Source organism: Chiroxiphia lanceolata, chromosome 12 (assembly GCF_009829145.1).
Source record: "Chiroxiphia lanceolata isolate bChiLan1 chromosome 12, bChiLan1.pri, whole genome shotgun sequence".
NCBI lineage: Eukaryota > Metazoa > Chordata > Aves > Passeriformes > Pipridae > Chiroxiphia > Chiroxiphia lanceolata.
Window position 1 is genome coordinate 8,480,114 of NC_045648.1, and position 60,948 is coordinate 8,541,061.

At 42.8% G+C, this 60,948-nt stretch overlaps 2 protein-coding genes across 4 annotated transcripts; both read right to left on the reverse strand.

Annotated features, from left to right (window-relative positions):
• Positions 1-25,478: 25,478 nt before the first annotated feature.
• MTHFS (methenyltetrahydrofolate synthetase) lies at positions 25,479-49,289 on the reverse strand. Of its 2 annotated transcripts, none has more exons than XM_032700560.1 (3): positions 49,172-49,289; positions 45,366-45,630; positions 25,479-26,794 (listed from the first exon to the last, which is right to left on the reverse strand). In XM_032700560.1, the coding sequence occupies exons 1-3, from the start codon at positions 49,283-49,285 to the stop codon at positions 26,571-26,573; spliced, it is 603 nt and encodes a 200-aa protein (XP_032556451.1). In that variant the 5' UTR covers positions 49,286-49,289; the 3' UTR covers positions 25,479-26,570. The 2 variants fall into 2 exon arrangements, with proteins under 2 accessions (XP_032556451.1, XP_032556453.1); XM_032700562.1 differs by lacking the exon at positions 49,172-49,289 and adding an exon at positions 48,477-48,505.
• A 2,480-nt stretch (positions 49,290-51,769) lies between these two features.
• On the reverse strand, positions 51,770-59,307 carry BCL2A1 (BCL2 related protein A1). Of its 2 annotated transcripts, XM_032700239.1 has the most exons (4): positions 59,147-59,307; positions 56,769-56,859; positions 54,057-54,439; positions 51,770-52,601 (listed from the first exon to the last, which is right to left on the reverse strand). In XM_032700239.1, the coding sequence occupies exons 1-4, from the start codon at positions 59,234-59,236 to the stop codon at positions 52,497-52,499; spliced, it is 669 nt and encodes a 222-aa protein (XP_032556130.1). In that variant the 5' UTR covers positions 59,237-59,307; the 3' UTR covers positions 51,770-52,496. The 2 variants fall into 2 exon arrangements, with proteins under 2 accessions (XP_032556130.1, XP_032556132.1); XM_032700241.1 differs by lacking the exon at positions 56,769-56,859 and having other exon boundaries at positions 54,057-54,410.
• Between the last annotated feature and the right edge of the window lie 1,641 nt (positions 59,308-60,948).

The window sequence follows — 60,948 nt, forward strand, 5'->3', positions numbered from 1 at the left end:
CTCTTTGAATTGTGTGCAATTTGGTTTCTTCCTGGTAATGAGGTGGCCCAGAACTGAATGCTGTATTCAAGGCAGGCTGCCACCAAAGTAATGGGAACCGGGATGATTTTCATTATCTGCTGTTTGACACAAACCTTCATGTGAATACGTTGCAAGAAAAGGTCTGTTCTTGCAAATGTAATAGTGCTGAAAACATATATAATCTTTATTCTCTGCATTTACTGTTGGGGCTTCCAGCAATGTGCATTTCCCGGATTGTCTTATTTTCCAGTCCTGAAGCTTTGCTCATTAACAACAACAAAAAAAGGGTGTGTGTGTGTGGGGGGGGGAATTTGGCCTTTAGATCCTATTTCCAGATGTCAGTGTCCAGGTTGCTGAAGACTGAGATATGGGAGCTCTTCTCAAAACTGTGTACTTCTGGTGCAGGTACAGCTGTAATTATTTTAGCAGCTTGATCCACTGTCCCCTCATTTTGAAGTATCAGCTCTGCACTCTAGATAAGCTGAGATGTTTTATTACTCATTTGAAGGAATGAGTAGAGAAAGTAAGAATAAAATCAGAGGCTGGTTTCCTTTATGTTTCCTTTGTGTTACCTCCAGCTCTCCTGAGCTGATCACACCAGGCAGACAAGACATGGATCTCATTCTGTCCGTGCATGACTTTTGCTACAGGGACTCGAGTAGCCAGGAGGGCTCCAGTGTCCCACCTTTGTTGTATCACATTCTCTAGGTCTTCCTCAAGGAAGGTCCTGTTTGCAGCAGAACAACTGATGGAGAGAAACACCCACCTACATTCAAACTGTTTCCACTGTGGGGGTTCCACCCCACTCCTTAGCCAAGCAGTACACAATTACCAACTAATTAGTGAGAAATGAGTGATAAACTGCATCCCCCAGAAATGCATCAGGCCCTTCTTTCGGCAGTGCTTGGCCAGCAGAGAATGCACTGGCTGAAAATTACTCTTCTTAGTACAAAAGGCAGCACAGATTTTTCTGTAATTCAAGTTTACATAAAAGACAAAGGCCAAAATCAGGCAGGTAGCAGGGGTGAACCTATCCCATATTCTTCCCTCTCTCTAACATGGTGTTGTCACTGCCTGCCAGGCAGGGAAATGCCGTTGGATTGCAGGGATGGCATTCACGGCTGCAACACTTGCCCAGAAAGCTCAAAGTCTGGCTTTTCATTTCTGGCCTGGCTTCTTTCTGGCCACACAGGGAAAAACGCCACAGGGCTGGATCCTTCTCCAGGTACTACCCGAAGTTACAGCCTCACATTAGCACTTCTGTAACTGTGGTCCTGGTTAGGAGTGCCAAGGTCCTTACTCCTTAAATCCTGCCCTGTGCAGATCACAGCCTCCTTGGCTGCATTGGGACATCCACACAAGGCAGTGAGCTGGTCCAGAGGAGAAGATGGCCTCTGACTAGCTCTGCTGCTGTGGGACTCTGGGTGCAGATCTGTACCTTAGGGATAACCTCCCAGGGCTAATTCCCTTCCTGAAAACTGTTACACGTCCTGAAAAGACGTCCTGTTTTCTGTGATGTGTTCTCAGTAAGACTGAGATCAGCAGAGGACTGAAGTTGCAACATGCAAATAAAAAGTGAGCTCAACACCGCTGCCACATTCTGGACTTACCTTAGGCCCCTTCATAGAGGGAAGGTCGAACTCAGCCTTGCTCCTGACATCTTACAGGTCTCAGGCTTCCTTCTGCATTATCCAGAATTCCTGTTCCTCCTTGTTCTCCTGGAAATGCAACATTCAGCTTCCTCAGCTCCAGCTCATGTCAGGTCACTCGGCTCAAGCCAAGCTCTCGGCTTGAAGCATTTATGGATCCATTTTTATGGTAGAGCCATCACATAAATACAGCACCAAGTTCTCCTTATGGCCATCTGGGGACTTGGTAGCCAGTCTAACAGCCCTGTTATTTTGATGTTAAATAGAGCAGTAAGAGTAGAGCAAAAACAAAAATCAAAACCCAAACAAAACAAGGAACCCCCACTGTACACAGGGTTTCTGAAACATTATTTCCTTCATTCACGTGCTGGCGAGACAATTGTCACTCCCCATCCATCCCCGTTCCTCACATCAGTGACGGAAAAGAGCAAAAATCAGTAGCAGGAAAGGAGGATCAATGCAAACAGAAATGGCAAGTTTTGTTTTAAAAGATTTTGGCAGAGGGGTTTTAAAAAATGATGCCATCTGTGGTATTTCTCTACATCGACAGCATGTGCTGTGGATAATGCCAGTCCCACATCAATAACATCTGCTAATGCCGCTCTCCGAGCGCTGTAATCAATCCTGCCCAGCAGGCCCCGGGGTAGAAAAGTAAGCTCACAAACTGCGCCTGCCATCTGCACCCCACCCGCCCTCACCCGAACCTGGCAGCCCTCACCCAGAGCGCCCAGTGAGGCCATTGCTCAAGGCATGGGGCTCTGGGCAGGGCAAGTCAGAGGGGTGTTACCCTACAATGATGCCAAACCCCACCATTTAGTTTATTTTGAGCTTTCCAATCTTGAAGAGAAGCAGCAATTTCCCACAACCATCTCTGCACATCTGTCCCCAGCTGGGACAATGTGACTCCTGTGCCATAGCAAATCCCACATGCCACCATCAGGGTGGTCACCCAGGAACCCTGGCATGTCACAGGGCAGAGCTGGGCTGTCCAGCTGTCAGTCTCACCCATCATAAAATACCCATTTTCCTGCTAGAATATTTTGTTTGCTTTACCTGGGTCTGCACCAGGAGTGCTGGGAGCACGGTACCTGTCACACTGTGCAGCAATCCCCACATTCCCAAAACCAGGCTCTCCAAATACATTTATATAATGTTGCCATTACGGGTGATTCCTTTGAATTTGATAGCAGAAGTCCTTGGACAGTAGCAGAAAAGAGGTGGGACAGGAGCAGATGCGTTTTCTTCTGGGACTGGCTGAGCTTGTAGCCTTCAGCATACAGCCCTTAAAGCATCCATAAAGGCTTGTGAAAGTAATGGAGATTAGATTAAATTAAAGAAAAAGTGAGAAAAGCATGCATATTTGATAAAAAATCCTGATATATGGAAGAACTGGCTTCCTTCTAGTCTCATTTAATATTGCTTTCTACAGAAACACTGGGCTGAGGTGCTGGGGGAGGGTGAAAACATAAAGTCCTTGATTTGAATGGAACATTTCACCCAAATTAAAAGGAACAGCTTTTCCCTGGAGCCTGAATGTGTTTGACAAATAGCATAATTTTATAAAAAAGGTTTTAGATTCTTTAGACCTGAAAATAGGGAGTTCACTTTGACATCTATTTTTAGCCAGATTGTGAGCATTTATTGCCTTTTCTCCACGTACAGATAAAGCAAATGCTCCCCTCAGAGTTGTTTGCTTTCAATAGCGCAGAGCCAAGCAGTTGTTTTAATTAGAAGGTTTTCTATAGACAAGGACATTTCCCTAATACTTTTCCTGCATCAAGACTGAACAGAACAGGAAACTTGGTGCAAAATAAAGGGAAACATGGCTGGTACCCGATCCAGAGCCCAAGCATCCCTACTGTTCATCGGCACTATCATAAATGGAAATCTCTGTCCATCCAGCAAGAAATTCAGTGTTCACAATGCCACTGAGTCCCTCTGCCTATCTCTGGTAGCAGCATCACAGTAGTATTGGTAAGGCACAACCTTAACAGTCGTGCCACTGCACAAGCACCATTTTGGCACTTTCAGGAGTCTAGTTGGAAAAAATGAAGCAAAAAGAAGGAGAATGGCATGGTGAATGTGGTTAGATAAAGTTTCATTTGTCAAGGAACAGTTGAGGAAAAAGGCTGATGTATTCCAGGCTGTTGTATAGTGTATTACAGAAGCAATCTATTTTTGTTCTGCTATTATGCCATGGAGAATTCATCTCTCTGCAACAGTAGAAACGATAAAGGAAAAAATTGGCCCTTTTCCTGTAAATCGACTCCAGTACTTTGGGGTGGGTTGTACTTGCTCTCCCTGCAGCTGAATGCAAGCCTGTGTATTTCCAAGGGAATAGTGGAAGCCAAGGTGCTCTTGAAGATGAAGTGCAAAACTCAATGACCTGGGACGAGAGAAAAAGTCTTGAAAATTATCAGCCCGAGCTGACATCTGAACCACAAAGTAAATCAAACACTCGGAGGTTTGAAAAGGTCAAAAGGCTTTAGGAAAGATAAAATCACTTGCCAACAAGCTTCTTATTTAGAGTCTTGATTTTCTTTTTTTTTTTTTTTTCAAATATGAAGAAATATTTCCAGGAAGATGATACAAATTCAATGTCAATGTTTGGAAGAAGAGAAGGCCAAAATTCTCCATCTGAGATGACTGAATCTTTAGGTGCTGGAGGACACAACGCCTTTGATAACAGCCAAGAGAAGAGCATCTGATGCATTCCCTATCAGAGACGCTGCCTCGTGCATTGAGGGGCAGCTCTTTTGCATTGTGCCTTATAAGAAAGGTCTTGAAATTATACAAAGCAAAAGCAAGTATTCTGCCTTCAACCCATTTGTGCAGTCGTATCAGAATCTAGCCTAGACACACAAATAAAAAAAAGAGGTTTGGAAAATGTAGGCTTTTCCCCCCATTTTCTATCCCTGGCATGGTCCTCAGCCATAGGCATGGATCCCACTGTACCATGCAGTGACTCAGGGTAGCCAAGAGGCTTTATCCTGAAAAATATGTACAGATGCACTTGCTGCTGCCCATCAGCTGCAAGATGCACACCCTGGACATAAAGAACAGCTCTTTATCAATGCAAGGACAGGTTAGCTTGTCTATTCCTGGGGCAGAGATGATGTTTTTTTGTTTTCTATCAGTAAGCAGGAGAGGAAGCCATCCTGGAGGTCTGAGCCTCTTATGTCCACTGGGAGAGTCACTCCCAGCAGTGAGGGTCAGCAGCATCTGTGAACCTGATGCTCTGGGGCTGCAGAGGATGAGGTGAACCCTAGAAGGCTTTGGGAAACTTCAACAGCAAAAACCCCAAAATCATGGGGAGGAAAAAAGGGAGCAAGAAATCTGAAGAAAGAAGACAGAAAACAGAGAGGGCAAATAGTATTAAAATAGAGCACCGGCTGCATCTGTCCCTGCTCTCTGTGGTTGGGCAACAAGAGAGGGGATGAGCATTTGGGGGGTGAGTGTGGTAGGGAGGGAGCTGTGGTTGCTCTTCTGGCTGTGAGAACCTGCCACACATGTCCCCTGGGAGCTGCTGAGCGAGCAGTGCAGCCTCGCTTCACTGAACAAAGGGGGAAAAGCAGGGAAAGCTGCCAAGGAGGGAGAAGCATGGAGGGAACAAGGCTCTGAAGCAATGGGCAAGGAGAAGACCCACCAGTCCCTGCCTGACCTCTGCTCTTCCCTGAGGCACTCAGAAAAGCCACCAGTCACACAAGGGTTGCAGTGATGTATCGTGTGGGGGACATCCTCTGTGGAAAAGGATGGTGCTGTTTACATGATTTACAGTGAGATAGGGTGATTTATAATAATGAGTAATGAATTCCTACACATGGTAACTGGTGTACAAACCTGACACCCCTAACAGCAGAGTGCTTGCTTCAGGCCTGTCTCCCCACACATCCCTTTCCCAGCACTGCCCTGTTAGTGCCTTTGGTAACGTTTAATATTTATGCAGCACAGGGTGCCAGGAGAGGGTCACACCAGGGCTGTGCCCACTGGGTTGCCACAGCCCATGAGACACTGTGAGCCCTCCCTCCCACCTCATGCACCTCCATCATCTTCTGCATTTGTTCCACAGGGCATGCAAGCACCCCAGCAGCCTCCTTTCTATCATTTTAATGATGTTTTTTATTTACTGGATGTTGGCAACATGCTCAGTGCTGCAGAGGGGTCAAAATGAGTTTGATGCTGCTCCCATGACACTCAGCTGGATGGTCCAAGGCAAGTGGAAGGTACTTGAAAACACCAAGGAAACAAATGGCCCTTTGATTCTTCCCATGGGGTATGAGGGCCCCAGGGATGGCACAGCCTTGAGTTCTGACTAGCTGTCTTGGAGCCCCATGATGATGGTGATGATGGTGATGGGCACAGTTCAGATGCAAGTCCCACATCCTGAGTCTGAAGAACAGGGAGAAACCTCCCCAAAGAGCTGCAGCCTGTGGTCCCACATGGACTGATTATTTATTGAGTGTTGATAATTCAATTCTTGTGTGAATGAAAGGGAAAAGCAACCAAAAAAATGAGAGGTTTTGGAAGAGAGAGAGTTTCCCACATTCTGGCTGTCCTGCTAACAGCCTGGGAGACGGTTTAAGTGAGTGCTGCTGCAGCCTGAGGCTGTTTCTTAAATCTCAGAAGATATTTTCAAATATTTTCCCAAGTTGACTGGGTTGTTGCATCCCGATTTGCATTGCAGACATTTATACTTCTGCTCCATGTTTTCCAGTTTTTGCTTATGAACACTGTGTGGAATGAAACAGGTGTTTTCAGCTGCACTAATTGTAATCTAATTTCAGACAGGTTGGTAAGGTAAGGTCAGCATTCTGTCAATGACAAATTTAATGAAAATAAAGGTCCAGACACCGAAATGTTATGGAACTGGATAAGGCTTTTTGATTGCTGTCATTACAATTGATAGTTCTATTCAGTCACTTGAAATTTTATTGATCTTTTTTTTCCCAAGCACTCTACCTTAAACTTATTTTTCATTTCAAGAAATCAATACTATGGATCCTTTGACACAAGGCATGCAACATTCTGCCACAATATGTATTTCATGATGGAAGGAGCTGGGATTATTTTTCTCTGCTCACTTCTTTCATCATGAAAACAAACTGAAAATCTCAGTTACTTAAAAAAATACAAATCTGGAGAAAACTTCCTGCCCCTGATTCTCTGCACTAGATCACCTGTGCTAATGCCTGCATGGAGATGTTTTTCCTGAAGCCCTGCTGCTGGTGGAAGGCAGGGCTATGAGTGTGTGATGAGGTTTGCCTAACAGCTTTGGTAAGTGGAAATTTTTTCTTCTTCTGTCTGCTTTTTTGTCTTTTTTTTTTTTCCTTCTCAGTTCTGCTTTCCTAGGCACAGGTGGAAAATCTTGCTTTGAAATTTCATCAATAGAATGGAAAAAATGGGTTCTCCATGGGCAAAGGCTCTGGGCTGGAGCTCCAGGTAATATCCCTGCTGTGAGGGCAGATGGACTCTGGGTCAGGGCACACGACAGGTAAAAAATGTGGGGTGGTGAAGTGTTAGCAGGGATTAGTCTCTGTGGAGCTGCCTGGTGAGACAGATGGGATGGGGGTGAGTGAGGAGACTGGCCCACTGGAGATAGTTTGTTGACTGTAGGGATCAATCTGCACCCCCTCCCTCTCCAAAAGGACACATCCAGCAGCCCTGGGCTGGCCTTTCAACACCCACCCAGCCACACCGCACCGAGAGCACGGCCAGGCTGCATCACCTGAGCTCAGGTGGCTCAGAGCCAGGAAAATCTGGGGTTTTGGGCAAAATGCGAGCAGCAGCAGAAGGTGCTTACCTTCATTACCAGCCCTGAGTGGCTCTTTGCATTTGGTGGATGAGGGACATCCAGTTCCCAACTTTCCCATCATGTCTACACACTGTATTTTTCCTGGTAAATGTATCATTTTCAAAGTTTTATCCAGGCTTGAATAACTCCCACCACTTTCCTCTGTTAGGAAGCTCTAGGGAACAGAAAGAAGCAGATGACTCCTCTGGTCAGCTGAGGTCCTTTGAAACACCCTGTACTGTGGATCCAGCCACCCTTCTGACTGATAAATAATTTAGTTCTGGGTGTTATGAATCCCTGGCTTTTTATGAGTATAGAAATTTATTACAAGTACAGAAAGTCTCACCTTTATCAATAATTAAAGTTGGTTACACACGACGACTTTGGTGAATGATCTGAAATTTAAGTGAAAAAATGGAGTATTTGTCCCTTTTTTTCAGAAAAAAAAAAAAAAAGAGAAAAGAGCATTGACAGAGTGATAACAATGTAAGAGCACATAGGAGGGGTGAGCGGACTACATCTTTCTTCTAAGTATCTCTCTGACCTGATGGATTTGTGACTACAGCTCTGTAATTTTGTGGTAAATGAATTCAATTCAGAGAGAAGCAAGAGAGGAGGAGGGAAGCCTGCTGTCAGCATTTGTATAGGTGCAACAGGTATAAAAAAACAATATCCAGCATCTATATCTTATTACATCCACCACTAAACCAGAATGCTATTAGCAGTCATGGCACAACAGAGAACAGGAGGGGAGATAAAGAAAGAAAAGAAATCAGGATTGATGTTCTCTTCCTGTATTTGTTATCTTACAGAAACCACCAGCAGAATACAAATCAACCCACCCCATGCACAGGAAGGTGGGATCCTTCAAGACTCTTGTTTTATGGATGAAATAAATTCAGTCATTGGGGGATGAAAGGCTCTAAAAAAGAGTAAAGAAAACTTCACCTTTTGCATATCTTTTTCCTCTGGTCAAGAGCTTCCAGAGATTGGTGTGAAGGGAAATGCCAACAGTGGCCCAGCTAAGGATGGTCACAATTTTCCCCTTATGAGAAGAAATGCTCCCATAGATTTCTTCTACTCCTTTCATGGTAATTCCTTTCTGGACATGAAAGTGAAATGGCACTCAAGGAATTGTTACTCATTTAAAAGAAAAAAGAAAAAAAAAAAAAAGGTGGGAAAAAGATTCAAAAAAGGTAATGAGCTGGGTAGGGAAAAGTATGTGAGCAAAAGTGGAAAAAAATATGTTCTTCAAGTTTCAGGAGAGACTGACAGTCTACTTCTTTCCAGTTTGCAGTTTTATACCTGAAAACACAAGTTTATGTATTTTACAGATCAAATCAGCTATTGTTACGCTCTGAAGGAGTCTGTATTTTCCTGAGAATGTAAAAACACAGCAAGCACCAGGCTGGTGAAGTGATCCCACCTCATCACCATCTCCTGTTCTGCACTGGCAGCATTGCAGAGTTATTTCCCACATTATACCTCACCTTGGAAAGCAAGAGAGATTTCACAGTTATCTATAGACTGGGCACAGTAGCAGGAGCTGAAGTTGAACTGAAAAGCTACCTAATATATTCCTTTATTCATATCTCCAGTAGATTAACATAGACATCTCAACCTACAGCTTTTCAGGCTTATGCCATTTGCTGGAATATACTGATTTACAAGGTGGAGTCAAGAAATTGGTTGTTACAATAATATTCCTCATAAGCCCACAGCTCTTAAATTTCCATCATAGCAATTATCCCAGAGGTAGTGGGATTCTTGGGGTTCCAAATACATCGTGCCCAGAAGGCGATTTCTCTGTGAAATCAAACCACATTCAAAACCAAAGGGCACTTCTCAGATTGGTGATGAAATTCTTAATTATGCTGCACCAACCACAGCACTGCTAGGGAGAAGCAAATTCTCTTACAAATTATGCACATACATCAAAACCACCCTCTGTTTCAGAGACAAATGCCCAATCAATCCGATCTATTTTGCCATCTACAGCAGACGCTGCATCAGGCTATTTTACAACTATAAATTTTAATATGTCTTTCCTCACTGTAGTCAGTCAACTTGTGATTATCCAGACTCAGGGAGGGAGCTGAACTAACCCAAATAAAGTGAAGCACAGTTGAACAAAATTGATGTAAATCAGACTGTGGAAATAAATGTTTTATTTTCTATATTAATCTCAGCAAAAACTGGAGTGACGATGTAGAAAAAGGTCAATGACAGGAATAAAATTGTTTTATTTTTGGTGTAAAAGAGTTCATTTGCAACTGGATAACTTGCCCATGCATAATTAAAAGTTGACAGTGGCTATATTGCAAGCTAGGAGAGAGATTCAAGGAAAAAGCAAAGTTGATTTTGTTTCAGTCTTTGCTAGGACTTCACTCCTTGGCCCAAGTGATAAATTAAGACAGAGCTGGGATACAATTTACAGCTCTGTCCCCTGGGCAGACTTTTCAGAGAAAGGACAGCAGCGATGGAACAGGCGTAATCCTGATCGCTTGGCAAAATGTAACCTGCTTCCAAAACAGAGGGGGCAAGGCCACAGACGGGGGTTTAAATAAAACCAGCTTGTGAGAGAAAGATCTACAGCTAAGTTGAAGCTGCAGCCAGTGCTCAGCCGGGTGGGTAGGACGGACCAAAGGCAACGGATTCATCAGGAGAAATGGATCGAAGTGACCATCACACAGTTCTTCTGGTGCTACAGCGTGCACATACAGGAGATGCAGATAATGGTTATAAGAAATTCTGTACCTTCAATAATCATCCTTTTCTGTACATTCAGTAATCTCCCTTACAGGGATTTGATTTCCTATTGCATCGTCCTGAATGGTATTAAAGATAGCACATAGAATAAAGATTGGGGTCCCTCATTCTTTTATGCCTCTGGATGCAGATGGAATGCTAGAAAACAATAAAGCTCCTTTCCCTTTTTTTTTTTTTCCCTTCCCTCTTTACTTAAAGGAAAAGGTACTTCACAGTAGTTTTCAGATTAAGAAAGAAAACAGGTATTTAAAAAAGAAACATATTCCTCTTGGGTCACTCTGCAAAGCTGCCTTATTATTGCCTAGAACCAATGGAAATAGAGCCAGCATGTCATCAAATCCTTAATACAGCATTAGATCTAATTGAATCTTTTGCATCTATTTTTAATGAGCAGCTTGTTTGTTTAATGTGACGGCTACATAATTATGAGTATGAGTTTGTTCTCTACTTGGGACATATTGGTTCTAATGCAATGATATTTAATTACTACCTCTCAAGGAATTATAAGAAACAAGCTGCCAAGCTTGAAAATGCAGTGAAATATTCCTTGTTCATTGGACTGAAGAGCCTGTACCCCAATATCTATGAGGTGTCCCTGAGGGGACTGAGCCTTTCATCTCGGGTTTCTCCATCAGCATTTAGCACTGGAGCTTTGTACGGAAACCAGCCCGATACCAACATATGCAGATATATTAATGGGTGAGTCTCGCCATAAAATGAATTAAAATCCTCATACTGAATGTGCAATAGCTCAGGGCAGCAATAGTGAGCGATAGCAATGAGGATGCAATCCAGCTGCTGAGACAGAAACAAGAGCACACATCAGGAATGCACATCTGTTTTCAAAGAAACAGCATCATCTGTTTTCCTTGCAGCCATGTGACACTATTTCTGTCTACTCCAGAGCCCAGAAATGGCTTTAAAAAGCCACCAAGACTCCTGCTGGGAGCTGTCTGTCCCAATTTCCATACCCCAGGCCCAGGACTCGACATGCTATCCCTGCCACATGTCACTGCTCAGCATCTCCTCCGCTCCGCTCCAGCAGTTGGTTGTTACTGAGGGAGGTGACAGGAGTGGAGGTGAGGGAATTATTGCTGGTAATAACATCCACAGCAAATCTAGCCTTCTTGCCACACTTTGTTTTAACCAAACCTGTGCCGTATGAAGGGATCAATCACTTGTAAATTCCCCTAGTGCTCAAGCTGAAGAGTGGCTCCCAAAACCCCTGTGCCTGGCTTACAGTGGTGGGTTTCACCTCTTACTGCTTCAATCACAGTTGCCTGTTCCCCAATAAAATTAATAAAACTCCTCAAAGATGCAAGTAATTAATCTTTACCCTCCTTTCAACCCCACCTCAGAAGGAACAGCCTATGCACCTTGACTTGTTCTTTTTAACTGCTATCAGTATTTGCATTTTCACTAAAAATGGCTTTTCCCATATTTTTGCCGAAGGGCTGCGTGCTGTGCCTTTACCCTTCCACCCAGCCCTTAGCCAGCAGCACTCCATGCAGCAGGGCTGAACACAGGTCATTTCTCAGCCAGCCAATTTGCCATTCTCTCTCTTTATCCCATTACTCTTCCCTTTAGTGTAAGCCTCCCTCACACGTGACCCCATCAATAATGTGAGCTGAGCGCAGAGCTTCCTTCCAAAAAAATAGCTGTGGATCCTCACTGCTAATGCTTAGCCAGCCTTGCCTAAACAGAATGACTATTTGGGGGCTGGTTGCAAAAATGCCTAGTTTTCCATAACAATGTGTCCTGCCTACTCCATTCCTGGGATGCAGCAGTGGCAGAAGTTAATTGGAGAGCGGTTGGGGAATATCATTGCTCTGCTGACATGAATAACTGCAGATTGCCATTATTTCCAGCAGTTACAGCACAGTCCCCACAAATAACTGCACAATTGACTTAGATAAACCCTGTTATTGTTCTTCAAATATTTTCTAGATAACAGGAGCCATCGTTGCAAGGGATTTCAGAGGCATGCATTAACAAAATTAAAGATTTAGGGCTGAGCCAAGGTCAGAAATCTCATTGACATTAACAAATCAGACCTTGCTACTTTATTCATGCAAGATAAACTCCAGGTAACCCCTGAAACTTTTTTGCCCACAGGAGGTAAGAAGGATTTAGCCAGCGAGACACCACTGGACATACACAGCTTCAGCTTTCTTACAGACTGGGCACAAATGGTAACCCAAGGGACATCTGGAGCAGCGGAGCTACATCTTCAGATAGGAGAACGAGTAGATCATTCCAAGATAGGAAAAATCCATATGGGTTAGGGATGCAAGTGTTTGGAGGAAAACAGGGCTGACAAAATCCACTTTTGTAATTTCCATTACTTGTTCCAGCTTAGAACACCACTGCAAGGGATTTTTTAATTTTTTTTTTCTTTTTTTGAAGTTGCACATTTTGTCCTTCCAACTGGAAGAAAGGCAGAGAACAGGAGGAGGAGGAGAAGGGACAACATGGACTAAAACACCAGCTTGGGTTGGCAGTGAAATATCACACTCAAATGCCTGAATAACCCACAGTGAAGAGAAGATTAGACAAATGAACAATAAAACTGACTGTTCTATCTTGTCATCAATGGATAGGAAAGTAATGAAAATCTCATGAAAGATAAATGGTAAAGTTAGTTTAAAAAGGATTTAATGAAAATAAAAGAGGATAAGTGCTCATTCCAGGCTGCTGATTTATATTTTTTGTATTTTAGTCTTCATAACCAAGTTCTGTCTCGTTAGTCATTAGAAGTTTAACACAGGGTTACACGTTCAGTCAAAATCCAAGTAGCTTTTAACACTTTGAAGGAGCACAGTGCTGCATTTTGAAAGATTAGCAAGGATGTCCTTGGCTGGGTCCTTGCATACTAAAAAGTGAAGTTCAAACATGGGTTTTTCTTGCAGGATGGGGGATGGGGAATAATTCAAACCATCACTCCTTTTCTTTTTTCCCATTGAACTTGGTATAATGTAAAATTATACCAAACTTGCAACAAAATGAGTAAAGGTTTACAAAGAATTAGCTAGAAAATGAGTGGCTCTTGTGAAGATGAAACATGCTCCAAAATTAGCTGAGGGAGGTTTTTTTAATTCTATATTCTTTGTCTTTCAGCTGCTTGCAGATTTAGAAAGAATGAGCTAATTTTTCCCACTTCTTCTCCTCAATATTTTTCCACAGTATAAATAATACATAACAATAACAATATTGGTTTTATTTGGAAAAAGTGGAATCTATCTTGCTGTCAGAGCTGGGTTGGAGGCAGCCACAATGTGGATGAGGGTTATGCACCATGATGAAACCCTCATGTTAAACAGTGAGGACCACAAACAAGCAAACTCACCCTTGGCTACATATGCTGGAGGAACATCCATAAGGTGATGCACAGGGATGTGTGACCTTTTAGATGGGTAAAAATACGCAAAAGTCCTTTACAAAGCAGGAGGCACAATACAAAACACAGCCCCAGGCTGCCCATAGTCACTTTGCCAGTGACTCAGCACCGAAACTCAGCCTCTCCTAGACCTGACCAGATAGCACAGTTCCTCTGACTCATCCCCAGAACAACAGCAAGGCTGTCAAAATGCGAGTGGGATGTTGTGACAAAGGTACCACACACCAGTGTTTGGGGCGCGACCAACTCACCCACTCCCTGTGGGAAAGGGCAGCAACTTTACAGGGCCACCACTGACCTGGGCTGAACACAGACCTGGGAGTGAGTGGGTCATCATCTCTGCAGGGGCACAGGTGAGATGGGGCTGCTGCAGTGGCCAGCCAGGGGCTAATTAGCTAATAGTAATAAGCTAATAATTCATAGAAATTGGCTAATTAGCTAATAAGTAATTTAGAGCACTGAAGCCCCTGTCAGCTCCCTGGTTGCAGTGAGAGGATATGGATCCAGATGCCTGAAGTTTGACAGCAATGTCCTTGATCTATTTAGCTATATAAATAAGTAAACAAATACACTACACTCATGTGCTTTCCTTCAGAAATGAATGGGAATTTTCCACAGTCAGACAAGGAGCAAACCTCTACTCAAGGTTTCTTCCCGTGCACGTCTCCAGGACTCCTGTGTAACACAGGATCCTTCTTCAGCCTCTGCTTGTATCTCTGAATCTCTGCTGCCATAAAGCAGCTGCTAGAGCTAAGTGACTTTCTGCACCAGTGGTCCTCTCGTGAGCAACACTGATTTTTCTTTCCTTAGCAACTGAAGATGCAGGGTCTGACTTCAGTCAATTGATTTTGATGGGGATTGCATCCACTCGCAGAGGGAGGAATTGGATGCACCGTGAGTGTCTCAGTCCCTAAATGAACAACTGTACAAACAGCAAGGACGCAAAGGCAACACATCCCAGGCTGTCGCAGGTAGCGGTAACAGTCAATCACCTGCAGGAAACGACTGTGTTACAGCAAATCCTCCTGTTCAGTGGAGTGAAACTATCCTGCTCCTGGCTTCTTCGAAGGTAAAGAAGCAACTGAGATAATGACTTGATGAAACTTAGGTGGGCTTCAGTTTCCCATGGGAACATGTTACATGTTAACTTCACAGTCCGTGACCAAAATGAGTGAACGCTACCTTGGCAAAGTGAGTGCTTTTAGATATAAAGTCCCCTGGTGCCTGCTCACTGTTCTGAACTCTTATTCAGATGCATCAGTATGTATAATCAGAAACTGCTTTTGCTGGGTGTATATTTCCACAGTGGCTTGACCTTGCAGCCAAGATCTCAGTCTCGTTCCCAAAAAACAGCCCAACCATCACATCCCATACAGTGAAGGTGGCCCGTGTCCTGTGACAGTCATGCCGTGCTGTGAAGGGGTTCACCAAGCACAGCCACACCCCAGCTGATCAACAGATGTGGAGACTTGGCCATGAGTCTCATACAGCCCTTTGATGGGTTTCTGGATACTTCTCATCCTAAAAACACAGTGGCTGCAACCAGGAGGCTCTCAAATATCACAAGTATGGCAGCCAGTTGTGTTCCCTCTTCTCCATACCCTACAAGCACTGTGGGTTTTCTTCCCTGGTGCAGGAGGAGTGAATATATTACCCACCACAGCAAATGCCAGCCAGATAAACACAGGCTCTTCTCAGGCCCTGGTGAGTAGGGCACATCTCTCCCCAGAGAATAATCTCCCAGCGATCGACACATAACACTGAAAGACAAATGAGAATGAAAAAGCCTCTCAAATTTAATAGCCTCCATGAATTACACTGCCTTTCGTCTACATGGACTGTCACTCTTTCCATTAAAGAGTCACTGACATCAGTAATCCATTTTAAGATTTATAGACGTGGAGATTTATAGACTTACTGTTCTTATCTGCCTTTTTTCCCCCATGCATCTCCATGGCCCCCAAAAGGTGGGATTCTATCCAAAACCTGTGCCCTGCATCTGAAAATATAAACCTCTGATAGGATGGCAACAAAAGTAATAATGCTGATAAGGATAGCAAGGATGATAACATGGAGGGGGAAGTGGGAACAACAACAAGGACAAGAAAGGATAAAAGATGAGCACAAGAAATAAGAGAGGGATAATCCAGATTTTAATTTATTTTTCACAATTCTCACTCTATAAATCCCATAATTTCTTGAAAGAAAGAAAGAAAATAATTAGGTTAGTTTTCCTCTCTGGTCATTTTTCTACTGAAGAGGGGGAAAAAAAAAGCTTGCATCCTTGAAGTAAATGTATTCAGATCCCACTTTTGCATCCAGGAAGGCCACTTTACAATGCTCACAATAAAGAATATGCTCAGGTGGGAGTATGCTGACATTACAAAGTATCTTCAAACAGCTAGAGGAATTTTAGTATAAATGAGCCTCAAGCTACCTGCTTTGCATATTTTTATCTGATTCTAGTGCAGTTGCACAGTGTGTTCTGACAGTAATTGAATGTGGATAAATACCTCCAGCACAAAAGAATCTGAGTATATTTGTGCTGCTTGAAACTAGTCTGTTTGCATGTGCAACTTGATACTGGGTAAAACTGCAAATACTTACGTGACTTTGAAATCAAAGTACTATTCAAAAGCTTCTAACTCATTCTGAGTCTGGTTTTGAGATGTGTGTGTGAGAAACAGATCTACTTATCCTCTCTCCATTATTCTACATATTACTCTGACAGCAGGTAGTGTTTGAGGCAAGACTGAAAAAGAAGCATTGGACTAAATTCCTTAGGTAACCTTAAAAATCTCTCTTCTGTCTAAGTACTGCTTTGTATATTTGTATGTGCTCATTTGTAAGGAGAACTAGGACAAATCTTTTCCGGAGTTTTGTTGCTGTGTTGAAGAAAGCTGCAGTATTTGGTGAGCTACCAAGGAAAACACTTTGGTACAAATGGTGCAAATCAGTGGATTTGCAGGCAACACCATCCACGTATATCAGAAATAAGGCTCTCTTCCCAAATTCAGCTTTACTTAAAGAATAGTGAACTGTGGGGACTGAATGTGTAATGCATTCTAATTAGCCTCCTCTTAAGCACAGCCATTACCACAGGCATGGACATATTGGAAGCTGTGTCTGTGCTGATCCTTTACACCATGCATATGTGACAGCTGCCAAAGTAATTATCAGCACAAATTTCATTTTCTATTTGTATTTTCTAGCTCTGGATTAATTTTGCTGTGCTCTTGGGGAAAGGCAGTCCTAGGTCTCATTTTACATTGTTCCTTCTCAAGCTCTTCAGCAGACAGGGCTATGACCCACAAATTCAAGAGCTGTTCTCGTCAGAGGAGTCCCCCGGGCAGATGGAGCTCATCAGCCCTGTAAGGCCATCCATCTAAGAGAAGGTCACTCTAAACAAAACCTACGTCCTGAGGACCTCACTGCCACTGTCCAAGCTTGCTCGGCCCCGGCAGATGAACCTTAGGATTAAAGGGTGGGCTCAGCTCAGCGCACACTGTGTCTCACCTAAAAAATCCACTGCGCAGGCTCGAAAGGTGTAAGACCTTTCCCAAATCTTCGTTCGCGAAGACTGGCCATACATACACACAGGAAGGAAATCATGAAGCCAAAGTTGTTAAGAGTCTCCTCCTCGAACAAACAGTTTCCTAAATAAGTGCCCTGGGCTCATTGCCTTTAATAATCCCTTTACTGCATGTCATTGTGTGTATTTGTCCTCCAACAACACTATTCTCTTGCAAAACAGTTCCTATACTGGATCTTCTATGCACATTGCCTTTTGCATGGCACAACAGCTATCTGAAAAATAAAATCCAACATGGCAGAAGTGTATATAATGGGAGTTTGGTGTACTTAGTGCTCTTGACCCATCTTTAAGGTGACACCAAATAGAGGTCACTTCATGGAGATCTTGAAAAGAAGCGGGGTGCTCAGCTGCAGCCAAGTTCCTCCTCTCTGGGAGATGCATTACTATATTTTAAGCACCAAGGGGATGTTTGTACTGTTCTATGGGCTAATAAAACGAGAAAATAGTGCAGAACTTGCTCACCTTTTCAACCCTCCTGCAGGAGGAGAAGGCCTGTCTGGTGGCCTCTTCCTCCTCCACCTGAAGACAGCTGTTTCAAAGTGCAAAATCTAGCACTTAAGGTATCTTCTCAAAACCATGGAATGCTAGTTTGGCAAATGGCCTCTCTCCTTCCCCATTTCCCTTGATCTAAATGCCCCAAATCTCCCGGGAGGGCCATTTATGCCAGAAACCTGAAGATGAGGGAGGCATATTGGAGGGAACAGTCTCCATGCCCATGTGAGAGCTTGCAGAAGAGCACATGGGATCAGTTATTCAATACACTCAAAACCAAAGCAGATGATTCAAAGTGCCATTTTGCAGTCTCCTGGCAGCAGTCTCCACGTTGACAGGGAGTAATGTGGCATCAGACAGGGGCAGAGCCCAAAACTCTTTTTTTACACACACATCCCCCCTACTTTAGGTAGCGATTTAGAGATCAGGAAAAGCACTTGACAGTTTAATATTTAAGCAACTTGTTTCATGTTTAGACCATCATGTTAATGATCTGTGTGTCACAACAATAATCAAGTGGGGTAAAATCTTGCTCGCAATTAGCCCCTTCTCCTGTCACACTCTACAGCATATCAGGCCCATGGCTTCTAATTTTAGACAGATGCTTGTTTTAAAATCTAATTTGCATTCTGTTTTCCCCCCCCAAAAAAATCCACAAATACTTGTGTTCCCATGGGTCTGCATATAAAGTCTCCCAACTGAGAGGAGATGAGTCTGTGACAGCCCCCAGAAGAACTGGTCCCTTCCCTCCTCCTTGGCCATTCAACCTTTCTGCTTCTCATTCCCCTAGTGATACCCAGGCAGCTGCAGACCTCTAACTGCTGTCCCGAGAGGAAAACATTTCATTTCTGGGTGCCAAAATAAGCAAGACAGCTGCCGTGCCCCTTATGACTTCTTGTCCATGCACCATAGAGTATCCAACAAATGCTGAAGGAGAACACTGTTACTCCAAAAATTTGGGTACCCATCAGGGAAAACAGAGGCAAAGCCAGAAAATTACATATCCAGGCTGAATTTGAACTATTCAAGTGGTGAGAAAATAGCCTGGCTGGTCTTGCTGTTGCTCCACAGCCCTTATGCAAACCAGATTTAAGCTCTTGCACTAAATCCCCTACTCTTACCTCTTTATTCTTGTTCTTGAATAATCTGCATTCTGCTGGGACTAATCCCAGCCAGAGGCTGTTGTGCTAGAGACTGTGCTTACAAAGACAAGACCAGTGTCCTACAGAGCTTTAAACCTCACTTTAATTTTGGTGCAAATTATGTAAAACAAAGTGTTTGCAGCACTGTTCAACAAGCTGGGGAATTTCATCAGGAATTTGTGTTATGTTGAAAAATGTAGATAGACTTTTCTTTCTTTAAATAAAACAGGAACCTCATCACCAGCAACAGCTTTGACCAACAGTAACCCGTATCATTTTTAAAACAGCAAAGAGTTTTTGACTGATCATCCTGTGCGTATCAAATCTCAGCTGTGCTGTGGTGGAGCCCCGAGTAACAACATCCACAGCAACACGCCGCCTGTGCCTCTTCAACATCTTTATTAATGATGTAGAGCCGAGCCCCTGCTGCTTGCTGGTGCTTACCACCAGATTTATGGCCAACTTCCAGGGCCTTTCCCAGTGCTCTTAATTTATTATAACAACAGTGTTCATACATGAGCGTCTCGTGTTAGGGAGACAGCAGCATGTCTGGTAGCATCACAGCAGATGAGGGGTATTAAAGTCCTTCCAGTTCAGGTAGGAGAAGTCTTAGGGAAGCAAATGCCTCCCAGATAACGAGCTGCAAAGTTGCTTTTTCAGCCTTTGTAAAGCGGAAGTTGTTTTTTCAGCCTTCGAAAAGTGTTTATCACAGTTGAAAAAGAGCAGTTTGGATCTGGCCCCTGACTCTTGCAAGGTGTCCCCAGGAGGGTGGCTGCAAAACTGCTGAGGTCTGAGCTAAGCTCTTTCATCTCCCACCAAGTCATTGCAATTCAGCTCGCAGAGGGTAATCTCCTTTTCCCTTTTTTCAGCATGATTTGATTGTATCTAAACCTTCCCAAACTCCCACCTCAACTCCAGCTTCCTGTTAAATCTGCCTGTTTTCTTTCGCTGTATTTTTCACTTTTGCCCCAAACTGCATTAAAGGGCTGGTGGGTTCCAAGAGTGATGTTCCCAGGGGACCATGGGCTTTCCCCACTTCAGAAATTGTGTAAATAGTTATGTGATATTTCAAGGTTGTCTTGGGCACAGCAATCAGAAAATGATAGTTCTCTATTCTTGGAGGAGTCAGGAAGGGGGTCATCAGAACAGCTGCCTTGGACTTCCAGAGGGCAGACTTCAGCTTCTTTAGGAGTCTGTTTGACAGAGTCCCTTGGGAGGCAGTCCTGAAGGGCAGAGGAGTCCAGGAAGGCTGGACATTCTTCAGGAAAGAAATCCTAAAGGTGAAGGAACAGGCCATCCCCACATGCTGAAAAATGAGCCAGCAGGGAAGACCAGCCTGGCTGAACCACAAGAATGTTGTGAGGTTATGCAGGAAGAAAATTAGAAGGGCCAAAGTCCAGCTAGAACTTAATCTGCCTATTGCCATGGAAGATGCTAAAAAGTGTTTCTATAAATGCATTATAATAAAAGGTGAGATAAGGAGAATCTCCATCCTTTATTGGGCATGGAGGGACACAGTGACAGAGGATGAGGAAAAGGCTGAGGTACTCAATAATATCTTTGCCTCAGTCTCTAATAGTGACTGAAACCAGTTGTTTCAGCCCCTGAGCTGAAAGACAGGAATAAGGAGCAGACTGAAGTCCCCATAATTCAAGGGGAAATAGTCAGTGACTTGCTACACCACTTAGATACACACACTGTGTGAGGGGACATGGTTTAGTGGTGGACTTGGCAGTGCTGGATTAATGGTTGGACTTGATAATCTTAAAGGTCTTTTCCAACCTAAACAATTCTATGTTTCTTTGAAAACCTCTAAGATTGCAGAGCAAAGTCTGACTTCTGCAGCTGTCAGAGCTTCTGCATGGCCTGACCCTACTACAGACCTTAAAGAGATAAAATGGGAGCAGTTTCCTCCTCTGCTGCCATCCCTGCCTGATGTGCCAGCTCGGACATGGAGCTGCACAAGACTCAGGAGTCTCCAAGAGAAGAGATTGCCACCTCTCTCTGTGAGGGCTGCAGGTAGCAAGCAGCCAGCCCTGCAGGGCCAGCCCTGCTGAAGCAAAGCCCTCACAGCTGGTAAAGTCTGGCAGCCTTGTTCTTCACCATCAGTGCACCCGAAGCACTGTCAGCTCACGTGACCTGCAGGGAATGTGCTCTGTCAGAGAGACTTCTGGGATGACTCCCTCGAGCAGCAGCGTGTCAGAGATGCTGCCTGTTTGGTCAGAGGTGCTGCCTGCCTCCCCTACCTCAATACACCCCCTGTTATCCTACTCCAGCCAAAATATATACATGAGACCATCCCAATCCTGCCTTATCCCACCTGGACCAGTCTCAGGCAGTCCTAAGCTCCGCTCCGACTTACCCTGGGTATGCAGGATGGCAGGGACACAAAACCAGCTAGGGAAGCTCAACCATGGGCAAGGCAACAACAGGTTTATCTGTAATTACATTTTCCAGCTGCATACAGAATGAAAAATCATACACATTTTAATACAGTCTAGTAACAATCACTCCATGAATCTAAACTATTTAATAGGAAATTATCCTTTCCAGTAATTTTTTTAGCCATTCTAATATAACTTCTTTATTAGTAATATTTTATTAAATTTGACAAGGTGATAACAAAAGGCCATAGAAAAGTATTCAGCTTTATTATAGTCTACAGTACTTTTCCATAAAGGTTAATATGGACTCACCATTCCTAATAATTAAATGGCAATACTTCTGCTGTGAATATTCAAACCTTATAGTCTTGCCCTTTCAAGAAGAATCTTTCATTTTACATTATGTCCTATTCCACTCTTCTGTGGTTTTCCCCATCAATAAGGTTCCTTTGAGAAATTTAGGGATATCTTCTCTTTCCTCCCCAAGTACTACTGGATGCACTACAGTAAAATACAAAATAAAAGCTACTGATCAAGACAATTCGAAAGATGTCAACATATTTTGTTCTCTAACTATATATCCAAATCATCTTCACAATATTGTAGTCTTCTCTTGGAGCTGATAAGCCATTTAAAATGCATTATTCTGGTGACAGACAAGCTGGCATTTGCTACAAGCATTTTTATGATTCAGTAGTTTTCAGAGAGACTAGAAAACTAAGTAGCAAATTTACAGTATAACAAAATAAAAGCAGAGATCTCATCTGCCTGATGAACGACCAAAGCAGCTTTCATCTCCAGATTTTCACATAGTTTGCCTGAAGGTGGAGAACTTATTGTTTAGGATGTGATAATGGTGCCTTCAGGCTACAATAACATGGCATCTGCTGAAGACTGTACATATGCATGGGGTAGAGAGATTTTTAACTCTGGGGTAGTTTCCATCTAAGTGCATGTAAGTGCAATAAATTTGAAAGAAAAAGGAGACCTAAGGTAAAGAGATGTGCTGCAGGTATGTATATGGGCCCCAGCAGCTGTGCCTGGCTCTTTGGTAAGGGTGCCACACCAGATGTGGGGCTTTTCAGAAGTATATAAATTCAAGGGCAACTGCAGCTGAAAGGCCATTACAAACACAGAATTTGGCATCAACAAACAGGCAGATAGAGTATTCCTGGCTGCCTTATTCCTCAGCAAACAGATATTAGATAATGCCTCCTTCTTGGCCAAGCAATGAGTCAGTGGTTGAGACAAACAAGGAGCTACGGCCTCTTGACTTCCAGTTTCCACACGTGACCAACAGGTCAAACCAGCTGTCTTCACCCATGAACTGGAAAAGGACATAATACCTGACAGCATGAGTGCCTGTCTCTTGGCACCAAGGGCCACACTCAGACCACCTTCCACTAAGGCTTAACCAGGATGCTTTGAGCTAAAATGCCCTAGATGGTGAGAATGATGGAAAATTCATACCGTCCCAGCATCCTCTTATTCTGCCTCTCCATCACCTCTAATCTTTCATGTCCCGCTGCTGGGGCCTAGAATCATAGACTTATAGAATGGTTAAGGTTGGAAAAGATGTTTAAGATCATCAAGTCCAACTGGTTTCCTCTGTACTCTATCAAAAAACCCACAAATGTCAGGTCCTCCCTACAGAGCAAATGGCAACAAGGACACGAGGCACTGTCAGATCTGGACTACATACTAAGCTCTTTCAAGGTCAGCAGGAATACTGGACAAAACCAGAGACTGCATTTTCTATGCACAGACTTTTTGGTGCTTTCCATATGATTTTTAAACCATGAGTAATGTCAGCTTTCAAAGATTTGTCCTATATTTGAACCTTGCTCACAGTCACCCGCTTGCTTGGCTGTGAACATGATTTTAACAAAGCCATTTCAACCTCTTAGTTAATTTGTTTCTGAGGCCTTTCTCTTCCAGAGTGTACAATTAAACTAAAAGAGCCTGGAAAAGCCCCTTATGGTAAATAATTTACAAGTTCCTCCCTGGGGACATTTTTTAATTATAACTCCACTGGTCAGATCTTACTGAATACTCTGAGATAGCATTCCCTGCTGAGATCCTGAAATATAATTAACTTATTCCTCAGTAATGGTATTTTTCCTTAGTCTATCTATTTCTTATGCAGGGCAGGCAGATTTGTTTATAAACAAAGTGGGGATTGATAGACGCTTTGTCATGAGAATAGCAATAATGGCATTCACTGCACCAAACGGGGGCACGTCCATTTGAGGAAAGATGATACTGTTTTGAAGCAATTTTTATAACTCCTACCCTGACAATCCAGCATGGAGAGAGACAAGAGAGCAACCAGACAGCCCCGATTTCTCTCTGTCTTGGCAGCCTGCCTTGCTCCCCGAGTGCCACTTCATGCATAGCAAACGTAAATAATCCTGCTGCACCCACCACCCCCCTAACCCTTGTGCTTCAGGAGCGCTGCTATATACTATCAAACTGACAGTGATTTCATGTTATGTGGCAAAAAGGAAAACCCTGAGCGACAGCAGCAAGGCTGGGGATGTCAAATGAAAACTGTCACATTTATTTAGCTCCATGATTCTCCAGACAATATACATAAATATTGTTTTACTATCCCCACCAGCCAAATGTTAGAGCTATTTGCATCAGGCCAGGGTCCTGCAGCTCACCCAGCCTGGCCAATGAGTCTGTCATGATCAAACTCTTGACTCAGGAGAGGCTGGCAAGAACAAAGCACCAGCTCTTGTTCCAATGATACAGTACATTAAATAGTCTCCTCATCCTTTCCCACTCCAGATGCAGCCAAAAGGGCAGTTTGGAGTGAAAACAGGAAATAATGGCTCAATGATGTATTGAAAAGTGATCTGAGGCATAAGAAGTTTGTGGACACTCATTGTCCCAAGTCCTGAAAGCCTTCAAAGCTCACTTGCTTTTTCTATACCAATTAGTTCCAGCAACTCCAGTGAGCCCATAAGGACAAAGCTTGGTGCCTATCTGCAGCTGTGCTGGATGAGGGCCTGTATTTTGCATCCAAGCTCTTGCTTTTTACTTTCCCCCTCCTATTTTGAACTCTCACACAACAAAACCAAGTCCTTGTCTCTCTCTAAGCCCTTTGTTTCTGTACAGCTGTTAGTGCTGGCTCTGAAGCCTCTCCCCCATGTCCTGGCCTTTCCATATACAGTGGTTCACCTGGTATCATCCGTAGTGAAACACCTACGAGCCAAGTAGCCCTTATTGTAATGAATAAATCACAGCTCAGACAGCAAGATCAAAAGCTGATCCAAAGGGCTGCAAAGTGTTGGACTTAATATATGCACTTAAAACACCCATCAGATGCAGGATCCAGGTTTCTGCTGTGGCAAGCACTGGCTTCAGCATGGCTTTGTTGATGTCGCTGGCAGGCCATGCCATATGGCAGTGCTGAGCCTAATGTGGTAGGTGAACTCAGCCTTGAGACAAACCCAAAAACAGGTCTGCCACATGCAAAACCCGCTCCAGCTTTTTGTTTTGCTGCTCTCCATATGACAACAGAAGTTTAGAAATGAAGAAGGGATTAAAATACTGCCAGGACAGGGATTGGGGGGGAAAAAAAAAAGTCCAATTTTCTCATTATATTTATTTCCCAGAGGTCTGGAATGGTAAGACTCTGTCTCCTGTAAGGCAGCACAGCTGGGAGTACTCAGAGCTGAAAGGAGCTGTAGGACGCTCCAATGCATCCAACAGCACCCAAACTGTCACCTCACCTTGTGCTTGCACAACTTTTTGCGCACCAGTGAACCCACCTTTCATTTGGTGGAGTGAAACAGTCTGACAAGGAACAATGGAAGTCCAAGTCTGATCACCATCATTTTACTAAGCAGCCCATCTTGCAAGCTGCTACCAGCTGTCTTGCTCAGGCTGCAGCTTTCCTGTACACACTGGTGGGATGCCCAGCAGGCAAACACTGAAAGGATCTTCAGCCAGATGGACCTTGCTTAACACAGGATGGAGAAGCACCAGGGAGCACAGGCCGGAGAGACCTCAGTTGTTAAGCTTATGCTCACCCCAGAGCAAGAGGGTTTAATTAGTTACTGTATTAGCAAAATGGAAATAAAACCGAACACAAGCATTCTGATGAAAAGGTTTGTACGTGCCATACACATGGTTTTGTTCACAAAAACACAAAGTCTTAAGGTCATTCCGCTCTGCTGCTGGTCCTTGAGAATTCATGGATTTTTTAATGATGACACAGAGTAGTCTGGTGAAAATAAATGCACTGATTTATTGATTGAGGGAAGAGTTAAACATGCACAGAAAAGGTGAAATTGCACCGAGGAAGGAACACAAAATTCTGACAGTTTGATTGATCCTGACTGGAAATACTGTGTCCTATTGCTACGAGGACAGTGTGCAGAGAAAACTCACTATCTTCTTCCTGATTTCCATGATGGTCTGGAGAACCAGACAACAACCAACCTTCCACCCAAAAATTTATTCAGTCCATAAAACCTGCTCTCTGCAACTCTTAGCATGTCTTTATCACTTAACATAGCACCCAAAGTCCACACAGTATTCTGGGACATTATGAATGGCCCGTGTACAGAATTAGAGAACTTAAAGTAATTTTGAATATTATTTTACCAAAAAAAAAAAAAGAGCTGTTTCATTACAGAGGGAGAACTCATTTGCCACATTTTAGACTACATTACAATCTCGTATTCAGTTAAAGAAAGAATCATATACCAAAGTTATGGACATAAGCCTTTTTTTAATAACAGATACTCCCTTTATTTTAAGACAACTACAAGGAGGCAAATAAACAGCCAAAATTATTGTATACACCAAAATTAATTACGCTTTTTTTCCAGTCATCATTTTTTTCTCAGCTTACTCTAGGGCTTGTCTGGCAATTTCTTGTTTTGCTCATGGATGTACACAATATTTCAGTACTGAGAATTTTACCATAACAAGTATCTAATTCCAGAATGGATCAAGAACTGACATTAGTAGGCATTTAACTTTTAAACTAAAATAATAAAACTGTTAAGTATCATGAAACTTGTACCTCAACAATATTATAAGAAGAAATGGTCCCTTACGTATTAACAGTCACACATTCTTGTTTCTATAGATTCTAGAATAAGAATTCACACCAGGCATTTGCTAATTAGAAGCAAATCAATGTAATCCTCACTACTATTACCACATTTACAGTGTTTTGTTTTTTTTTTTTCAAACACAAATAGTGTATTTTATTGTTCCCAAAGTCATATATGACAATTAAAAACCCCATGATTGATAGATATGATGTCTTTGGTTGGCTGCTCTGAAGGTGGGTTGGTATCAAGACACTTTCAGCAGTCTTCATAAAGGATTTCATCTATTGGAATATCATTTTCTGTCACAGGCACTGATTCACAAATCTGTTCTCTAAAAGCCAAGGCAATCGTGTAAGGCTTTCCACTGGGATGTTTCATACATCTTTCAAGATAGGTGTCATAATATCCTTTCCCTCTTCCCAATCTGTTGCCTTTTTTGTCAAACCCAAGGCCTGGCATGAAGATAAGGTCAAGACCTCCTGTAGAAAAATGAAATAAACATTAGTGGATACCCTGTGGATTTCCTGATGGCTTGACTACAACCACATAACTTCAGACATTTGCAAAAAACGGAAGCTTTGTGTTTTGCAAAATGCTTCCCTCTCTTTGATCAGATGAAAAATACTTTGAATACTAAACCTGTAAATTTACATTTTCATCTTATCAATTTCATACTAGATCAGCTGCAAAATAATTAGGTCTTTAAAAGCTAGAAGAAAAAAACTCCTACATTTTAACAAATTTATTTTATCATTTTAACCCCACACTTCCAAATACTAATGATTATGACTCTAAATCCAGGCAGAGACTGCACTCAGGGAAATTAAATGCAGGAGGAATCAGAAAATCAAATCAATTTCAATATCAGACACAAAAGTAGAAAAGGAAAAAAGAATGAAAAGAAGACATATAGGAGAGAGAGAAGACATCTTGACACCACTGTAAGATGTCATGAACCTTCTCTCAACCTCCCAAATCCAAAGAGCCTTTAACACAATATATTCTGAAAGTGGGTATTTGCCCTCTTACATCAAGATGAAGGTTTGAAGGCTTGTCTCTTTGTGATGTCAGGTTCCTTTTCTCCCAAAGGACTTCATTCCTTGGCTTTCAGCAATTTTCACTGTTGTTCCAGCACAGCACACACACACATTCTGTTTGCCTGCCCTGAATATCCCTCCTTCTGGAGGGATGTGTGGGCTCCCCGAGAGTCTTGTGAGACTGCACTTGATTGGAACTCAAAATGAGTTAAAAAATTGGAACAAGCTCCATGAGCTGCTGATCACCTTGCTTTGTTCATAGCCTATGAATGGATCAGCACCATGCCAGGGAGCTACAATTTACACTGGGCTGCCCACTGGTTTCAGGAGCTGATTCACAGCACTGCCAAGGCCAAGGAAACCATCTGCCACGTTGAGTGACCACCAGGCATGGAGGCTGCCAGTGTGCAGATCCCCATCACTTATGCAAGGCTTGTACACTCAGTGTGAGAAGTCTTGTAAGGACACCCCCTAAACAAATGAGCTTGGCTGGCCTGGTGCTGACTGCTGAACCCAGGAATGTCCCACTTACTAGTTTCACAACGCAAAGGAAGTCTTTTACTTCTTGCTGCTGAAGCAGACAGACACTTAAGGAGAGAAGGGCAGGGAGTGGAAAGCCAGCACAGACTAAAAGACAGCTGACATAAGTCTGGAAAGAAAGCAAATACTGCGTCTCAGTCCACTGCTTCTGCCTTCTTAGAGGAACAGTACTTAGCCTTGAGCAGCTTTTCTGTGACCAGCTTCTGTTCTTTCACCTGAGGTACTTTTCTGCTTCTTACATGTCCAAACCTACTTTCCTGCTATTTTGGACTGAGCTGCTCTCACTAGATCTAGCCGAGGAATGATGCTCACCATTCAAGATGTGTGGGAGCACGTACTGGAAAAGCCAGAGCTGAGCAGTTTTTCAGTTGCCAGGGAATCCCATCTGAGATCATGTATCAACTCCAAACTCAGCCTGGAAGAGCATGTTAACAGTTCCCATAAGACCAACTCCTTTGCACATGCTTCCCAGGCTCCTGGAGATTTCCTTCCACTCTTCATTGTTCAGAGAAGAGTCAGTGACATGAACACTCATCCATCATGAGCTGATGACTTAATTAGAACATTGATATAAAATATGCAAGGCAACACAGTGTGAAATGCTTAGAGAACATCCATCTTGCAAATCCAGCATCATACAGTCAAGAAACAAGGAGGTCAGAGGAGTGAGAGGATGGAATTAGCCAAAGGTCAGACCACAGAATAACAGTGGTAGAAACAAAGAGGAGCCCGAGTGTTTCACCACGCTGCAGTCAACTTTTGACTCATGGGGCAGTAAAATGAGTGAAATGCCAAATGGCAAAGAGAAAAAGAAGCCTGAAGGCAGAAGTACGGCCTCCCTGAAAAGAGGCCATTTTCATGGTATCACCTTGTACATCATGTTGGACGTACCATGTCACATCTCCTCAGTTTGCAAGTTAAAAATTTCTCTTTGTTACTTGTCAGGCCTATGGACTAGGACCTAGAAACCAGCTGATATCTCCCCATTAGCAAGACCAGTAATAGATTCTGCAGGTCAAATCCTCCCCAAGTTACTCCTACTCCTCCTACTCCTACTCTTACTTATCCTCTCCATAATCTGCCTCACATCAGCCTTGTGTAGGTATTCAGGTGGCCCAGAAACCAGTAAGTACCAAACACTAAGGATGCACAGAACGAAACACACTCTGCCTTATGATCTGTTTTAGCTGTTTTCACTCCAGCTGCCTCTCATGACAAAAAGCAGGAAACATTTGCAGTCACTACTGGTGGCAGGAAGAATGGACACTGGGGGCAAATCTGCACAGTAAAAAAGTGCCACTTCTCCTTACATTTGTGTTCCAGACAGCAAGAAGACAAGTCACAGGAAACACTAAGGGAAGAGGGAAATTGCAAAAACAGTAAAAGGAAGAAATATATTTTCTATGGAGTTTAACTGATAGCACCAGACACCCTCCAGCGAAATTAGATGCATTAAAGCACTGTGCTTTCTTCTGGGTTCTCTGGAGAAACACAGGCTCTTCTAATGAGTTGGCTCCTCTATAATCATGGGGCTTTTATGCTGAATAACTCCAACAAGCTTGTGCAAATCTCAATATGAAAAATTATGCTGCAAATACTGTAATGGTTACCCTTATATTTTTCTCCTATTGGAGCACTGAGATACTGACTGCCTTGCTCTGACTCGCAACATGCTGTCTGACATCCATGCAACTCACACTGCACAAGATTAAGTAAAATGCCAAGCAGGACTGTTGGGACAAAAATGACACAGCTAACTCTGCAAGGAGCCCAAGGGCAAGCCCAAGCCCAAGGCCCAAGCCCAAGCAGCATTGGCCCCAAGTCCTGCATCAGGATCTAGAATGAATGGCATAGAGCTGCATGTAGTAAATGCTTCCAGGCCACAAACTTGGGGAGCAATAAAACCTCTTGTTGTGGCTGTGGCAGTGCGGGGGAAGAGCAGAGAGGTGACAGATGAGACCAAGATTGCAGACACATAAGATTGCTTATCAGCAGTGAGGGTACATCAACAGGATGGCAGATGAGGGTAAGAACATCTTGACCCTCTTGGCACAGGGTCCTCATGCTCCCAAGCTCTTCCAGCCCTGTAGGACTACTGGGTGACACTGAGGATGCCCTGCAGGCTTGCTCTGTCCTCACATCCAACTCCCCTTGCTCCCACAGACTGTTGTGTGAAATGGCATCCTTGTCCCTGAGAACACAGAGCAGATACTTGGGCATCAAACAAGGCATCAGGTTTTAGAGCCTCCTAAAACACGCTAAGGACGTCTCACATTCACCACCTACTTCTGGCCCTCTCTTTGTAATGTCCACTGTCTCCCATGTGTCTGTGGTGGTTCTTGGATCCCCAAGGGTCCTGTGACCACATGCCAGGGGCCCAGGAAAGCACATCCACAGTCAAGAGGGTTTTGCTATAGGTAATCTAGGTAATCTGTGTTTCTCCTGGAAAACTTGCATATGGTTTGGAAATTGCTAAAGGCTGAAAAACACTGTCTCAAGCAATAGTGTTTTGCTCCAGCTTCTATGTAGAGAATATCCATGCTCCTGACACACTTTAAGCTACTGGGTATACCTGTAGGGTTAGTAATTATGATGACAGCCACCTAATACTCACTGTATCTATGACATGAGCTCTAGTGGCCACAGGTCCTTCAACTGTGGAGCACCATGTGTGAAACAATATACCCTGACTTATCTGTCAATGTGGGCACACAGACCTGCTGACACGGCCACACAGGCTTCACTTATACTGCTAAATGCAGCATGGCCAGAAAACAAATTGATTTACAGCATCACAGGTGGTCAATACTTTAATTGTCAGCACGCTGTCTGGCACTGCTGGCCCAGGTGACACCCATGACTGCTCCAGGGGACAGGATTGCCACAGGCTGTAAAGACAGAAGGGTAAGGTCTGCTTCCTTCAACAGTTCTCCCACACCAACAAACCTGGCTTTACTCCTCCAGACGCAGACACTGATTTTCCTGCCACATGCCAGAATATGCAAAACAAATCCTCAAACCGATGCTACAAAAATACTGCTGTGATGCTCTGCCATAAGGTCTGGTAGTATTAAAATACTACAAACTGCAGAAAAGATTAAAACAAAATATTACTGCCCTAGGGCCACAGAGGTATCATGTGAGATCAAAAAAGAAGAGAGGTCAAGTTCTGTGTAATGTGGACAGGACTCATCCGTGCCACTTAGCCCTGTGTTATTTAGCAGTGTAGATGCTGTCATAGCTTCTGAACTTGTCATGTGGCTGTAAGGCACACTCTGCACTGACTTGCTTACATCAGTGTAGACATATCTTATGTTACATAGAAGTGAAATGATTTGCCCAAGGACTCAGGAAACATGTGGCAAAACTACACGCAAGAGGCAGGTGTGCAAACTGCACGTCCCCTGACTTAACCAGCAGACCAAAACATCAGCATCCCCTCTCGGTGTTTTAAATAGGAATACACAGTTTCATTTCCTCTAGGCATCCACAGTAAACTTCCCCAGTTTGGCAGTGCATTTCTCATTACCTTTCGTGATGATATCAGATTTGATTTGTTCCCCAGGGAAGGATTTTCTCCTTGCACCTCATTACCTTCCTTCTCCCTAATCTGATGTTCCTATTTTGAAATGCCAGCCAGCATTTTCAGAAGTGTTCTTGACAATGGTTAATTATAGAAGAGTCTGTCAAACTGCACAGATACAGGTCATGTAAAGACTGCTGGGGACTTGTTCTGCCCTCTGAAGGAGCAGCCTGCATGGCCTCTCTCTTCCCAGGTTTGAAGGGGAAGAGCCCACTGCCACCCTCTGTGTGGGGTCACTCATCTCCCCCTGCACAGCTTGACAGTCCTAATGGAAGATGAAACTGAAATACTTTGTCATCCCACCTTCTCATCCCTTGCTGCCACTTGCTTTGTGGACACAGCACAGTCCCTGGGACCCATCAAAGTGGGAGCTAGGACTCTTTTGATTCTCTCCTCAAAAGCACTGACAGAGGATGAGGCAGAGGCCGAGCTGCAGCAACTCCAGTGTGCCAGTAATGGCAATGTGCTCATAAAAACCATGCTCACAACACAGACACTGCCTGAGCTCGAGCCTACAAGAGGTCAACAGTGATCAGCTCTATGTGCCACTGTTGCTGCTCCTCACAGCAGCAAGGATGGCTTGATCCTCCCAGCCTGGTACCTCAGGGACGAAGGAGTTTTCAGTGGTTAGTTTTGTTGCACACACACCTCACTCTGCCGTGGTTGTCAGGGCCTCACCCTGCTTTGCTTGGATGTAAATAATTACACAAGATGCAGCCAGAAGAACCAGGACAAGAACAGCTTTCTGTTTAAGGGAAATGAGTGTTAATGTTGCTATGCACAGCATAAACAATGTCAGATCAGTCTGTGCACAACCTCTGTGGACCTGAAAAATATCTGAGAGCTGCTCATTTACAAAGAATGAAAGCTTACTTTGGTCCTTTTCTGATCTAGCAAAGACTACAATGGATTAAAAAAACAAACCCTTTTGCAGGAAAACTTTACTTTTCAGAATGGAAAGGGTGCAATAACCATCTGCTGTCTCTGTATTTGCTACCCTGGCACAGAGGAAAAAACTAACTCAATCACTCGATCTTGATATCCAAGTATCAGTCTTGTTGACATGCAGGGTACGAGCCAATGAATTGGAATAACTCAGAAAGTTCTAATTATTGACAGAGTCATTACTGTAACTAATTACTGTCAGCAGCAGCATAGTCAGGCCTTTGGGTAGGTGTTTGCTTTCAACACATACTCTATAGGGCACAGATCATCATCTTGTTCTGAACTTACACCGTACCTAACACTGTGGTCTGGGTTAATCATCAGATCTGGGCGAAACAACTCTATGAAAGTAAATATATCACTTATACTGCAGCAAAACAAATCCTTTCCCCTTTATGGCTTCTCCCTAGAACGCCCCAGGTGCCCCCAGCACCGCTACTGAGGTTGCTAACACTTACTATTTCCTTCCAGATAAAAAGTCTTCTGCCCTTTGGAAAAAACCTGCCCTTGGTTTCGAGCACAGCGTATCTGCTCTAACATGTCTCTTGGTATAAGGTCAAAAAGGGAAATGCCAGCTCTGTTTGCTACAGGCATAATCCAGACCATATTGAGGCACGTGGTTCCTGAAGGGCTGGGATTGCTTCTAGAGGAAACAAGTTCTCATGCCCACAAAGTCCTGGAGAAGACACATACTGCTATAACCCCAATGAAATGAGCAAGGAGAAAAAAACATTACCCTTTGCTGCAACTGATAAACATTTGGAAAAAAGTCATTCCTTCAAAACCAATGATATGCACATTCAGTAACACAGAGGACTGCAGACATAAACAGCTGCATTGGTTGCCTTTGCCCCAGCCAGTCTGCTAAAGTGCAAATGCAGTTCCTTAAAAGAAAGGAAACTCGTGTGCTTACATGATATAATAGCAGAAGCTAAGTGTGAATTCTCATCTCCTTGGAAACCCAAGTTACAACATGAAGAATCAGATCTTCAGTTGCTCTAAATCAGCATTGCCCCCTAACTCCCCTCTGCACCAACCTTGGGAACTACATGAAATATATCCTGAGTTACTGACATGAGTTTGAGAAAAAACAGTTCTTTTGTCTTATAGCTCCTTACTGTTGTCTTATAGCTCTCCTCTAGTGCTCACTCTGCAGCTTCCTTATGATCCCAAACAGTTACCTAACAGGATTAAAAGTTGTGTTTCATATTAGATTTAAAAAACCAGCTCATTTTAAACCGCAGCCAGTAGCTTTTCCTCCAGGTGTTTCCACCGCGTGAAGACCTTTAATTGTGCAGGACCACATCATTTCAGCAGCACTTGCTGTTTTCTAACTATTCACAGACATCTATTGCTTTGGAAGGAGACAGAGAAATGGTCACTTTTACCCAGTACACACTAGCCAGACCACAGGAATCAAAAATCAAAGTATCACATCCAAATCCCATAAGCTCCATCCATGGTCTCCTGCTATGGGACACACCATGAGGTCCTCCAGGCCTCAACTCCTCCAGGGAGAAATGCTGGTAAGATCAGGGGTAATTGCTTTACTTCCCATCTTATTTGTGTATGGGCATTGTGGGCACTTGGAAGGTTTTGTCTCCTTCTGTCTTTTAAAGAACATTTTGCCCACATCTATGCACACCCATAACCCACCTTTTTCACCCATACAGCTGCCAAGCACAGTATCTCCTCTGCAATCCTGGTGCCCCAGGTACTTGGTCCACTATCATGACAGAGACAGCTTCTGTTATTACTTCAATAAAGTATTTCGCAGAAAATAGAACCATCAGCAGAATCTACAAAACAAGCACTGAGCAACTCAGCGTTTATCTGTCTACTCATCCGTGTCAGTGCTTTGTGTCAGCATGAAACATTGGTCTCCATTGGTCTCCACGGTTCACACTTGCCCTGCTGAACTGGAGCATAATAAAATATTTATACTTCTCCCTGAGAAGCTACATGATAGCCATCAGTCATACAGGCTTAAAACAACGAGTGGCAGCCACTCGTCCGTTATTAAACCTGAGAAACACTCTAATAAAGCCACTGGATCAGCTCCTGTGCTACTGAGCTGTGCTCAAGCAAACAGTCTCATATTTTGAATTCATTTAAACCAAAATCTTGCAAATTCAGTGCCAATGCAACTGAAAGGTCAACTGCACTGCACAGCATCAGCTGTAGTTCGTCAGCCCTGCTCAAACAAACCTATCTTGCTCCACAGATGAATATCCTTTAATGTGTCATCAGAGAAGATACTGTATAAGGCTAAGACTTGTGTTTCTACCCAGTTTCACGATGTGGAAAGGCTGTGTGAGGCTGTAACCATCACAGTCATTTCCCCTAAGGTTTAACTTACAGTAAGATGAGTCTAGAGTCTCATTTTCAGAATTTACTAAATATCTACCTAAAAGAAAATTTTAAAAGTACTTTTCTATTTCACTATTATTCATCCAGTCTCTGTAAGCCCTGTAAATAAACCAAAATCACTCAATGCCACCTACAAAAACGTCTGGTTTTGCAAATTCAGAGTAAAGGGAAAAATAGCTTAAGACTGCTCAATTATCAGTCTGGGAAAAATGACTTATCTGCTCCTGATACTCAGATATATGAGCATGGTCTGATTGAGAAAACATGGGCAACTAAAAATGTTTAGTTGCCAAGGCTTGCACCTGGGTTCTCCTGTGATTTTAAACTACAAAAATACTCTTACACAAGATGTACCAAGGAGCAATTCCAAAGAGAGGACAAATGGCATTTGAGCTGCTTTACAGTGCATCAACATATCTTGTTAAATCAGCAAATACTGACTGCAAATCTGCTCCTTTAGAGAAACTCACAAGGCATTGATGCGAGAACTGTTTATGTGGGTATACTGCTGCAGCCTAAAATACAAGGATCTTTGTGCATCTTTGCAGGTTTTTATGTGAAATTCTTTAAGATCTTGTCAGCGATACTTCCCATAGTGTTTATCTGAGCACTCATTTAAATACTCCCACTGGATACACGTGCATGTGCACTACTTCATTTTTTCACTCTTTTGCATGCTTCTGTCTGGGCATTTTTAAGTCTAAATATGACAGACATGAATCATTCAGGGTTTTTTTCAATACTTCATGCATCACTATCAATATTTCCAACACCCTTTGACTCACTCAGCAGACAGCCCATCGTAAAACACACAGAATTGCCTGTGAAATATAAATGGGTAAGACATTAACTTCTAAGTCAGTGCATAAACCTGAATTCTGTAAGGAGTGACACCACTCGATGGGAACATCAGGCATTCTTGCAGGCAGGGTTTACTGAATATGCAGAGTCAGCTGGTTTGGAGGTGATGGCACCTTCACTGTCACCGTCAAATATGTTAACATCATAACTGAGAAATCCTGCTTCTGTCACCACAAGATTTTATCTTTTTAAGCTTGCACAGTTTAAAAAACCTGACTCTCCCTCGAATCCTTCACCTCTCTCACTCCAACTCCTGAATTTTTGGGGAAATTAGGCTGAAGCTCTTGTTATTCTGTGTGTGTGAGTACAATGCCTGGATGAGGTTTTAATTATAGGAAAACAGCCAAAATGACACCATTGCTCCACAGTAAATGTATGGATACTGACACCTGCTGGCAAAGAGCTTCCTGTCACTCCTGGACAGGAATTTACCCTCAATTACATCCCAAAAACTCACTGCCATCTCACGTGTACAACAGCCAGCGCAAGCAGGAGCTGATTTCAGTGTGATGCCAAACACGAAGACCAAGAGCTATCCTTACACCGTGAAACAGCAGCACGAGGCTCCTGCTCCGCTCTCAGACAGTCCAAGAATTTCCCAACACAGGGGGGAAATGACAGTGTATTTTGGACCTCAGCAAAGACAGCAGGGATTAACTGTGCCAGAAAGATAAATCTTTTGTAGCTGGAAAAGTGCTGACCTGATTTAATAGCCCACTAAGCTGGCAGAACACCAACCCCAGGAAAAAGAAAGAAAGAAAAAAAGTTGCAATTTTCTGCCAGATTCATGAGCTGAATCTGCTCAGCAGAGAGTACCAGAGATGGTACCAAGGCTGAGAAGATCAAGGGAGCATAGAGTTGGGCACAAGAAAAAGGCAGCAGGACTATCCCTCCTGGCACCAGCCGACTGCGAGTAGGGCTCAGCTGTCTCATCAAACCACATCTTCAATCCACATTCCCTACACAGGTGGAGCAGCAGGAAAAAGCTTCCTCTCCTGTTCTGCAGATTATGTGCACAAAGACACTGAGATGAGCTTGGTGCTGGCTCTTCCTTTCCGAAGATGAGAATAAAGGGAGACAGAAAAGTCTTTTTGGATTAATTACCGCAGCCAAAGAAACTTGCACGTTGGCATTTCCCCTGTATGAGTTGTTGTACAGACTCCTGCCACACTCCAGAAATGAATCTCACCTCTTATGTGCCTTTTAAAGACTCTTGTCTCTAGGAAACAATATGAAGAAAATGATAGTGCTACTGTTCACACTCATTGGAGCAAAATTAGCCCTCTTTGAAACAAAGCCCTCGAGAGTCACTTGCAGTGAATTCAAGGCCCTTGCTCACGTGGCTTTCACTTCTCTTCAAACTTTAACTGATTACAGTAGAATTAACCTTTTTAGTTGTTTTGCTGAGTTTTCTGCAAGAAGGCAAATATGGATGACACTTAAGATGACTCAAAGGAAAAGCACTCTTTTAAAGCCTTAATAAACTTCATGAAAGCAAACAGCCATAGGGCTCCAGAGCTCTCAGCCCTCCAAGTTCACTGCAGGATACCCTGGCATGGGTGGCATTAAAATTAAACCACACAGTGTTAACAGTTTAGTCTATACGAAGGAAATTCAGGACATAAGGACACCAAAAAGCATTACAAAGTGATGTCACATAAATATGTGAATTTTTGCATTTCAGAGCATTTTTTCAAAAGCCTATCAAAAAAAAGAGTCTCTTTGTCATCATGTTGTACCTGTTTCTGGACAGAAGCACTGAGAGAAACTCAGCTAAAAGTGTCTGCCTTCACCTAGTAAATTGAATGTTGATTATTAAGCTGCTTCAGAGAGTTTTGGAAGCTGATGCAGACTAGGGGAAGGGCTGAGACAAGCTCCAGGAGAGAGTAATCCCAGCACTGGGATGGACTCCCACATCTTTCAACTGTAGGCTGGGATGCAGAAAAACCCTGAGGGAAACTTGCTATCACCTGAAATGTTTTATTTCAAAGTGAGCACTCTCGTAGCTCTACCTGCTAAGGAACAAGCTAGATAGAATAATAGAAAACTATTTAATGGATCTTTAATACTGGAACAGGCATTTTTGTAATGATGCATCATTGTGGGATATCTGTGTGGAAACCAGCAAGAGATATGCTCAGTGATCTGATGTAAAAGGCAGTGTTATGGTATATATAGGAATAATTAACATCTCCAGTGCCACTACATGTATTTCACAGTGTTTCTTCACTTGGGCTTAAAATTTTCTCTCAGGCATCTTTTTTTCCAAAATAACATCAGAGAGATTGTAAAGGTTGAAAGACCAGTGGCTGGAACTCTTATAGATCTAGAAAAACTTCTATATGAGAATAAGAAAACAGACAAAGTTTGATAGGCAAAAAATATAATAGATATACTACAGGTGTAACTAAACAATGAATAATAAAAAGAAAATAAATCAAATATCCTTATTTAGTTTTCATCATGGAAGAATGAAGTATCACTTGAACTGAAAGCAATAAATTTAAAATGAATACAAGGAACATAATATTTCACACATCGCAGGAACATAATGTAATATTAACATAATAAGGAACATAATATTTCACATTACAACTAACTAACCAGCACAACTCACAGCTGTCAGAAGGCAGCAGAGCCAAGGGCTTAATACAAATAAAATTAGATGCTTAGAGGAACGCTCCAAATGCCTGCTGGAAAGAGAAACCAGAACCTGTTTTTAAGGGGATAAGCTGGAGACTGCACCTGCAGAGGTAGGAAGAAATTTCAGTCATTGCTACACAGCTACAAGTTGTAAGATTTCCTGACTCCTGTAAAACACAGGATGCTGTACTGAATGTCCAGTGCTCTGATCTTGCACTGTGAGGGGAAACATCCTCTCTCCACAAGAAGATTCATCACCAGAATGTTAATGCTTCACTTGCACTGAATTTGTTCTCCTTATGCATATCAAAATACTATGGCTCATTGTCTCCAAACAGAAGTTCATTCCAAACTTTAAATCATTTCATTAAAAAATAAATTACATTAGGAGCTAAGCCTTGATTTTCAATTTTGTTTCGTGCCATGCTCTCAGGTTTTTCTTTTTTTACGACCAGTGTAAAAAGATTTTAAATTATAATCTATCCCTTGACATATTTCGTACTGTAAGTTTTAATCAAGTCTCCCAGAGGAAAAGAAAATCTAATAGTACCTTCAATCACTTTACAATCTTGTTTGGGGTATTTTTTAGGGTTTTTTTTTTCCTATGCAGTTATATTTAACATCTCTGCATTTCACATACCCACTTATTCCAGATACATTCCAATCTGCATAGAGCTCATTTAAATATTCAGTTACCTCTGAGCATTATTTACTCAACATATTTTTTCAGAATGATTAGCATCATTTTGTATGGTCCCATTATGTCTTCATGGACAGCTACACAATGTTTAATGCAGCTGAAGAAGTGTATTAGACCCTCCCTGTGCTTCAAGCCACAGCATTTTCTCCTCACAATGTTTTTTTTTCTAAACTTTAATGTGCCTCATATTTCAAAGCCCTCTCACTTCTGGTACATTTTTTGAGGCAGGAGGGGGCAACCCATTATCTTTTTTTCACATCACATTTTATTCTGCAGTTCTAAGTTAAACCTATTGCTCTTAAGACTGTATTGCCACCACTTCAGTCACACTTCTGAAGAACTGTGCTAAAATTTGGAATAACTAAGAATACTAATGGCATCACAAGGCCATCAGTCCTTGCAGCAAATGTAGACTCTTTGAATGTATGAATAAATAGCAGGAGTTTAAAGATAGGTGAAAAAGAGTTTCTTCAGACAAAAATGTTTCTGCAGGGCAAATCCCAACAGCAAAGTTTCAGATAGGCTTAATGATCACTCAGGAATAGTTTCAAAGTACTTGAGGTTGTTTAGAACTGTAACCTAGAGGTACCCAGCATTTTCCTTGCAAGAAGATCACATTTCCCATCATAAACCGTCCCTGTAAACCAAGTACAACCACGCAGGTAAGCTGTCCCTGTCTGTTTCTGCTACCAGCATGTTGCTGTAATTTATGCTACAGCAAGCCTCAAAGTGTTCTGGAAGTTAAAAGGGCAGAAAGATAAAACTACTCTAACCTTAAAAGCCAACATTCAAAAGGTTATGTGAAATGAAGCTGCAAGAAGTTGCTGCTAGACATATGTTAACATCTCCTCACTTTGTTTCAAATTCGGAGCTTTCCTTATTATTAATAATAAATATACTCTCAGAGCACAGATTATCTAGTTAATATTTCACTAATTATCTTCAAGGTAGAACACAAATACCATGATCAATAGGCTACCAAAGCTTCCAGTGCTGAAAATGCCAGAAGTCTCGAAACTAATTACAAAATACAACTTAAGTTAATATATTCCTTCCTGGGAGCAAAAATACATTATGCTGTTGTAGAGTAGTAGCAGATTATTCAGCATTCCCCATTACATATAAGATGCTATATTGTCAAGTGCTGACATTTTCCATCTTAGGTATTTATGCCAAAATGAGGTGTGGGCAGGGGGGTTATGTTTGTTTTATTTCTGCCAAAATGGTTCACTGGTTTCCAAGAATAAAGCCAGCAAAAAACAATGATGGGGAAAGCTCTGTTGCTCCATGCCCTGTGGCAAGAACTTGGTACCCTCTGTGATGATGATGTGGCTTTAGCCCCGTGCAAATCCATTTGAGCCGGGCTGATGCAGTGTTGTAAATGTTTGAAAACCTGCCATTTGCATGGGCTTAGGAGAGATGTGTCAGGGTGAGTTCTGGGGCCATCTTCTCTGTACCACTGCTGGAGTCACAGTTGCCAGGGTGGCCCCACAGCTCTCTCTGGGAGCCAGTGCCACAGGGGATGTTCTCTCCATCCTGGCTACTCCTTCCCTCCCCACACACCTGGCACTGATCTGGCCACATGGTAAACCAGATCCACTCATCCGGGTTACAAAATTCCCAACAAAAACAGAGCAGGGGAAAGGAGGAAAACACCCTGCATCAGAGCAGGAACACGATGCAGCTTACCACAGAGAGGCAGGAATAGCCTGAAAACAGAAGGAGGGAAAATTCCCTAAGTCAGAATTGGAACAAAGGCAGAGCACCTGGAGCTGCAGGCTCAGCTCCTCCTGCCAGCCCTGCTCCAGCTGCCAGGACTCCAAAGGACTTTCATTTCAGTGGCTTCTCCTAGTTCTGCTGACTGGGGCAAGACTGGGAACCGAAACATGGAAGGAAATGATGACTGAAGTTTCACTGAGACTTTTTTTGGCACAACACCTATTTACACAACCCTTCATCATCAGCTTCCTACCAGCCCTTTAGTTGCATCAGTCCAACTCTGTGTGGTGGCCCCGTCAGAGAGAAAAAAAAACTTCTACTGGTGCTGGGTTACTTCTAAACAAGATTAGTTTCCCAGTATAGCTCCCACCATGGCTGCAGAGCCATCGGTGCTGGCACAGGAGATGAGGGGTAGGGAGCAAGAGGAGGAGAAAGGGCAACAGCTTATTTAATCATGTACTGCCCAAAAGAAACAATCACCAAACTGTGTCTTTTGTACTGTTTAGTACAAAAAGTACCATTAAACAGAGAAATTTTTTTAAGCCAATGAAAAAAGAAAGAAGCCAGTACAGTGGGGAAGGAAATGAGTAAACTGGGATGCGGAATCTTGTATGTCTGGAAGCAGACAAGTGAAAGAAAATAAAGCACATGATCTCCTCCCTTTTGGCAGGGACAAGCTATTTACATTGGCCCCACTGCCCCTGAAATCAGAGGCTGGGAGTGAGAGCAGGAGGAAGTGGGGAATATGGTGAGAAAGGCCAGAGAAGGAGAAGGAGATTCAGAGAGGCCGAGCAAAGAGCAAAGAGATGGAAAGGGACATTATGGTGGCTGAGAAATTATAGCTTGGAAAAGGAGGGCTAGCCCATGGTGGAGACAAGTCTGCCAGCAGCTCCTCTGCACAACTCAGCCTGGAACTGGGATCCCAAGCCTCTGCTGCTTCTCCATCAGCAAATACCACTTAATATCTTTAAGTCACTGAACACTGTAGTGATGAAGAGCCCATACAGAAATGTAGATCTCCATCTGCAACCCAAGGTTTGAATAACACACAGTAAAGAGGCATATAATGCAGCTTATAACCTGAGAGAAAAAAAATAATTGAGCAGATACTCATTAGCAGCATTCATTAATAGCCAGTAGCGTTCATTGCCCAGAGCATTGTATCTGGGTTCATCTATGAATGAGTCCAGATCCGATGGACAAGGCCAGTGTAAAATGTACTTGGAGAGCAGGGCAGACTTGACAAGAGATTAAGCAACTGAATTAAGTTTGTACACATAATCCCATTTCTTGCATTTCTTAGAAAAGCACGTCCCAATCCATTAGAGTAAGCAGATTCAGAGCCATAGATTCAAAAAACACTTCATTTTTTGGCCAAGAAAAATATCTAGGCCAAACCCCCTCTCTCCATAACCCAGGTGAATGTTTGAAAAGTTGTCTATCATTTATTGTACAGCTCCAACTACTAGTCAGTAGTTCATTTAGTTACAAATGTTTAAGCACAATATTTGCTCAGGTTCAAGCCTTCCAGTCAAAAGTTGGCTACCTGCCTCCCTTCAAAAAAGCCATCTCCAAGAATTTTACCAGACGGAGATACTCAACCCAATCTTTTCTTATTTTTTGTGTCCCAATAAGAATAATCTCTTTTTCAGAGGAGTTATCTTAGCTTTTCACCCATAGTTCTCAGAGCAGGTTTAAGTAATAATAAATAACATTACAAATGAGGAAGCCCATGTCCAGCTCGATGAATCACACCGCCTCCCTAAACCACACTGAAACTGGAGCTGCTGGGGAAGTGTTCTTGAAATTTCTGTAGGAGTAGTGATAAAAAGCAAACAGGGAGCATGGTTTTATCTGATCTACTCCTTCCAAAGTTGTGCAAGGTATCTACACTTCTGTAAACAAGTACTGCAACCTGCCTGAACTTTCATCAGCAGTATTACCTTGGGCAAAACCCGATACCAGTGCACATTCCTACTCCTGATGGGCAAGGATACAAATGGGAATTGGTACCTATGAAGAAAATGTACTTCTGGCATATCCCTGAAGTTGTTTAAGTCTTTCAGCAGGTATACCTGGAAATTAACCAAGTCATGCACCTACACACAGCCCTATTCCAAAAATATCTGAACTTCTTTCACCTCTGTTCTTTCTGTTATGGTGTCCGTTTAGCCTAAAGAAAGCAACTTTTCATATGCCAATTAGTCACCCACAAATAGTAGAGAAGATCACAGACTTTGTGCTACAAAACTGCAGTGATCTCTGTTTATGCCAACCTGTACTGCCAAGATGAAAATAGGTAAACCCTGGTCCAACAGAAAAAGGATCATCTCCAAAAGGAGCGGTTCGTGTCTATTCAACACTGCCTGTGAGTGCCACAAAAGACCAGGAAACTCCATGCAAAAATTATATCTAGTCTTATATGTGAGTTATTCTCCACAGTAACCACGCCTGAAGTTTTAAGGACAGTGTGAATTTAAGCTTTTTGCCATGCAAAATGAATACACTCAGAAATGACATGACTTATTTATGTACCTGCAGGGTATTTCTTGGAAATTACATAGCAACTTATGCCAGCAATGGGAACATTACTAATGTAACACCATGTTATCTCCTTATAACACTGTAAATGCCTCAGATCACCACCGTATTTGATATCATCACTGAGATAAATGTGTCATCCATGCATAATTCCAACAATAGAGGATGGATGTAGCAGCAAGGCAATTTGCATTCCTGCAAATGTAACAAAGTTCAAAAAGATAACTGACACAAAAAGAAACCCACACCAGCAAAAGGAATTTAAAGACATATTAAGACGAAGCATGTGTTTCTGTGTGGACAAATTAGGAGTGTGTGTCTGAATATGCAACCGTGTAAAAACTAAAACTTTTTCTCTCTAATCTACAAACACTCTCCAAGGACTGACTTCCAATCCAAATGGCGTTATTCCAAGATTATTGTACAAACAGTACAAACAGACTAAAATTGTTTTAGGCAGAACAAGTCTGACATGGATGTACACCAGTTTTTACAACTGGTCTCTTGGCATCTCTCTGTAGACTGCAGTAGCTCTTTTGGCATTGCTCTCTGCCCATAACCATACTCTGGTGCAGAGAAGGAAGCAGCAGGTCCAGAACTAGCCAGGTACCCAAACGTGTTCCTGCTTTCCCCCACCTTCACTGCCTGGCATCCAGGTACATCTCAATGCACTCTACACCCACAAGTCCTCACTCATATCATATCTAAAACTGTGTGTTTACTCTGTGATCTCTGCAACAGACTTGTTGGATTTCATTAACAGCAGCTCATCAGTAGTACAAAAGCTTGTCCTGAGTGCCTGAACTAAGCTCAGTTACCTTCAAAAGCCCTTAAATCCCACCAATATACACAATTTACTGACAAAACTCAGGAAAACAAATAGCTGTGCTAAATACGAAATGTAAAGAAGATGTATGAAGCACTGTATGAAGCAGTGAAATCCCTTGCTAGCTAAAATGTAGACACAAAAAGGATTCTGAATTAGGAAAGAGGTAATGATTGAAAATAAAAATGAAACAAACACAGTGAAGTGTTCTGGGAAAGTACATTGGCATCCCAAAGCAAATACAAGCCCAAGTTCAATCAAACAGAGTCACAGAAATGTTATGTTCCTTTATCAAGTATTATAAGCTGGTAAGTCTGTGAGGGGTGGAAGCTGCCTGCACGGAGAATTTCCACCTAAAGAAGATTTTCCCAGACTCAGGTTTCAAGCACAAGTTCAACATGAGTTTTCCATTAGTAAGATTAAACGTTTCTGTAGATGTTTCAGGAAGATATTAAAGTGTTTACAAAAAGAATGAAAATCATGAATGCAAACACAGAAAAAGTAAGTTTGTTTACAGATTTGTAGGAGTTGGGGAATTTTACATTAAGAAAGAGAGGTTATTTGGGGATTAAAACACGCATAACACAAGTTTGATCTAAATGAACTTGTAACTTTTCAACCCTATGAAGAATCCAGTATCTGAGACAGCATTATAAGATCAAAATAAAAATGTGAGAGAATAATGATGGAAAAGACTTTGCAATATTTATCCATGCCTACAAGAAACTCCTTTTATTTTAAGTCTAAGGTCTCAGCCCAGAGAGCTGTTCTGCATGGGCAGGCTTCATATCAACACTGTGATTCATCCATGCAATACTATTGGCAGGATCAAAGATTTCAGAAAATTCTTATGTCAGTCTTCAGGCATCACCTGAAAAGTCCCCAGACTTTCAGGCAGCACAAACTAAAGTTCTCAGAGTGAATCCTAAATCTGTGAACCCCATGACTTTCAGTGGCAGCCCCCAGCAAGCCCCTGTCTCCTTTATGAGCCTCCATGTTATGCTTGCTGAGACTGTGCTGAGGATGTCCATGAATCAGAGCACGATGATTTATCTGGAGGGCTGAGTCTTCTTTCAGCTGGATTAGTGCAGTCTTGCCCCTGCCCTGCTGGCATGTCACAGGGGTGGCACAGGGTAGAGAAAAATGGGCAAGAGAAAGGAGCATCTCTCTACAACGTATAAAATCAAAGTGTAACATTTCACTCTTGCTATCAGAGTATTTCCTACTGGCCTCCAGGCTCCTGCTCCTGCTCAAAACCCCCATAATGCAGGAAGAAAATACTCACCTCCAGCAAGAGCTTCCTCTCTTGTACTGTCATCATCACCGGGCTGAAGAATATTCCAGGATGTCAAAGCAAGTGAAGAAATGTCTTCAGCTGATGATAACTTCAGCATGTCCATGTGATTGCTCTGAGGCTTGTAACGGGGGATGAAACACTCTTTGCCTTGCTTAAAAATGTCCTTAATTATTTCTTCTGTCTGGACTTCATCCGGCATGCTCAGGAAGATTGCAATTCTTTTGGATTCTTGGTACTTGGGATGGCCAATCACCTACATGGGAAATTGATGCAATCAGTTTATAAAAAGTTTTTGAAAAGATCAATTTACTTAAATTTAACACAAAACTGGAGCAAAATATCAATTGAAAAGAGTAGAGATACAAAATCTGATGCATCATAAACAGAATAAACTGGCTTTATTTCCTACTCCAACATTTCTACCACTAACAAAATCAAAATAGGTAGATTTTTGCAGCTAGTGAACAAAACACTGTAACATAGGTTTGGGCCAGCAAAAAACAATTTTGGAGACAACCTCCTGATGCCCTAAATATCTGTGCCATACAGTACAGACATCCTCAAATGCCCAACATCACTGGAGAAAGATACAGCGGGTCAGAACTGCCAGCTTACGCAAGAAGAGAGGTTTTAACATTCCTTTTCTTCCATCCTTTTTACATGCCCATCTCTCATCCAGGCCTAAGTAGAATAAGAAGCACATCAATGATAATAACTCAAAAGAAAATTAGCATCAGAGCAGATGACTGCAGAGCACAAAGTCTTCCAAGACCTGGCTCCTCTTTCTTTTGTTAACCTGAATGTCTTCCCTCCAGCAAGTTTAGATATATGACTTTAAACATCACCTGCTTCTAATGGGTGATCTTATTACTGCACATTTTTCAGAGCTTGAAGGAAAGATGGCCTTGCCATTTTTTGCTTTTCATGAGATTGTGCTGGGCTTATAAAAGACTGAATAGAGGAGGGAAAATAAAAAACGCTTATATGGTGAAAAAGTGTTAGCAGACTCGTACGTCACTGTGTCTCTGCCCATTCCAGACTGAATTCCACATTAAAATTTGAAAAGAAGCTTTTAAAAGCTTGTCTTCTTGTTCTTTAGTACCTTATATATTTTGTTACTTACATCTGGACAAAACAAATACAAATGTGTCCTTTCTCATTGAAATGTGATTCATACTTATTCTACACACTTACAAAAATCTGTCAAAAACATCAGACAATTCAGAAACTCTCTAGCATCTACAGAACAGAGAGCAGCAAATCCTGTGCTCTGTGTTTGGATGACGCCAGGGTAACTTGATCTGAGCTTTAGCCTTTGCCCTGGCCTTGTTTTGAGATATAAATGCCCATATCAGAGTCAAGACATGATTCTCACTACTTTTTTTTTCTTTCTTTCTTTCCAACAGAGCACTTAAAAGCCCAGGTGAATCAGTCAGGAGATAAATATAATTTTTCAAGGGGAAAAAAAAAAAGAAACACTTCAGACCAAATTACAGTGATGTGTAATTTCTATGTTCCTTGGCCATAGAAACATCTTAACAATTCAAACCCATATTTTACTTCTTTTTGTATCTGCCCAGCCCAACACATGGATTTTTCCAACCAAGAGATTAAGCTCTTAAAGAACAGAATTTCCATGGCAGCTTTTGTTTGAAAAACTGGACTATTTAGTGAAACTTCAGACTCCAGCAAATGGCTGTGATTCACACTGTTGAGGGCCTCCAGAGCTAAAACTTCTCATGGGTTTGGTGAAGAGAGAAACTGAGACCCCGAACTCTCTTTCAGAGGGGGGCTGTGTGCTGTGGGCACAACACAGGTCCCATCTGCTCTGACATATCCAGTAACACATTGATTAGGCTGTGTATAGGAAAAAAAATGAGGTTGAAGATGTAAACCCACATGTGAGCAGGAAGACAGAATTTCAGATGTTCTGAGAACTGTGCATATGCTCCTACTATGACTCGGAGCAGTTTCTGAGAAGAGTGAAAAAATTTCCACACTTCACAAGTAGTACTGCCCTTTGTTCACTAGCTGATGGAAATTTTTGAAGAATCAGAGTATGCAAACAGCACGACCTTAATCATGAACATAAACATTAAAAAAGAATCATAATCCAGGAGCTAATTAAATACTGGTGACTTGGTCTGCCTGCGAAGCTATTTCATTTGGAATATAAGGACTATTTTGAAATGAGATTTTACTACTAAAAATATTACTCAGGTGTTATAAAATAACCTGCTCACTTTTATTAGCTGCAAGCACTGATATACATCACAAAGCTACATTTTTGGCCTTAGATCATTCCAGATATTTTCTCAGCCTTCTCAAAAACTTCTCCATGCCTGATCTATTACCCCCTGTAAGGAAGCTGACTCTACTGTCTGCCCCTTGCACAATGCCACTGTCTCGTGCAAGCTCAGGATTTTCAATTTGTGTCAGATTATTAAAATGGCAGGATAACATCAATTTATGTCCTATTTCCTGACGGCTTCTTTTAAGCAAAACAAAAGCTGTATCTTCCAGTGTCCTCTCACTAACAGAAATGACTGCTCTGTTGCTGTATTTATCAGCTGCAGTTAGACAAAGGCTGAGGGCTCCTAAAAATTCAGTACTACATGGGCTAGGTGCTTACAGTGTTGGCTGAAGACTCTGCATTTCTCAAGAGGATGCATGCCAGTATTTGCTAAAATTTGAGAGATTTAAGTCTAGGATGCATGACTACTAAAATGCATTATCATGACCGTAGGACGTGTCATATATACATATTTATAAAAAGTATTCTCTATGAAAAAAAAAGGTTATGTGAGTTCCAGTTAAACTTCCTACAACCTAAAGTTTCTGTGCTGACACATCCCACTCATGAAGTGGCTACACATTAGTAGTAAATGAAGTCTATAAAATGATTTGAGATCCTCTGGCAGGAAAATAACCATATAAATGTAGATCATCCAGAAGTACCCGCTGGAGCTGCAAAAAAAATGCTCTATTACATGCAGTGACTGCAAAATAAAATTTTATCGTGTTTATTAAAATGATAAAATACATCTCTATAAAAACTCTGTAATCCAAACACAAACAGGACATTTCAAAAGTACATACCCACATCACGCTGTGGTAGGATACCAGTTAGGCAAACCCAGCTTGGTATCTTTTAAAGTGTAAAAATTATATTAGAAATAAAATCGCATGGAAGAAACACTGCTGTAAGATATAGAAGGGAGATGACAGCGCATAAAACAAGAGGCCAAATCAGGCAGTCGCTGAGTTTTTTTGTATGTACGGCCAGAGCCGGCCATGCAGCCACGTGAAGTGATAGGAAACGTCTGAGATAAAAACCTACCACCACCCCCGAGGTACCCCACTTGGGGTGCGTGGCAGGCTGCCCCCAGCGTCCCCAACACCCACGGGTCATGTGTCCCCACCACCCCGTGGGTGAAGTGTCCCGCCCACCCCGTGGGTGATGTGTCCCCACCACCTCACACGTGATGTGCTCCACAATCCCGTGGGTGAAGTGTCCCCAGCACTCCACGCCTTATGTGTCCCCACATCCTCCCGAGCCTGCTGCTCCCGGCAGTCCCTGACACAGCGGCGCCACCAGCCCCGGTCCCCGGCAGTGCCGAGGAGGGACGAGGGGCAGGCTCCGAGGCGGAGCCCACCCCCCGCTCGGCGGCAGGGCCCGAGGAGCCGCCGGCGCCCTGAGTCACGGTTTCGGTCTGCAGGCGGGGCCTGGAAAGTCCCGGCCGCGTTCCCCGCGCCGTGCCGGGCGCTGCTCTCGGGGCCGCGTCCGCACCCACCTTGAGCCCGAGCAGGCGGGACTGGCGCTGCTTCTCGGCGGGGCCGAGCGCCCGCAGGCGCTGCCGCAGCTCCCCCCGCAGCGCCCGCTTGGCCGCCCGCAGCGCCGCCGCCATCGCGTCCCCCGCCGGCTCCTCCATGCGCCGAGTGCACCGGGCGCGCCCCGCGGCCCGGGCAGGGCAACGGCCCCGCGGCCCCGGCCCCGCCGTGCTGGAGGGCCCTGCCAACAGCAGCCTTTTTTTCTTACTTTTTTTTTTTTTTTTTTTTTTTTTTTTTTTTTTTTTTTTTTTTTTTTAAGCTTGGCGCGGATCGCGAAGGATTTCCCCTTCACTGATTTTGTTGCAGGAAGGGGAATTACGTTTCGGCGGGATATTTTACCACCGTCTGCCAGGCAGTTTCATATCCCTGCGGCATCTGCCGGCGGGCTCCGAGGGAGGGGTGCGGAGGAGGGAGAGCCCTGTGCCCCCAGGGGAGGTGTGCCAGCCGTGCAGCTGTGTCCAAAGGGAAGCACTGTAGGCCAGCGTTTGGCACATGGAGTGTTCCAACCCACCTTTAACCGCCCAGGGTGGCGGAGTCACCGTCCCTGGAAGTGTTCAAGAAGCAACATATGTCTAGTTGACAGTGTCTAATATCTAGTGTCTATGATCTTGTGTCTAGTGCCATGGTCTAGTTGACAAGCTGGTGATCGGTCAAAGGCTGGACTCAAAGACCTCAGAGATATTTTCCAACCTAATTGATTCTATGATTTTAGGCACAGAAAGCTACATTTCCACAGGAGAACATCTCTTTTCATAAATCTCTTCCACGTGGCACTTGATGACATCTCAATTTAGCCACAGTGCAGATGGATGAAGTCATCAGCTGTCCCACTGTGCAGCTCTCTGACCTCACCTTTTGCTCTAGAAGCAGCACTGTGTTCTCCCATGTATTGCCTGACAGCTGTAAGGATCCCTTAAACAGCAGTGCCCTGGGACCTGGGCACTGCTCAGTGTCATGTATAGATAACTTCATGACAGTTAATAAAGTATATCTACACGATTTTGTAAGACTTAACTAGTAGCCTTGCTGTTTTCAGACATATTATTATGTTCAGAATCAGGGTGGTGCATCTCATCACTGCTTTTCTTGCTCTTAAATGCAGAGCAAGGAAGGTTTTTTCCTGGTGAAGATAACCTGGAGCCCACTGGACTGCTAATGATCCAGGTTTTTTTTGTTTAAACCCAGGCCTTGCCATGAAGACAAGTTGTAAAATAATTGTATCATCTGGATTTGGAAAAGGCATGGTTGGCCCTTTATATTTAAATAAAGAACTGTACTCCTGAGTATGAAATAGGTTACTAGATCAGTGTAAAAGGAAGTGGGTGGGGTATTAATAGTCTGGTGTTAGCCACTATAATCTGCATTTGCAATAGTGCACAAAAAGAAACTGAGTAAGAATTTCTGTTCTTATCATGAAGGCTTAGACTGCAAATAAATAAATATATGTCATAACATGCTCTGAAATGTCATTTCTGACAGGAACTTTCATAGGTGTTCTGGAGGTGAACATTTTCCTTTAGCTGCCCCTTGCCCTCAAAATGGTGCCGTCTTTTCTTCAACAGCAACAAACTTTATCTCACAAGTCCTGCTATACATGCTAAAGAATCTTTCTTATTTTCAGTGCGGAGGGAGAGAAGGAGCAACAGAGGTTCTAACAAACATTAACATGTGCTTGTGTTCTGTGGTTAAACCCACCAGGTTGGAACACAGAGTCACAGAACAGCCTAGACTGGAAGGGACCTTGAAAGATTGTCTGGTCCAACCTTTTCTGGGAAGGGGAGCCTAGATGAAACTGTCTAGGGCTCTGTTCAGTTATGGCTTGAAAACTGCCAGTGATGCGGACGCTACCACGTCCCTGGGGAGGTTGTTCCAGTAAATGATTCTTCTTACTGCAAAAAATGACTTACGTTGAGATGAAAGATGCAAAATTCATTGCTGGAAGAGTGAAAGATGGAGAGCCCTTCACCAGAAGGAGGCTGCTTCGTTCTCTCAGTGTCATAAAGCCTGGATTTTCTAGAGGATTTGTGTCAGAGAATAGTGCTGTTGTGTGTGCCACAGGCAACTGCTGGCTCAGTTTGATTCACCTCCCAACATGTCTACAAAAGAAGGGTGTTTAGACCCAGCCTTAGTACCTTAGTCAAGGAGAGTCACTACAGCTGAAGTAAATCCTTCTAGAATGAATTTTTGAAGAACTACTGTTTCACCTTTGAAAGTAAGTGGACTTGGAGTCAAAACAGTAATTGCCCCAGTCTGTAAAAGCCAGGAAGTCTCTTACATAGTACTTTGAATTTGTGGAGTTTTGCAACATAAAACACTAATTACTGTCATCAGAGCTGATCCAATTCATTTATTTTGCCATGAGATGTCTGTTTCTTATACAAGCTACCAGAAGTACTGGAGAAAATTAAAGTCTTGACTTCCATGAATGTCAGGTCAAACCCACATACTATGGGATTTTCCAGTAGCATTGTGATAGCTTTTCTAAGAGTTATTTTACTCAGGTAAAAAATGAGACCAATCCGAAGGCTTTGAAATGCATATTTTAATATATTTTAAAAAAATATTAGTGTATTTACATAATTTTCTCACTTTAAAAATATTTTATACTTGTCTATTTTTAAAAAAAGTTCAGCAAGATGATTACATCACACAGATACGAAAGAACATTCACTGTAGCTATGGGCAATTAAAAAATACAGCACAGAAGCACATACCATTGCAGTAACAGTAAGTGAGTGCACATTTTTAAGTTGCTAGCTTCCACAAATAGTTCTTCCCGTAGAAATTGCTTAGTCTGTGTCAGTAACTTCTAACCACTTTTATATTGGAATTTGCATTCCTTTTTTCTTCATAAAAATCTCCCCCTTTGGCTTATACAAGGATTGCAATAAAATGCATTACAGTAGTATTTCATTTACAAAACAAATGACATAAAAACTTGTTTCTTAACCCATTGGATTGTATTTTGCTAAAACAATGTCCTTTCATGGAGATTCAAGAGAGATTCCAAGAGCTGTCTGGATGTGGAAAATTATCTCAATCCTGCCTGGAAAGGTAGACTTGAATTGCTGCTTGATGTTGTGTGGATTCCTCTTAGGAGGATCTCATCTTCAGGTTTGGTAATTAGGATAGCATGTTAAACATTGTGTTTAGTCAAAATAAATACAAATAAATTAAAAACAAATTATGGAAGGGAATTATTTTCTTGTTGATATGTCTTGGAGGAAGGCTGAGAAGTGAAGGTTGTGGCAATACCTAGATTACACATAAATGGCAGGTCCTTTTACTTCAGTAGTACTCTCTGAGCAAGGAGAAAACAGCTATGAACAGGGCTGTAATTTTGGAGAAAGATAGTAGTGATCTTCTTTCAAACTTTGTTAGGAAGCCATTTTCCTGTGGAAAAGAAAAAGCAGTTAGGGACAGCTTAAAAACATGTAGGAAAACCCCACCACCCTGTGCAAGTGTCAGATTAACAGGGTACTACACCATTATGAGTATAGGGACAGCTTTTCAGAGCTCTACCTCCAAAAAGATGAATAAGGCTTTAAAAACTATAGCTGAAAATAGCTGCACCTCACTGAATGTTTGTTTTATCTCTAAGTCAAGACTGTGCCCTCCCTGTGTAAATAGAAAACTGACATGAACTCTATCACCTGAGCCCACATCTTCCAGGGAGATACAAGTACTACATTTCTGATGTAGTAATATACTTAGAAATATCTTCCTTTAAGCCTCCTTATTCTACTATGATGAGCCACCTATTATGACAGAATGTTGCCAGAAGTTGATACTTCTCTTGAATAAAATTGACTTTATTTGAAAGAGATGGAAAGAGAAGCCTGCACAATAAATCTGGTGCACCAAGGGGCCCTGAGCCACTATCACTTCTTTTTTACAGCTACAGACGGAGAAGGATTAAAACAAGCAGAAAAACAAAAGGAAAAGCAAGACACTAGAAAGTAAATCCGGGGGAAAAATTAATAGCAAATAGGAGATATGAGAGAAGTTGGATGAGAGGAGGTGGAAAGAGAAAGTGACATTTACATATAAGAAAAGGAAAAAAGTACCAAGGAAATAACTGACACTTGTGTCATAGATTCTCAGATTCCCCTAACTGCAAAAGAAAAAAGTATTGGTCTGATGAAACTCTGCAAAAGCAAAAGGGCCCTTCCCTCCACTGGCAGAAGGTAATTTCAGCATCTGGGCAAAATAATCCACTTATGGACAAGTGTTTTTCTCAGCACTGACCATTGATAAATGGAAGTTCTAGGATTATTTCACTCCAAACAATAAAGATTTAACCCCAATTGTACTTAACTGGACCTTGGTTCTAAGTAAAACTGATTTGGGAGATTAAATAATGGCTTTGTTGAAATCCACAGCAAAAGTACTGACTTGATTTGTGAGGAACACACCTGTTCACTCTTCCCTTTAACTGAACCCCAGTATTTTTGGACCGACTCCTCTATTGCCATACTGACCTTAGGATGCCACTTAATTTTAGATTTAATAATGGAAATTTCATAGTTTCCCTAGTTTAATGTGCTTTGAGCAGAAGGCTGGACCAAATGATTTTCTGAGGTCCCTCTCAGCTTGAATTATGGTATGATCCTATGATTAAAGATCAGAAAGTGCCTTTTAAAGAGCAAATTTTCTTTTAGCTTTGTTCTGTTTAAAGCAGAAGTGAAGCTCTCACCATTAAGTCTCAATGAGACATTCCAGACATAAAATGTTAAACTACCAAGTGAAACCCTGAACAAAATGTTTCTGACAGTGGCTATAAAAATATTTTCCCTTAATTAAATGCAATCTCCTAATCAAGACTTTGGTGAAAAATGAGAAACTCACCCAGCCACCATTCGCATCTATCCATTCGGCTTTGTGGTTTATGATGTACTCTGTGATGAAATAGGAGATCTGCTCCTTCTCCTCTGCAGTCAGCTGAACTCCATGCTCCTGAAGCTTCTTAGTGAGAAGACCTCCAAATGTGAATATGGTCATAATTCGTCCCCAGTTAGTATTTCCATCAGCAAACTTTTCTTCCATGACACCATTGAAAATTCTCTTGGCAACAGCTACAGAGGTGATATCAATCCTGTCCAAGAGTGGTCTGAGAGCCTCCTCAGTTTGATCTTGCAGAGAAGATGCAATGCTTCGCAAGACGTGAGCAACCCTGGTTTGGGCTGGTCCGAGGTGTGATTCCTGGAGGACATACTGCAGATAATCTTGGGCTAAGTAATAAACGTAATAGAACTCAGCAGTTTCCATTCAATGGGAAATGCAGAGAGCAGTGCACAGCTCTTAATCAGGGTTGGTAATGAGCAGCCACAGGACATGCAGACGACTTTTTATCGTCTGCTTTTGATGGAATCTTTCTGCTTTTACCACAGAATTTCCTGTAAGAGGTATGACTTAATGGTGTGGGTTGGGGAATATGTCACAGAGGAAATGAAAGAAAAAGTGTCTGCTCAAAGGGCATAAAATATGTCTTCTTGAGTGATTTACTGTTTCTCTAAATAGTGTGATTCCACAACTAAAATCTACCAGATTTTACCAGATTCTTTAGTAGTATAAATTGGCATTTCTTAGGGACTTTTGCTAGGTACCACTAGCAGAGGTTAGGAGTTTGGCTTTTAAAAAATGCCTAAAAAGTGCATGCTGTTGGACCATGCAGCTCCCTTCCAGCACCCCCATCTTCCCCCACTCCAGTATCCTCTCTGCTAGGGTTAAGGCTGCAATCTGTATTGCAGGTTTGTGGGTTATTTCTGGTCACAACTTTTTGAAGAAACTGGTAGATATTTCCATCAGGATTGAAGAATGGATAAACTTTCTTCATCACTTAAGGTGTTTTACATAACTGCAAAAAGTGGGAGTACAACAGTGGTACAGGGTTGGATGGACAAAGGGGAAAGCTTTATAGCATTATCCTCTATTCCAGACTTTCCCACACTCTCTCTGTGAGTGCTCTTCAAGGTCCTTCTTTGAAGATTTGAATGGGTAGCTTCAAAGATTTCTTTCCCCCATGGGGAGTTCTGCTGTAAAAGACATGATTAGTATAAAAGACAATGCTAATGCAGTCAGCATGTTGGAACATGGGATGGAAAACATAGGGCCAAGCCAGTGATGTGTGAATCCACCTGAGTCCACCTGAATCTTTCAGGACAGGTAACAAAGAAGTATCATGATATCTACAGTTGTTCTTAGATTCAAATTTTCTGTCAAGCCATTATTTTTGGGAGAAGAGGCAGGGGTATCTAGCCAGCTTTTTCCTTACAAACCTTTCTGCTGAGGCAGCCTGATCTTGCTAAAGGGTCAGTATGTGTCTGTAGAGAACCCCACCCCATTGCAAAGGCTTCAGAGCAGCAAGCAGTTTGAAGTTTGATGTCTGGAGACCCTTCTCTTTTTCCATCCCCTTTTCTTTATCCCTCTACTTCTTCCCCAGCTCTCATTCACTCCTCTTCCTTCTCTGAAAGCGAAAGGTACTTCCAGCCCCCCACACAAACAACTTTACTTTGCCCCAGGAGTGGTTGTAAGCCTGTTTCCAGTCCTGGGCACTCCCTAATGCTCAGATCTATGGAAGAGGAGCAAAGCCACATGCCTGGTGGCCAGCACAGGGCTCCAGTCTCAGCTGTCAGGGTATCACTGGCACCGAATTACACTGGGGCAAAGTATGTCCGGACTGTGATACAGCTCTGGTGTCAATACCTTGCTAATCCTAGATAGCCCCACAAAATGCGTGTGCTGCTCCTCTGACATCAGTTTTTTCAGAAACCCATTGGGTAGACCAGAGTAGCTTCCGTTTCCTCATCAGGTTTTTTCTTCTATATGTGGTGAGTCTGGCCGAGAATGACACAGTACAGTCTTCCATGCACAGCGGGGTTTGAAACCTCAAGCTGTCGCCAGCACAGCTCAGCATCAATCACTTCACTGATGCAGGAAAATAGCTCCCTTACTTTCTGCTGGAAGCAAAGAAAGAGAAGGCTTGGTTCTGCGTTCACTTTTGGAAGGGAGTGGTTTTAGGAGGGCAGTGCGAGCTGGAAAACTCATGTTAGATATTGCCTCCAGGGAAGGATGTGATGCCAGGACTGCGAACGGGCTGGGAATGGAAAGCTTGATCTCCACTCTTTCAAGCATGCATGTTCTTACCAAAGCTCATTTTGAAAGTTCAGAGGTGTCCTCTATCCAATACCTGCAGCTGCTGCTTTGGCAGAGCTGTTAGGCTGACTTTGCCTTTGTTATGTTCAGTGATTTCAGCAAACTGCCAGCATTTTATGAGGAAAGCAAACAAATAAACAAAAAAAGATGTGACAGTCCCTAACTCTTCCCAACTGGGCAGGAATTTCTGGGGCACTGCTCTACACAGCCAGTTCCCCTGTCAGATAGTTGCAAACAGGGCTGAGAGAGGTACTCAAGCAGACGTGACAAGAATCTTCTTTCTATACAGCACAGTTTGTGAAGTTACAGATCACTCCTGACTTTCTTAGTAATTGATTAATGAAAAGCTTTTTGTACTCTTTGAGAATATAAGTAATAATTGAATATGAGAACAGTGAACAATACCTAAGGAGACCAGTTTTGTTTTCTTCACTGTCAACAGTGGCAGAGCACAGGCAGAAGCAGGTATTTCTGCATTAGTGGAGCATTTAGAATTCTGAGGAAGTGATGAAATAAGACTGTGAATATGTCACCATTATTGAAAGAAATCAGTGTTGATACCTTGGCAATTTTGGTGCAAATGCTGCTACTTAGAGTCTCTTGATCTCTTAAAGCACTGTGAGGTGAAGCTCAGGGCTCAGCTCCCAGAAGAGGGTGGCAGCTCTAAACAGACATCTAACAGCCAGCTGTGACACTGGTGACCAGAGCTCAGGATGGAGCTGTTGAAAATGCCCCAGGTCTCTCTCCTTCAGTGTTAAGACACATTTCCTTTTCAATAGCATACAGCGGAGAGTGCAGTTCCAAGCGTTGGATGTTCAGTAGCAGTGACAGTTTATATATTTATACACACAAAAAGTCGGACCAGAGTGTGCAGCCCCATATCCCCAAGCAATAATGGTCAACTCTGAACACTCTAAGAAATCAGCTTTGGGATCTCTTGCCTGTATCATGCCACTCGAATGCTCTGATTCTCATTTTCTACATTAGGCAGTGCCTTCCTTTCTTCTACTAGACTTTACTCATATTTTGTAGATGTAAGTGAATACCTCTAATTTAATGAAACTCTACTTTTCTTCCTAACTGCTCTGTCTCCCCAGTGCTGCATTCTCAGACACTGCACTGCTCCTCTTTGCTGAATATACTTTAAGTGTTAAGTGTTAATAAAAGGCTTGAAATAGAAACCAGGTTGACATGGAAGCTCAAATGCAACCCCTCCCCTCACTACTTGGCAATAGGAAGGGGCTTTAATTTAAATCTGTGCCCTGTGGATTTGACTATACATCCTATCCTAACCTGAAAAAGGCTTATTTTTCCAGAACAGATGGGGACTGAGTTGACAGATCCTCATAAAATTGACTTGTGAGAGACGATGTTATCTCATTGCATTCGAGACAAAACCAAGCCAAATGACAAAAGCTTTGTTGAGCTATTCATGCTGCATCTGCCTTGCCAGAGTTGTTCCAGTTCCAGGTGATTGTGGGAACTGTGATCTTTGTCTGGAGGAACAGTCTGAGGCCCTGAGAAAATGATTGCAGGGTTTTTTTCTGCTTTTCTTTCCTTTTTGATGTCCAAATGGGGTGAATTTTTTTTGTGCAGTATTGGATTTTATTGCAGAAGAACGGCTCGGTTCACGTGTAGCTTTCCAGCTGTCCTGCACAACCCTGATATGAGACTTCGTGAGGCTTTGGTGGTTTTTATTTCCCGTGTATTTTGCTGTGAACGGGACTAAGCTGGCAGCCCTGAGCCCCGGGCTCGCTGGTGCTCGCAGAGGCGCGGTAGCCCAGTGGAGTGCTGACATCTAGTCGCAGCCGGCCGCGCTGCAGCAGGGAGGGAGCGGTGCATCCCTGGAGCTCCCCACCACCTTCCATGCTGTGCTCTGGGGTTCTGTGTGCAGCAACGAGCTGAAGTACGGTAGGATTGGGACTCAGCCCCGTTAATGATCTAAATTAATAAATGATACTGTGTTTCCAGGAGAAAGCCAACCGTGTCTTGGGCTGCATCCAAAGCAGTGTGGGCAGCAGATGGAGGCAGGGGATTCTCCCCCTCTGCTCCGCTCTGGTGAGACCCCACATGCAGTGCTTCATCCTGCTCTGGCATCTCCAGCACAGGAAGGGCATCGACCTTTTGGAGCAATCCAGAGGAGGCCACCAAGTTGATTAAATAGACGGAACACGTCTCTTATGAGGAAAGGCTGAGAGAATTTGGATTGCTCAGCCTGGCAAAGAGAAGGCTTTGGGGTGACCTAATTGCAGCTTTCCAGTGCCTGAAGGGAACCGACAAGGAAGATGAAGAGGGACTATTTACAAGGACCTGGAGTGACAGGACAAGGGAGAATGGCTTCAAACTGAATGAGGGTAGGTTTAGATTAGATATGAGGAAAAAATTCTTCCCTGTGAGGGTGGTGAGGCACTGGCATGGGTTGCCCAGAGAAACTGTGGATGCCCCATCCCTGGAAGTGTTTCAGGCCAGATTAAGTTGCTCTGAGCAACCTGGTCTAGTGGAAGGTGTCCCTGCCAATGGCAGGAGGGTTGGAACTGGATGATCTTTAAGGTTCCTTCCAACCCAGGCCGTTCTGATTGTGAGTCTATGAATTCTGTCAGCTGGGAAGCACCAAAGCCTCCTATCCAAAGTTTGGAAAGATCATCTCCATGAGAAGTTTTGGGAGCAGTTCATTTTAAAACCCTTCAGACTTTCTCCTAATGTTTCTAGGATAGAAACAAAGTATCAGGATCCTGGATCTCAAATTCTGTGCCAGTTGAAACAGAGACTTTGACTCAGCTGACATTCTGTGTGTCAGAGATGCGCTGAAGACAAGCTCCAGGAAGAATGGAAGGATGCAGATGGTTTTGCATCTTCTGAGCCAACTGAGACATTCTGGGATAATTGGACAGCCAAAGTGGTCCCCAACATACACTATAGCAAGTTGCCACTCCAGCTTACTGTTGAACTGCGGTGCTGTCGAATAACTGAGGGCTGAGTATTATGACATAAGGTCTGTCTGCTCCCAAAATGCCCCACAGCAAAGGCTGGGAGGATGGATCAAGCAGAGATGCACACTGTGGTTCTCCATTGCTCAAGCATGAGAATTCCCCTTGTGACTCCTCTGTAGCACTCCAGGGACACGAGGGGACTGTAGGAATGGCCAGGTTTTGCTGTGTTACTCAGGGCTCAGCTGCTGCCTCGTCACTTCCGCTGGTAACTGATTCCAAGTCAGAACCTGTTTTCTTCTGGATCCCAGGTTCTGTCATCATTATGAGTCAAGGAGGCAGCCAAACACTCTGCTCCACTACGCACGTGTCATCATGTGCTTATGTGCAGACACATGTTCTGCATTCTCATAAGCCTTTCCAAATGTTTATCTGGAATTAGGAGAATTTGAACAAGTAGTCATAGTTGTCAGCAGTGAGCCACAGGAACATAAGGGTCCCTAAGCTTCCCAAACAATGGGGCATGAACAAGTAAAGTCTTGGTAGAAGCTTAGCAAGATCTTGCAGATGCCAGCAGAAACACTGAAGTCAGCTTCCTGGCTGAAGTACTTGCTCCCAGAAGGAGGGAAAAAAATATGCTTTTGAGTATTCATGAAATAAGAAGTCAAGAACTTGTGCCTCAAGATGATAACCAAAACTTTGTGTGTCCCTTGAACCCACAAGTCGAGGGTGGTCTGGAGTGTTGCTTCATCCTCCTATAGCAGGTGCAACATGAACACTTGCACAGTCCATTTGTGATTGATCTGCACCTTTGTTTCAGAGCTGTGTCTTCCAAAGACATAATGCTGCCAGGAGAGACAGGCATTCAACACCTAAGCCTACTTTGAATGGTGGTGATACTCAAAATGCGGTGAGACAGCATTTCAGTGACATATCTGAGCCTTACTTAGCATACAGAGAGTCCCACTGGATGACAGTTCCAAAATATGAGCAAGATTTAGGTAAAGAGTTTCTACTGAGCATGGATGAAATATAGGTGCCCAGTTCCTTTTGGTGCCTTCTGGAAAAAAAAAAAAAAGTAGCTATTCCTTAAAACTACTAACAGTTTAAAGTTAGGCATGCTTTTAAATTCTTTGCTATTCGATTTTCCAATAGAAATTTATGTATCTCATGTTTTTTAAATAAATCACTTTAAAATTCAAGTTCACTTTACCATTTACAAGTTACCTGGGTGCCTTGGAGCTTTCCTGTCCTCTACATCAGCCCTCCCAGGAGTGTGCTTGCTTCCATGCTTCTCTCTTTTAAATCAGCTCTGCATCTGCTCCTGTACTTCTCCCTTATTTAAGTCAAAGCTGCATCTACTCCTGATACTACTAGTAACCTTTGCCCTGGGTCAAGTGTTAGTGATTCATAGATTAAACATCTTTCCTTTAGAAGATAATGTATTCTTTTAATAAATCATTTCACATCCCCCTCTTTTTCCATGTCCCCTCTGTTGATGACCCTGTGAAAGAAGTTTGTAGCAACACTAGTATTTCTACTATAAATCCCTCTTCATGGAGGTTCATAACTCATCTTTGTTTTACATGCAGAGTTCCAGTCTGAGGGCACATTTGTTTTTATTCCCCTTTCAAATTGTTTTGAATTATTTTAAGATA

Excerpts from the sequence above, each read along its gene's own strand:
- MTHFS (XM_032700560.1), bottom strand. The coding sequence starts at position 49,285 with ATGGCGGCGGCGCTGCGGGCGGCCAAGCGGGCGCTGCGGGGGGAGCTG. Across the intron at positions 45,631-49,171 it reads CCCGCCTGCTCGGGCTCAAG|GTGATTGGCCATCCCAAGTA; the intron begins GTGGGTGCGGAC and ends TTTCCCATGTAG. Across the intron at positions 26,795-45,365 it reads AGAGGAAGCTCTTGCTGGAG|GAGGTCTTGACCTTATCTTC; the intron begins GTGAGTATTTTC and ends ATTTTTCTACAG.
- BCL2A1 (XM_032700239.1), bottom strand. The coding sequence starts at position 59,236 with ATGTCTCAGTTGGCTCAGAAGATGCAAAACCATCTGCATCCTTCCATT. Across the intron at positions 56,860-59,146 it reads GCATCTCTGACACACAGAAT|AATTCTAAATGCTCCACTAA; the intron begins GTCAGCTGAGTC and ends TCACTTCCTCAG. Across the intron at positions 52,602-54,056 it reads TAGATGCGAATGGTGGCTGG|GAAAATGGCTTCCTAACAAA; the intron begins GTGAGTTTCTCA and ends TCTTTTCCACAG.